The sequence below is a fragment of the Macrotis lagotis genome, chromosome 2 (genome assembly GCF_037893015.1).
Source record: "Macrotis lagotis isolate mMagLag1 chromosome 2, bilby.v1.9.chrom.fasta, whole genome shotgun sequence".
Taxonomy (NCBI): domain Eukaryota; kingdom Metazoa; phylum Chordata; class Mammalia; order Peramelemorphia; family Peramelidae; genus Macrotis; species Macrotis lagotis.
Window position 1 is genome coordinate 260151550 of NC_133659.1, and position 72089 is coordinate 260223638.

General features: G+C 35.6%; 2 protein-coding genes and 2 non-coding genes across 4 annotated transcripts; 3 read left to right on the plus strand and 1 right to left on the minus strand.

Moving 5' to 3' along the window:
• Positions 1-3236: 3236 nt before the first annotated feature.
• On the minus strand, positions 3237-9014 carry LOC141514890 (uncharacterized). Its single transcript, XM_074226063.1, has 2 exons — positions 7508-9014; positions 3237-4929 (listed from the first exon to the last, which is right to left on the minus strand). The coding sequence occupies exon 1, from the start codon at positions 8783-8785 to the stop codon at positions 8132-8134; it is 654 nt and encodes a 217-aa protein (XP_074082164.1). The 5' UTR covers positions 8786-9014; the 3' UTR covers positions 3237-4929; positions 7508-8131.
• KANSL2 (KAT8 regulatory NSL complex subunit 2) lies at positions 7913-60346 on the plus strand. Its single transcript, XM_074226064.1, has 10 exons — positions 7913-8209; positions 8747-9005; positions 18727-18905; positions 19617-19731; positions 25587-25754; positions 26005-26167; positions 31441-31537; positions 41177-41430; positions 53461-53580; positions 56010-60346. Exons 2-10 carry the CDS (start codon positions 8755-8757, stop codon positions 56145-56147), a joined length of 1485 nt encoding a protein of 494 aa, XP_074082165.1. The 5' UTR covers positions 7913-8209; positions 8747-8754; the 3' UTR covers positions 56148-60346.
• On the plus strand, positions 31633-31768 carry LOC141515760 (small nucleolar RNA SNORA2/SNORA34 family). Its single transcript, XR_012476506.1, has one exon. It is a non-coding gene; the product is annotated as a small nucleolar RNA SNORA2/SNORA34 family (small nucleolar RNA).
• LOC141515758 (small nucleolar RNA SNORA2/SNORA34 family) lies at positions 51824-51959 on the plus strand. The gene has a single exon (XR_012476504.1). It is a non-coding gene; the product is annotated as a small nucleolar RNA SNORA2/SNORA34 family (small nucleolar RNA).
• Positions 60347-72089: the final 11743 nt, after the last annotated feature.

The following is a 72089-nucleotide window of genomic DNA, read 5'->3' on the forward strand; positions in this document are numbered from 1 at the left end:
GAGAAGAATGGAAAGAATTACATGAAATGATGCTGAGCAAAACGAGTAGAACCAAGAGAACATTGTACACATTAGCAACAACATTGTGAGATGATCAACTATGATGGAGGCAGTTCCTTTCAGCATCTCAAAAATCAAGGACAATGTCATCCACCTTCAGAAGGAAGAAAACAGAATGTGAATGCATCCTATGTTCACTTTTTTTTTTTATGTTTTAGTTTTGCAAGGCAATGGGGTTAAGGGCTTGCTCAAGGCCACACAGCTAGGTAATTATTAAGTGTCTGAGGGCAGATTTGAACCCAGGTACTCCCTGACTCCAGGGCCGGTGCTCTATCCACTGCACCCCCTAGCTGCCCCTATGTTCACTTCTTAAAAGCTTTATTTCATGTTTTTCTTCCTTTCTCATGATTTTTTCTTTCCCCTTAGTTCTAATTCCTCTTCCACAATATGCTAATATGTAAATATATATGTTAAACATGAATATACAAGTATAACTTTTACCAGACTTCTTGCTATCATGGGGAGGAGGAAGAGAAGAAAGAATGGTAGAAAAATACGAAATTCGTAAATTTGCAAGTGCATAAATGTTGAAAAACAAGCACTGCATGTAATTGGGAAAATAAAATAAAATTTCAGTTAAAAAAGAATTTGAATACTATATCATTTTGTGTGTGTGTATACATATACATATATATATTTATCAATATCACTTCATTATCTATGCTATCTTTTAGCAAGATGTAGTTTCTTTCCTTTTCTCTTTTAGTTAGATCTATTTTTGTTTTTGCTTTGTCTGAAATCACAATTGTTGCACTTGAATTTTTTTTAACTTCAGATGAAGCAAAATATATTGTGCTCCAGCTTTTTACTTTTACTCTTTGTGTATCTCTCTTTTTTAAGTGTGTTTCTTAAACAACCTATTGTAGAACACTGGTTTTCTCTGCTATCCACTTATGCTTTATCATCCTATTCACATTTACCAATATGATTTACTCTCTATTTCCCTCCATCCCATTTTTTTCCATTTATATTTTTTCCTCTCCTTTCATCCTATTTCCCCTTCAGCAGTATTTTGCTTTTGGCCACCACCTCCTTCAATCTGCCCTCTATTATGCCCTCTAATACTTTCTCCTTTCTCCTTCCTCTTTCCCCTTCTATTTCCCTGTAGGGTAAGATAAATTTCTAAACTCATTTGGGAGTGTGTGTTATTCCCTCTTTGAGATACATCTGTAATAAGATTCAATCAGCGCTCATACCCTTCCTTCTTTCTACTATAAAAGGTCCTTTGTGCCTCTTAATGTGATATGATTTTCCTCTTCTGCCTCTCCTTCTCCCATATATAATTCTTTTTTTAATGTCTTAATTTAAAAAAAATTATCACATTATAAACAACTTATATCCATACCTTCTGTCCTTTCAATTGTCCTAAAATACAATTCTCAAGAGTTATGTGTCATCGCAACATAATCAATTCATACCCACATATTCTAAGTATTAGAGTGTCCTTTTTAACTGTCCTAATAGAAATACAATCATCAAAAGTTACAAGTATTGTCTTTCTATGTGGGGGTGTAAACAGTTTAGTCTTATTGACTAATTTTTTTTCATTTACCTTTTTTACTTGTATTTGATCATCAAATTTTCTGTTCAGTTCTGACTTTTTTAACAAATAAATTTGAAAGTCCCCTATTTCATTGAATTTCTATCATTTCCCCTGGAAGAATATACTGAATTTTGCTGGGTAGTTGAATCTTGGCTGTAATCTAAGCTCCTTTGCCCTCTGAAATATCATATTCCAAGCTCTCTGATCACTTAATATTTAAGTTGCTAAGTCTTACATAAGCCTAACTGTGGCTCCTTGGTATTGAATTGTTTCTTTTTGGCTATTTGCCATATTTTTTTCCTTTGTGAAAATTCTGAAATTTGATTAGAATATTCCTGGGGGTTTTTATTTTGGAATCTTTCAGGAGGTTTTTGGCAGATTCTTTCAAGGACTATTTTACCCTTTTGCTCTAAGATACTAGCGCAGGTTAGTTTTCCTTTATAAGCTCCTGAGATATATTATCTAGGCTCTTTTTTTTTTTTTTAACAACATAGCTTTTAGACCAATTATTCTCAAATTATTTTTCCTGTATCTATTTTCCATGTTGGTCATTTTCCCTATTATTTTATTTTTCTTCAATTTTTTCTCTTGATTTTGTTTGATCGATTCTTGATGGTTATTAGTTTCTACCTGCCCAATTCTTATTTTTAAAATTTTTATTTTCTTCAGTTATCTTATGTATATCCTTCCCATTTGGCCAACTCTATCTTTAAATGTGTGATGTATGAGATAACAAGTTTTGCTTTTTCTTAAGGTGTGTTGACAAGGGTCATTGTTTTCTAGTGACTTGATCAGCCTATTGGTACAAGATTTTTCCAAGTCCTCTAAGCATAGGACAAAAGGTTTGTTTGAAACTATATAATTTACCTAGCATTTTAATCAGGCTCTCTTCAGGTACTTCTATGATCTTCTCAAAGAAAGTTATCAGGCTGATCAGGGATTAAAAACAGGATAACTCACATCTAACATTCATATTTTAAAAAAATATTGCTCTATAATGACAATATGAAAGTTAATTGGCCATACAGTCTTCTGCCTCAAGTGATGCTAGAAAGCAGTGTTCTGTGGAATTCATCTAAGAATAGATTTACACCTGAAAAAGACCTTAGAAGCCATTTAATCCAATCTCCTCATTTTACAGATGAGTCTAGTAAATGTCTCAGGTAGGATTGATACTCTATTCACCAGTCCATATTATCTGTCAATTGAGATGCAGCAAATAAGAGAACAAATATATAAATAAGCAGAAATGACATTAATAGCATTCTATTTCTAAGTTGACATGCAACTGCATAACACTAAATGTTGCAGTTTAGGATCATTAAAAAATAGACATATTGTATATATAACATTCAGAAAAACAAGAAGGTACAAAAAGAATAAAAACAAAACAACAGAAATAGGGTTCAAAAAATCAAGCTAAAAACTTTAGTGAAATAGAATATAAAATATCACAAAAAAAGAATATACAAGAGGAACAGAATTGCATGTCAAAATTATGAAATATAACAGACTTTTCCCAATAACAGCCAAACCTAGGAACTAAATTAAACTCTATTTCAAAGCATCAAAGGAAAAATGAAATGATAATGAAAATGAACAGTAAAAATGTTCAAAAATAAAATGTTCATAGGACAGGTATCTCCAATGCTTGTCAGAGAATTTTATTTAAAAGAAGCAAGTGGAAAGAATTAATAAAACATTTAAATGATCCAGCAGAGAAAAAAATTAAAAGTTAAAAATAGAAAAAAGAACTCAAAACAAACCATTACTTATGAATATGGGGACTGGGATGAGGTAGAAACATACTGGAAGCTGTAAGATTAAGGAGAACTAACTCCTTCTATCTGACCTTCTATCTGACCTGTAAATAGGGCCACTTTACCACACTCCCTCCCCCTACAACTTTTCCCTTCAGTCATGCCTCTCAATCTAGCCTTCTGCCAAAGTGAAGCAAGACTTCGAGATATTTCTTAAACTTGTTATTTGAATGGAAACTAATAGGAAAGGAAAATTGCCCAAGGCCCTTCCAAATCTTCTTCAGTTTACCAAGGTTCTTCCTCTATAATTGTTAATTCATTTGTGTACAGGGGAATCCATGGCAATTTAGAGTCTTGTGGTTTAATCCTTTCCCCTGCTTTGGGGAATTGAAATAACACTTTAAAAACATTTCTTTGGTTTTATTCCAAGAGCCTATCAAATAAACTTCTAGCAACTTAGTTTCTTTCTGTCATTCTGTGTGGTTAGTTAACCCATAACTTCACTGTTAACTGTCCTGAGCAAATGAAATTCACTTAGACCATCAATGTATTGGATTAATCTTATATTAATGTCAATTTTAGAGAAAATGTGAACAGAAATTTAAAATATAAACTTGAAGAGTTTGTCGATTCATATACCCTCTCCTCCCCAGGAGATGGAAAGGAGAAGGGGAGTCCCTTGTAGTCCCTGGAATTTTTTTGGGGGGTAACTGAGAAACGAGGGTCACTGAAAGATGAATGCATTCATGTACTCTGAGATTTTAAAATTGTTCAGGATTTTACTATAAAATATAGTAAAATAAACTGATTAAAAAAACTTTTCCTCCCACTTTAGGATAGGGTGAATAACAAAAGGCTAGGCAAGGTTGTTTGGTAGACAGAGACAGAGACCGAGAGAGAAGACTGCCCTGGATGGAGGTCCAGCCCAGGTTTTATAGCCTTGTCCCTTATCTGTACATTGAGGGCAAAAGGGGAAATCCCTCCCCCTTACATGGCCAAAACCAAGTAGAGGGTTGAAGGCTGAGTGTTGAAAATGAGGAGACAGGCTACAAATTTTACATTAAACAATGAAACAATAAGAGTCAATTTATATCTCAATAGCAAAGAACCTTTCACACCCTTAACAAGATTCCCAGATCTTAACAGCATTAAAAGATTACAGAATTTGTTTCTGATTATAATTTTTCTACATTCATGATTCTCTGCATCACTACCATTTGTAATTCCTTTCAAATGAGGATAGCTGCAATATTTTCTCCAGTGGTTCTGAGAATTTCACATTTCACTTCTGGGTTATGGCAATAGCAGTAACATCAATGATATGCTTAGTCTTAGGGTCAATCTATTGCCTTCATACACTGTTAAAGTTGATGGTTTTCTTGTTTCTTGCAGCATGTTCTGGGATCACTGCCTACCTCCACCAAACTTCTTTCCTCTCCTGGGTTTCTAGGATGGATGGATGGATGGATGGATGGAGGAAAAAGACTGCCTTTTCAGTTACAGTTACAGCCTCATGGCTCCTGGAGTACATATGGATAAGTACCATCACTCACCTCTGATGCTTCCCTGAAAATATAGGTATATACAAATTAAATACAAGATAATTGGATTGGGGGGGAGGGATACAGAACATCTTTATACTGTAACACACTTTTACAATCTTAACCTCCTTCAAGGCCCAGGAAGCAATATAATGATCCCTTTGTTCTCAGTTTTTAGAGGAAAATTTATGAATTTAGTTACAACCCTTCCAAGGACCATTTTGAAAAATTCTCAACATTTGAGCAGAGGTTGGAAGCGCTGTATAAAATTTTATTTATATCTATCTCTAGTTCACCTCTGATTTCTTCGTGTTTGAGGCAAAAAGCAGCTTATTGAAGACTTTTGAGTAATGAAACAGGAGATTGTTTCATGGGTAGAAAAGAATTGGGGAGGAATTTTGTTGAAAGAACACTTTTTCTTGGAACTTCCCCCTGTTTAAATATCCTGCTCTCCTCCTACCTTTGCTCATCAGAGGTGTGCTGGAAAAGTCACATGTTCCAGTTTCTGGAATTTTTCTGTGTTCTCAACTCTATAATTTATATACAGTTCCTGAGGCAAGATTATTTTCCCAGTCTATTGGATTAGACTTCCTTTTTGGAATTATTATACTTCATTCATTTCAGCCAAGTCCCTCGCATGTTAAGGCAGCACCTCCCTTAAGTCATGGTCCTCTTCAAGAACAAACAAACAACACTTCATCCAGTGATTTTCAATGGATTTTCACATTTAGTTAAAGTGATTGATTGATTGATTGAAATGTATTTTCCTCAGACCTGAAATGGAGTGAGGTAATTTCAAACCTTATGATGTAAAAGGTAGAGTTTGAGCTGAGTCTTGAAGGAAACTAAGGATTTTACGATCTGGAGGTAAGGAAGGAGTTTATTTCTAGTATAGGTGACAGTTCCATGGAAGTGGAATGCTATTGACCAGTAAGGAACAGAAAGAAGGGCAATTTGGCTTTCACACTATAGTGTTCATGAGGGGAAGCAATGTATAAGAAGGTTGTGAAGATACAAAGGGGCCAGGTTGTAAAGGGACAAATTTTGTCCATGTTATTATCAATGTGGGCACTCCCTCCATCATGCAGATTGTAACCTTTCCACGTCCTTTCAAACTGTTTGGATCCTCTCCATATTTTCCCATAAATCTTTCATGGGATCTAATGTGCCCTCCTCTTGGCTTTTTTTTTTTTTTAACATGCTATGGGTACCTTAGGCTGTTCAGCTGTTAGAGTAATCCATCTCCTTGTCTCTTTATAAATTTTTTTTGATGACATCTTTTTCCATCATATATCTCTGCACTGCCTTTTGCATGATCCACAACTTTTATTTTTCAGAGGTTGTGATATTTCATGATTTTTTTTGCTGAATTTATATTAGCAATTAAAGGGGAAAATGCTTTAATTATATTTAATTTTTTTTATTTATTTAAGGCAATGGGGTTGTGTCTTGCTCAAAGTCACACAGCTAGACAATTATTGTGTCTGGGATTGAATTTGAACTCAGGTCCTCCTGACTCCAGTGCCAGTACTCTACTGAGCTACCTAACTGCCCCTTTAATTATATTTCTGTTTGATCTTTACAAATAGCCAGTGTAAGAGAGAAGCCGGTTTAGAGATCATGACTTGGGAAAGAATTGAAGGGTAGAGGAATCTGAGGGATGAAATTCACAGTGAGGATGAAGAATAGGCTTATGAATCGACATCAGAGGAAATTTGGAACAACAGACTAATCGGGTAAGTGCATTTCAGAATGAATGAACACAGAAATTAAACTCTTGATACCCAAGATTAAGGGTATGATCATTTTTGAATGTAGAAGTAGAATGATTAGGTTAATGGGAATGAATAAACTGAGGAATTGTGAGGTTAGGGTGTTTAAGGGAATATCAATATTTATGGAGGCAGAAGATGAGGAAGGAAAGACTTGGAGCCTGGAAATATGGATGATAGACAAGAGTCACCAGAATAGGGGCGGCTAGGTGGCATAGTGGCTAAAGCACTGGCCCTGGAGTCAGGAGTACCTGACACTTAATAATGACCTAGCTGTGTGGCCTTGGGCAAGCCACTTAACCCTGTTTGCCTGGCAAAAAAAAAAAAACCCTAAAAAAAAAAGAGTCACCAGAATCTCCACTGGGTGATAAAAGTCTGAAAATGAGCCTCAAAAGAGAGGTTTCTGAGAGATAGTGGTAGAAGGAGAGCCTGGAAGTGGTAAAAGGAGAGTGAGTATTCCATTGCTCCTGGAAAGGATAGCCAGGATCCTGCCATCAGGATATAACTTCTTTCACTGATGCCCATAAATTGAAGATCATAATGGCACCATTTCTCACAATGCTATTTTGAAAACCAGATGAGATAATATATTATGTGGTAGAAATGCTAGCAATTATTACTGCTATAATTAATATAGTTTGCATTCTTTTTTTATTTAACACAATGGGGTTAAACGGCTTGCCCACACAGCTAGGTCATTATTAAGTGTCTGAGGCCATTTGAACTCAGGTCCTGCTGACTCCAAGGCTGTCGCTCTACCCACTGTGCCACCTAGCTGCCCTGTTTGCATTCTTTATCTACAACTTTTGTTTTCCAGTATGGTTTACTCACCCTGTCTTTTTGAGTGCCCTTGGATCTTACTGGGGACCTGCAATGTGTGTTCTGGGACCTAGGGAGCATCCAAAGACGAGGCCCCCAAACAAGCCGGCCAACGCAGCATCAGAAAGGCTGGGGCTCCTCGGGGAGGAAACCTTCTTTTCGGTGACTTCTGCACACTTATTTGCCTAGAGGACTGTTTGGAAGCCTTCCCCTGCCGAGCTCACTCGTAAATATGGCAGAAATGGGACTTGTACGTGTGTCTGTGTCGGGTGTGCGTGTGTGTGTGTGTGTGTGAGGCACCAACAAGCATCATTAAGCCAACTTGTATTAAAGTTCATGTGGCGTCAAGGGGAAATGACAACCTCCTGCCTCTCTTTTAGGAAACTCCAGACGGAAGTCGTTGCTGCAGCCCGGAACCCGGTTACTGCCCCGCGCGGCCTGGCCGGGACCATTAAAAGCCCGCGAACCTTTGATGCTGCCGACGCTCTCGCCGCCCATCGGCTCTAACTGCAGAGACACCATGGTTCTAATCCCTCCACCCCCACCCTATTTCCTCCTGGCGCAACATCCTCCCGGCTCTGATGGACGGGAGCATTCTGCCAATGGTGTGGCCGCGTCCTCCAGCTCAGGGTCCAATCAGCGGGCTAGGGGGCGGGGCGAGCAGAGTTGGAGGTAGGTGGGAGCCACATGAGAACTAGCTGCAAGGCCGTTGAGGTAAGATGGCGGCGTTGCCTGGCTTGCGCTCCTTCTGCTGGGGCCGAGCCTTTCTCTTTCTCCTTTAGCTCCCCTTGGGGCCGGGGCTTCGCTCCCAAGTGGCGGTGACCTTTGACTGGGCTTAATTTTTTTTTTTCCCCTCCCTTGCCCGTCCCTTTTCCACTCGGAACAGGAGTCTCCGGTCGCCCCGAGTCTTGGGTCAAAATGGCGCTGGCTGGAGTCTCCGTGGCTGGCCGGGCTCGGGTGGGGGAGGGGCGGCCTCGGCGGCGGGGGCGGGACAAAGCCGCGGGGTGGGGGCCCGAGGGCGCGGGGCGGTGAGGGGGCCCCGGCGGACCCGGGAGACGGAGTTCCTGGGGACTTCGGCCGAGAGTCGGGACCATCCCAGGACCCCCAGCAGGCCGACCCGGGGTGGGTGAGACCACTCTTTGTTAAGTAGATGAAGAGAAATAGTGGTTGGGACTTGGACCGAGTTGGGGGGCGAGGGGGGCCTGGGCTCCGCGACTGGTCAGCGCGCGGCGTCTCCCTCCTTCCCCGCAGGTGTTGGTATGAACAGAATTCGGATCCACGTCCTGCCATCGAATCGGGGGCGCGTCAATCCGGTGCCCAGGGCTCAGGAGCCTCTGTCTTGTTCCTTCGCACACCGTCCATGCTCCCAGCCCCGCCTCGAAGGGCAAGAGTTTTGCATTAAGCATATCCTCGAAGACAGGAATGCCCCTTTCAAGCAATGTAGCTACATCTCCACCAAGAATGGAAAGAGATGTCCTAACGCCGGCCCCAAGCCTGAGAAGAAAGATGGGTATGTGGGGGGGGGGGGGCTTTGTTTGTTTTGGTTTCCATCCCGCGTCTTTTTAGGAGAGTTCTGTACTCTGAATAGGGAGGTGTTCCTCCCCTTTGTGATGCAGAGGGGGTATAAAGGCCGGAAACTCTAGTATGCTTTCTATTATTGACCATAAGACATTTGTCATTTTCTGATACAGTAGAGCTATTTATCATTCTATTCATATATTTTGTAAAGATGAATGTTGACTATGTTTTTTTTTTAAGGCAATGCCCAAGGCTACACAGCTAGGTAATTATTAAGTGTCTGAGATGGATTTGAACCCAGGTACTCCTGACTCCAGGGCTGGTGCTTTATCCACTGCGCCACCTAGCCGCCCCTTGACTATGTTTCAAACTTTTAAACGGGTAATAATTAACCCGTATGACTAATATTTATCTTTGTGCGTGTTTTAACACCAATGTAACATTGTTAACTCCAGAAAAACTGATGTGAGGAAGGCTTTGAATTCTTTCTCAGAAAGGTGTTATGAGCCAATAGTAGCTAATGGTAAGGAACTGGATTTAGGGTACTGTGTTGAATTTACCTTATTTTTTTGTCCAGGCTATGTAGTCTACTTGTTACATTTTCAGAATTCATTATAATAGATGGTACTATCTAGGAGTGGCAAGCTGATTAAAAGAAAGTCCATATTCTGACAATTTTAGATATTTTTCTTCAAGAATGAACTAAATCAGGTTCACAGTGAGAGTGCCATTTATGAATAAGACAACTGAGTGCACTGAAATGAATATATTTTGAAATATATACTTTTGTGGATTTTGCTAATGCTAATCATCTTATAGTAAGATTTTCAGAAGAGATGATTGAGATACTTGTAATTGTGTATGTTGAGAAAGCTCTTCATTTATGTTAAGACAAATGTGCCTTTTTTTCAGAAGTTGTAATTGATTTGTATGGATTTAGACAGTTACTCCAGGTTCTCTTTTAAATTTTTTATTATTACTATTTTTATTGAATTTTATAATCTTTCCCCTAATCTTGCTTCCCTTTCCCAACCCCCTACAGATGGCAGTCTGATAGTTTTTACATCGTTTCCCTTGCTTTAAATTGATCAAAGTTGAATGTGTTGAGAGAAAAATCATATCCTAAAATATAAGAGATAGCAAAATTACATAATAAGATAACTTTTTTTTTTAAAAAATTAAAGGTGTAGTCTTTGGTCTTTGTTTAAACATCACAATTTTTTGGATACATACGGTATTCTCCATTGCAGATACCTTAAAATTGTCCTTGATTGTTGCACTGATGAAATGAGTAAATCCATTATGATCATCACAGGTTCTCTTTTGATGAGTTATTTGTATTGACCTTTGCATGGGGCTTTACCATTGTCAGGTGAAGCTAAGATTTTTATGACTATTTAGGCAGTCTTTATAAATAGACCTTTGGATTGTGTTTTTTTTATTGCTGAATTTTTTTTAATTGTTCAGAGACTTGCCCTTATACCAGTCTTTGAAAAGTATTTTATTGGTAAACTCTTATCCATAGCCCTTAAATCTATTAAGATACTACTTTTTTTTTCTAATTGCAAGATTCTATTTTCCTTCCCCTTTCTCAAAGCTGCTACTTTTAAATTCCTGATTAGCATGGGGGTGGGGTGGGGCAGGGCAGGGAAATTGTAAGGACCAGAAACAAATATTTTACAGGTATGAACTTTTTTTAAAAATCAAATGGAGAAGAAAGGGGAGTTAAAAAAGGTGGAAAAGTATTTGTGGCACAAAATTACAGGCATACAATAATGTAAACTAATGTAATGTTGTGCATAAACACCGAATTAGATGAAACAGCTAGATGGGGCAATTAATTACATGAAAATGCTGTTACAGGATTATTAGTTAGTGGGATTTATTCATAGAATGTTATAATGGGATTATTGTTAGTGGGATTTATTTATGATGAATTAACTGAAGTCACTTTGTAATGTTTTCTGGGCCTTGTTGAACATCAGTCAATTAGAAAGCATTCTTTAGTGTTTTCTGTGTGCCAAGGACTTTATTAATTATTGTGAATGCATAGAAAGACAAAGTTAGTCTTTCCCGAGAGAAGTGTACATTTTAGTGGAGAAGACATAAATAACCAGGCACCTAGGACATACCTAGAGGAGATGAAGAGTTATCCCAAAGGAAAGGTACCAGTAGTTGAAATGTCTGAGAAGGACCACCTAAAGAAAGTGGGACCTGTCTTAAAGAAAGCTAAGGAAACTAAAAGGCTAAGATAAGGGTGGGGGTAGAGTATTCCAATCATGAGGCACAGAGAGATAGGAGATGGAGCATCACCTTGGAAGTCTGGCAAATAAGTCAGGCCAGTGAAGGAAACTTGGAAAGACAGGAAAGAGTCTGGTTGTGAATACATGTTTTAGATGCCAGAGAAGTTTATATTTGATTCTGGAGATAAATAGGGATCCACTGTAGATCATTGTGCTGGTAAGGCTAGGGAATGTGATATAGTCAGTCCCGACTTGTGCTTTTTAAAAGAAATCAGCAGCTTAGTGGAGGATGGGTTGGAATTGGAAGAGACTTGAGGTAAGGAGATTCCAATAGGAGGCTATTGGAATAGTCCAGACAAAAGATGATGCAGATCATGTTTGCCTTAGTATATAGGAATTGTAAGTGAATCCTGCAGGAAATTTCTTGCATTTTTTGTCTGTTTTCTAGATCTCTGACTTTTTAGACATGATCTGTTAAATGTGAACTCAAAAGTTTTTCCAACTTGAAAGGCATATTTTGGAAAAATCAGAATCACTTCTACACCACAACAAAGTGTTAATAGTTTTTATTAATCTCATTCTTCTATACTTTAAGATCATTTCCCCCTCATCTTTTAGTGAACTCAGTTCTCTCCTTGTAATTTATTATTTGGAATTTGAGTATCTAGAATGACACACCCATACTTTGGGTAGGATATGAAGGGATTAGATTTTCTCTTAAGAGTTTATAATCTTAATGTAGCAAATAAAGGTGTGTGTGTGTATATATATATATATACACACACACACATATATATATATATATTTATATATATAATTTGAGAATAATTACCAAGTAGCATGTCAGCAAGTAGATGATAATGTAGAAATACAAGTGGAGTAGATCTAGTCTAGGAAGTCTTTTTATAAGAAGTAGACTTTTCTCATCCATTCATTTAATGGATAGAAGCCCATAACTGCTTTAGGGGATGTACAGATGAATCACACAATACTTTCCCCCAGAGAGCTCATAAGTTAGTTCAGGAGAGTGTGCACATACACACACACAAACACACACACACACACACACACACACACACGCACAATCTGGGGCCCCAAATTTTCAGGCCTTTTCTTTTTCCTTTTTTTTAAATATTTTTATTTAAGGCAATGGGATTAGGTGGCTTGCCCAAGGCCACACACCTAAGTAATTATTAAGCGTCTGAGGCTGGATTTAAACTTGGGTCCTCATGACTCCAGGACCTCTATCCAGGGTACCACCTAGCTGCCTCCTGTTCAGCCCTTTTCTAAGTCCTTATCCTTTACCTCTTTTGCAGCTTTGACACTGCAGGATGACTTTGCAGCACTGACATTATTTTCTGGGTTTCTAAAGCACTGCCTTACCCCTTAACCACGAGGGTTCCCTAAGACTCTGCCCTGCATCCTCGTTTCTTCTTTCTATACACTTTTTTTTTTAAAAATATTTTTGCAAGGCAAATGGGGTTAAGTGGCTCGCCCAAGGCCACACAGCTAGGTAATTCTTAAGTGTCTGAGACCGGGATTTGAACCCAGGTACTCCTGACTCTAGGGCTGGTGCTTTATCCGCTGAGCCACCTAGCTGCCCTTCTATACACTTTCAATAATCTCCTTAGCTCTTTAGGATCATTTCTTTTTCTGCAGATGATTCTTCTATCTCGTTCTTTTTAGCTTTAGCTAGACAATTCTAAATGACTAAGAGGCATATCAGATTCAACTCCAAAATAACTCATTTCCCTAAAATCTAGATTTTTTTTCTAACTTTATAGGTTTGCCTTCTCTTCTCATTACCATGATTCACACATTATTAGCATCTTGTTAAATACTGTTGATTAATTGGCTGACTTTCAACTCTACTCTTCCTTCATCATTCCCCAGTTCGTTCACTTGCCAAGTCTTATTGATTCTGCCATTACAACATCCCTTGCGTGCGTTCCCTTCTCCATTTACATGGGCGCTATCCTAGTTCAGGCTAGGTGGCAAAGTGGACAAATTCTGGGCCTGGAGTGAGATACTTGGTATAATATGACCTTGAGCAATTGTTTGCCTTAGTAGCTTTTTTTGTAAAATGAGATGGAGAAGGAAATGGCAAATTAGTCCAGTATCTTTGCCAAGAAAACCCTAAGACCCTAAGGTGTTTTAAACTCCTGGGTAGAGATGAGGGCAAGGTTTTGTTGTCTACTGGTTAGGTCACATATAAAATGAGAAACAAACTATCCTTATTAAGTTTTCATCTTTAAAACTTGTCATTGCTAATCTACACAGTCATCTTTGCTCTGTTCTTTATACACTTATTTTCTTTGTTCATCAGTAATGTTTTTTTTTTTTTTTAGGTTTTTGCAAGGCAAATGGGGTTAAGTGGCTCGCCCAAGGCCACACAGCTAGGTAATTATTAAGTGTCTGAGACCCGATTTGAACCCAGGTACTCCTGACTCCAGGGCCGGTGCTTTATCTGCTACGCCATCTAGCTGTCCTAGTTATAGTCTCTTATTTTTTTTTGTCCTTCTGTTTCTTTTTTTGTCTTTATCTCAAGGCCTAATTGTGTCATTTATGCTGATAGAATAATATAATTATTTTTCCTAGCCTATGGTGATTAATCAATCTGTTGAGAAATCTTTTATTACAACTACCCTAACTGCCTCCTTATTTTGTAATAGTAGCTTAAGGAAGAAAGAAGCAAGGGGTGGCTAGGTGGCGCAGCGGATAGAGCACCGGCCCTGGAGTCAGGAGTACCTGGGTTCAAATCTGGCCTCAGACACTTAATAATTACCTAGCTGTGTGGCTTGGGCGAGCCACTTAACCCCCATTGCCTTGCAAAAAACTGAAAAAAAAAGCAGGAGGGACCTCATTATACTTCCAAGCATTTACAAATAAGTGAAAAGAAACTTAATACAAATGAGCACCAGATATTTGGGAAGGGCGCTATAGCAATTGTAGTAATAAACATATAAAGTTTTTTGTAGAAAGTAAGGCTTGGGGGGTGGCTAGGTGGCGTGGTGGACAGAGCATCAGCCCTGGAGTCAGGAGTACTTGAGTTCAAATTCACCCTCAGACACTTAATAATTACCTAGCTGTGTGGCCTTGGGCGAGCCACTTAACCCCATTGCCTTGCAAAAATCTTTAAAAAAAAAAGTAAAGCTCGAGCTGTGGAGCCACTGCAAGAGGAATGCATTCCAGGAAAGGAGGAAGATCACTTAGAGGCATAGAGATGGGAGAGATGTTGTGTATGAACAATAGAAAAACTAGTTTGATCAAACTGGAGAGTATGTGTACAATGAGTCTGGAAAATTAGATTGTGACTAGAAAGTTAGTTTTTTTTTTTTTTAGGTTTTTGCAAGGCAATGGGGAAGTGGCTTGCCCAAGCCACATAGCTAGGTCTGAAATAAATTGGTAGTTAACATGAGTAAAAGGAAGGGGTCAGATTTGAGTACTGTTGTAGAGGTAACAAAATGGCAAGGTTGAGCAACCAATTGAATATGTGAGGAAAAAAGTGAAGAATGTTAATCACTGAGGTTATGAACCTGATTGATTAGAAGAATGTTGGTGCCATTGGCAGCATAGGGATGTTTTGTAGGAGTTGGTTTAGAGTTACAGATAGGAAGGAGGAGAATCAGGAGAGAAAGAAGAGTAGAGTGACAAAATTCAGAGAGAAGAGAGTATCTCAGGACTATTCTTTCTCTTTCCTGATATTTTTTCAGACTTTTGTTTTTATTCTAGTAGTATTGTCATTGATCTTTTTTTGGTTTTTGTTCCTGTAGTTTTTGTAAGGCAGTGGGATTAAGTGATTTGCCCAAGATCACATAGCTAGGTAATTAAGTATCTGAGACTGGATTTGAACCCTGGTCCTCCTGACTCCAGGGCCCCTGCTGTCCACTTTGCCACCTAGTTGCTCCCATTGATCTTTGTTTTAATCTTTTCTTTTTTTTTTGTTTTAATCTTATTTTCAAGGAACTTTTGACTTGAATAAGGTTTTTGTACTTCTGTATTGTTGTTTATTCTCCTTTTGTTGCATTTCATTTATATGCTCTTTTATGAAACTCTTGCTTCAGGAATTCCTGTACATTTATGGCAAATCTGATTTTCTTTGAGGCTTTGCCAGGAGAAGAAAATGGAATTAATCTTTTCTTCTAGACCTATGTCTTGAACAAACTTGGCTTTGTGAATTTTTATAAGTTGTCTAAGATTTTTTCCTAATTATTTCCTTTCCAGTCCTAGCTCTGCAGGTTCCTAAGTGGCATGTCAGAGTCACAACTTGCAGGTCTCTTTGGGCCATCCTTGGCTAGGGCTGATTCCCTAGGAGTTGAAAGAGCTGAGGTACTCCAGTGCTCAGATTAGGAGGGTCCAGTGTCCAGGGACTTAGATTCTTACCACTCTGTCTTAGAAATCCAGAAAGGGCTTTTAAGATCCAAATTCTAGACTATCAAAGATCAAGGAGAGACCTAAGAATTAAAGGTTAGCACAGGACCCCAGCTGAGTTAAGTTGAGGGCCAAACCCCTTCATACAGATGAGCAGGGCTCAAAACCTGTTCCTGGCACAGAATTTCAATTCTGGAACCAGAGCTAGAAAACTTAATAAACCAAAGAAAACACTGATTAGCATGAAAATTATAAGATCTAGAGACCTACAGAAAAAAAACCCCCATAATTCAGTAATTGTATGGAAAGACTCAGGATAAAATGGATTCCCACAAGGACTAGAATATATCTAAAAATGAAGCAAAGAGGGGAAAAAATCCTTAAATTAAATCTCTGGTGGAAATAATTGGAAGGAGAAAGAAATAGCTAAAATTAGTAGGTGCTAAAAATACCCAAGTAATGAACTTTCTGAAAATCAGGATAGAACTAAATAGAAATCTTACTTAGGAGTAGGCCAAAAAAAAAGTTTAAATACTATTTCAAGAGGTAATATATGAAAACCATTCAGATCTAATAGAAATAGAGGGCAAAGTGGAGATAGAAATAACACACTGATCACCTTTTTGGAAGAAACTGCAAAATCCCAGAATTGTTATAACCAAAATTCAGAGAGCTTCCCCGTCAAAGAAAATATAATGTAAGCAAAAAGAAGCAGTTCAGGGACAGCTAGGTGGTGCAGTGGATAGAGCACTGTCCCTGGAGTCAGGAGGGCCTGAGTTCAAATGTGGCCTCAGATGCTTTATAATTAACCTAGCTGTTTGTCCTTGGGCAAGTCACTTAATCCTGTTGCCTTTTAAAAAAAAAGAAAAAACAAAATGAAATGGAGAAAAAAGAAGCAGTTTAGATACCAAGGAATCAGTTAGGACCACAGAGCGTTTGGCAGCTTCTCTGGGAAACCAAAGATCTTGGAATTCCATAAGACAAAAGACCAAGACTTACAACCAAGAATAATTTTAAAACTAAATCCTACTGGGGAAAAATTGAATATATTTTTTTATAATTTTATTAAAGATTTTGAGTTTTACAATTTTTCCCTCAATCTTACTCCCCCCCCCCCCCGAAAGCAATTTGTTGGTCTTTACTTTGTTTCTATGTTGTACATTGATCCAAATTGACTGTGATAAGAGAAATATCCTTAAGGAAGAAACAAAAAGTATGAGATAACAAGATCAGACAATAAGATATCAATTTTTTCCTAAATTGAAGGTAATAGTCTTTGGTCTTTGTTCAAACTCCACAATTCTTTCTCTGGATACAGATGGTATTCTCCATTGCAGACAGCCCCAAATTGTCCCTGATTGTTTCACTGATGGAATGAGCGAGTCCATCGAGGTTGATCATCACCCCCATGTTGCTGTTAGGGTGTACAATCTTTCTGGTTCTGCTCATCTCACTCAGCATCAGCTCCTGCAAATCCCTCCAGGCTTCCCTGAATTCCCATCCCTCATGGTTTCTAATAGAACAGTAGTGTTCCATGACATACATATACCACAGAAAAACTGAATATTTAAGAGAGGACTTTCAAAAGTTCCTGATGAAAACTCTGTGTGCATGTGCTTCTGTATTATGTGTATGTATATACACACATACGCACGCACACACACACACGTATTCATTCATACCATTAGTGGTTTGTAGTAAGACTTCTGGAAGGGGCTAGGAATAGTTAGATGGTTTTGGTAAGGGAGAAATTGCTGAGTATCTTTGAGTTTTGGCAAATTTTCTTCTGAAATCTATTAGGCTAAAATGTAGATAGCATGCAGAGAATAGTGCTACATATAGAAGGCCATTTATAATAATAATCAGAATTTGAAACTTATTTTAAAATGGCAAGTGAGTAGTTTGGTCTAGTGTTTTTTTCAAGGACTATAATATTTTCTTTTCCTTGAATATTTTTTAAATTACATATAAAAATGATTTTTATTCACTTTATAAAAACGTTGTGTTTCACATTTCCTGCTTTCCTCCTACCTTGAGAAGGTAACAGTACTATAAGATAATATATATAATATGCAAAACATATTTCTGTATTAGCCTTGTTGTGAAAGAAGACAAAAAAACACCAAAAAAAAGGTAGAAAATAGTATACTTCTCTAGATTCAAACTCCCATCCATTCTTTCACTGGATATGGATAGCATTTTTCATTATGAATTCTTTGGAAATTTCTTGAATCATATTGTTAAGTCATTCACAGTTGATCATTGTAAATGTTCTGGTTCTTCTCACTTCACTTTTCTTCAGTTTGTAAAGTCTTTCTGTAATAATCTGCTTGTCATTTTTTGAATTTTAGTTTACTAATTTATTTAATGTTCAAATGCAATAAATTGATAAGGATATCATTTTATATTTCTGAGTTCCAATTTTTTTCCCTATTTTCTTTCTCTGCTCCACAAGATAGCAAGTAATGTGATATAGGTTATACATGTACTATCATGGTAAACATATTTTCATATTAGTCATGTTGTGAAAGAAGAATCAGAACAAAAGGGAAAAAAGCAAAAAAATTTTTAAAAAGTGAAAATAGTATGCTTTAGTCTGCTTTTAGAATTGTTTTTAATTACAGTGTTGCTGAGGAGAGCTAAGTCTTTTATAGTTGATCCTCACACATCATTTCTGTTAACATGTACAAAGTTCTCCTGGATATCTTCACTTCATTCAGTATCAGTTCATGTAAGTCTTTCCAGGTTTTTCTGAACTCCACCTGCTCATGATTTCCTACAGAACAATAGTACTCCTTTACATTCATATACTATTATTTGTTCAGCCATTCCCCAATCAGTGGACTTCCCCACAGATTCCAATTCTTTGCTACTACAAATAGTTTAAAGAAGTTTTTTCTTTTTTTTTTTTCAATCTCTTTGGGATATAGACCTAGTTGTGGTATTGCTAGATCAAAGGATGTGGACAGTTTTATAGCTTTTTTGGGCATAATTTGAAATTGCTCTACAGAATAGACTGTAATATTTTCAAGGACTTTAGGAAGGTCTTGGAAACTACAGAGGTAACCTTTCCTCCTTTCTTGTATTTTATCTCTCCAGTGTGTCCTTCTGTGCAGAACATGCCCGTAGGAATGCCCTGGCACTTCATGCTCAGATGAAGAAAAACAACGCTGGACCCATGGGTGAAACACTTTTATGCCAACTGAGTTCATATGCTAAGACAGAACTGGGCTCTCAGACTCCAGAGAGTAGTCGCAGTGAAGCCAGCCGAATCCTGGGTAAGAATTTCCTTCTAGAGCAGGTGTGTCCAACCTGCAACCCTTGGCCTTTTTCAAAACCCATACTTTATTACTGCATATTATTATTATACTCATTGTAATAAGAGTTATATTGTAATCATAAAAAATATTCATTTCTATATATGACCCTTGACAAATTTTTGTTGTGGGATATGGCCCAGGAGAGCTAAAAGGTTGAACACCCATGTTCTAGAGTTAAAGGAAGGTGGGTTGATTGAGTGAAAAAAAATAGGGCTCATACTACTCGTTTAATATACTGCACATAGGCTAGCAGTATTTGCTAAGAATTCAAAGGTTAATTTATTAATTACCACCTTTGATCTTGAAGAGCTTTTACTGAATGTGATTAAACTGATTTTCTCACATTTCTGAGAGAACCTTTTAATGCTTTCCTGGTTTTGTTAAAAAAAAATGGTTTATCAGTTTGGAAGATGACTTTCCTGATGTTTTCAGTGTATGGCTAACCCATTTATCCTATTCAATAGCAAATAATCTTCCCTTGACTTTACTCAGAAGTATTTTTTTTGGTGGTTTCATTCACTCATTTCCAAAATATCTACATCAGAATTTTAAATAAGACCATATTTTGTGAAATTTGGGTTGTTTAAAACATTTAGGTCTTTTGGTATTGTTTTTGTAATGGAATTACAGATGGGGATGTTTAATGATTCATTCCCTTTTTTGCGTCAGATGAAGACAGCTGGAGTGATGGAGATCAGGAACCCATTACTGTGGATCAGACATGGAGAGGTGATCCTGACAGTGAAGCTGATAGCATAGATAGTGATCAAGAAGACCCCTTAAAGTAAGTTGCAGCTCTATAGGTTTGTTTTGAATGTTTTCTTTAATTAGTGACAGTTTTCTAAATTATAAGGCAGGACTTACCCTGCAGTCAGTGGTATAAAGCAGTTACTTACTTTTTTGGGAGGGGTGGAGGTAGTGGGGTTAAGTGACTTACTCAAGGTCACACAACTAGTAAATATCAAGTGTCTTGAGGATGCAGTTAGATTTGATTCCTCCAAACTCCAAGGTTGGTGCTCTATATGCTTTGCTTTCTAGCTGCTCTCAGAGTTTTACTTTTAAGAACAACTTGGTGCCTGAGGAACAAATATTTCTCTGTGGTACCTTCCATTCAGATGCTTCTTATGACTGTTGAACCATTTTAAAAAAAATACAGAAGAAAATAGAATAAAGGAGAAATAGAAAACTTAGAGCAGTTTTGAAAGTCACATTTTGAATTTATTATATACTTTGTACCATCCAAGTGGCACAGTAGATAAAACACAGGACTTGGAGTCAAAATAGTCCTGCCTCAGAAATTTAATAGTTGGTTGCTTGAGCTTCCTTATCTATAAAATGTGAGTAATAATAATATTATTGAGAAACAAACAATATGTATAAAGGATCTTAGAGTGCTGTATTAATGTTAACTTTATTATTAGCTATATTATGCTTAAAAATAAGTAATAAAAAGAGTACAGAATTTAGGATCTGCTTTCTTCTTTGCATATAGACATGCAAGTTTGGAATTTAAAAAGTTTTCCAAAAGAAAAGTTGGGTATCATATACAGTGTTCCATACATAAAGTTTCTTGATTTCTCAAAAAGGAGAGGAGTTAGCAGTGTAATGGGCTTTTGCCTTCTCTTATCTTTTTTGAGGACATGTATTTTAATTTCACAGAATGAATTTTTGATTGTTTCGTTGTTATCCTTTCTGTTTACATTGTTGTCATATGTATGTATTCATGCACACATGTACATGCAAATTTTATAGTTTTGCTTTTAAAACTTATTTTTTAAACTAAGAAGTATTGTTTCTCTTCCTAGCCACCAAAAAGGATAAAAAAAATCCCTTGTCACAGATTTGTATAACAGTCAAGCAAAACAAATTCCTTGAAGGTTAGCATGTATGGATTAGTCATTGAATCGATCTGTTTCATAAGTCTTTTAAAAATGACCTATCTTTGTGATGCCATTACTGTAGTGTGCTTTCTTTTCATTACTTCATGTAAGTCTTCTATGGTTTTCTATATTTACATGTATTAAATTGTATTTCATCATATTCTTGTACCACAATTTATTTTACCAATCCCCAATTGAACTGCATCTACTTTGTTTCCAGTTCTTTGTAACTGCAAAAAGTGCTACTATAGTGAGTTGCTCTTTTTTTTAATAAATGGAGAAACAATATCAAAAAAAGGTTTATAAAGTTCTTGAAGGGGGCATTAGTGAAAATTTCATGATCTCATTTACCTTGGAATGAAAATATAAATTAAAATTAAGGGGAGTAATTATGGGACAGCTAGGTGATGCAATAGATAATGTCTGACCTAGAGTCAAAAAGACACATCTTCATGATTTAGAATCTGGCCTCAGTGTTACCATTCTGTGTAAGTCATGTATTTTGCCTCGGTTTCCTCATTCATAAAATGAACTGGAAAAGGAAATGGCAAACTAGTCCAATATCTTTGCCAAGAAAAGCACAAATGGGCTCACAAAGACATGACTGACCTGATAACAGTAACAACTTGTGTTTTATGAAGTAATCTATAGTATACACTTGCACAGTTGGTTTTTGGGGAGAGTTGTGGTTTTTAAAATTTTTTTCAAAAACTCAAAGCTTATATCCATATGTGGTAATCAGGGTACATGTAAAATATGTGACAATATAGTAGTTTCCCAAAAGGTATAAAAAATACAATTAAATTAATGATTCCATGTCCAGAAATGTATCAGACAATATAAAAGATGAAAAAAGGAGGCATTTTCTTTTGTATAATTGGAAAATTGCAGAGGCTGTGCCTGAACAAAGAAACTGAACTAGACTTTAGGCAGACGTGAAAAATCATTGCTATTTAATCTATTAAATCATTCATACATTTTTTTTCAACTGATATTTTATTTTATTTTTCTAATTACATGTATATGCATGTTTTTAAGTTACAGTTTCCCTCCATCCTCCCTTCCTACCCCCTACCCCTCAATGGCAGAACAGTCAGGTGATTATTATATATGCACATTTGTGTTTAACATGTTTATAGATTAGTCATTTTCTGTATGAGGAATTAAGATTAAAGGGAAAGAAAGAAAACCATGATATAGGAAAGAAAAAAACGAGAAAAAATTTAAAAAGTGAATGTAGTGTTCATTCAGATTCTTTAGGGTTTTTTGGTTTTGTTTTGTTTTGCTTCCTCTGAATGTAGGTAGCATTATCTAAGGCAGGTTTCCCAGGGCTGTCCTAGCGTTCTGAACTGCTGAGAGGAACTGATTCCATCAAGGTTGATCATTTCACAATGTTCTTGTGCATTCATATATTTATAGATTTACATTTATACATCATACACTAAGACAACTAGCAATCTGTAGATATTCAACATGAAAGACATTTTTCAATGGAGAAATTTTAAATAAGATGCACATTGAATAAGTTATAAAGTTTACAAAGTAATGTTCACATATAGCATTTCCCCATAAAGTGTTTGTATTCCCTCTGAATAGAGAGCCCTGCTGTTGCAGATCACATAGAACTGTCTCAGTTTTATTTTGATGACCACAGCCACATCTTGAAATCTTTCTATAATGGTATTACTCTGACTATTGTTACTATTTAGTCAGTTACCATAAAAGCATTAGAGGAGTATTTGAATTTGTTGTAGAATGTTGTCCTGATGATATTCTTGAGTCAGATAGCTGTCATAATTTTGATTACAATTTTTACTTTGATTTCTTCCTCTGCTGCCATCACTACTGTTGACCACTGCTGCCTCCTCCAGTCTTCTCAATTCTCTTTGCTTCATCCTCCTTGGCTGCTTCCCAGAAGTATTGTGGCTCTGATCTATCTTACATTTGCTCTTACCAACATTTTGGAATTTCCTTTCTCAATGGGATCTTCTTTAAAAGTGATGAATACAGGGTGGCTAGGTGGTGCATGGATAGAGCACTGTTCCTGGAGTCAGGAGGACTTGAGTTCAGATTTGGCCTCAGACACTTAATAATTACCTAGCTGTGTGGCCTTGGGCAAGCCACTTAACCCCTTGCAAAAAAAAAAAAACCAAGCCCTAAAAAAATAAAAAAGTGATGAATACAAACTGTCTTCTTTTGTTTATCTTTGGATCTAGTGGAAGTTTGATGAATTCACTATCTCCAAAGTCTCTAAGATAGTTCTGGATTTTATCTTCTATAACCTTTTGGCTTTTCTTCAACCAAAGATCAATCCTTGTTGCAGAATCTTTTTTTTCATGGCCATAAACTTTTTGGGTTTAATTACCTGTACATCTGAGCTGCGTTCTTTCCGATTCAAAACAGTCATCATTCTTTAAAGAGAATAAACCTCATATTTGTAGATTTTCTTGTGTTAGAGTCTCTTTATTGTACAAATGATGAAATAGTTCGAGTTTTTTACCTATTTCCCAATTGAAGACCATTTAAAGATATTTTTCCTTCATCCTCATTCTTACTGATATAAATTTTAGCTCCTTTGGATCTTTGGCTCCTGTCTGGGGTTCTGGACCTGAAACTTTTCTGGTCCTAGACTCCTCATTAAGGGTACATGGCCATTCTCAGTAGTGGTTTTTAGCTATTCTTCTATTGCTTCATACATAGTGGCCTGATAGTGGTGATAGGGAGGAGTCTTGATATGTTTTGCTTGTGTTTATTTATTTTCATCCATATGCACATGTATGTTTTTAAGTTACAAAATTTCCTTCCACCCTCTCTTCCAACCTTCCTCCCCTCAATGGTGAATAGTTAGCATTGTACATACATATTTTTGATAAAATGTTTACAGATTATGTTATTTTTAGGAGTAAGGGAAAGAGATACATATGAGATAATTTTTATTAAATGTTCATCAGATTCTGAAGGGTTGGCTTTTTGTGTGTGTGTGTGTGTGTGTGTGTGTGTGTTTTGTTTTTCTTCCTCTGGTGAGGATATTATGGTCCATAGGCAGTCAAATACTGTTGTCTTCGTTCTCTGAACAGTTGAGATAGCTGCTTCCATCAAGGTTGTTCATCTCACAATGTTGTTAATGTGTACATTGTTCACTTGGTTCTACTCCCTTTGCTCAGCATTAGATCCCATAAGTCATTCCATGCTTCTCTAGAGTTTGACCATTTATGGTTTCTTGTAGAACAATAGTAAATTAATAAACCCAAGAAAAGTACTCTTTCTTTCAGCTCTTTGGAAAGGTGATAAATTTGTGACCAGACAAGAATTAGATCACATTATAAACTGCAAATTGAATGATTTTGACTGTATTAAATTAAAAAGGTTTTGCATTTATAAAATTAATACTGCCAAAATTAGAAGGAAAGCAAGAAGCTGGAAATCAGCTGTTCTGTTAAAGAGTTCTGCTAAAGGTCTCATTTGTAAAATATATAGAGAATTGCATTAAATTATAAGGTCACAAGTCATTCCCCCAATTGATAAATGGTCAAGGGATATGATCAGTTTTCAAATGAAGAAAATAAAGCTATATATAATCAATATGAAAAAATGCTCTAAATCATTATTGATTAGGAAATACAAATTAAGACAGCAATGAGGTGGTATCTCACACCTATCAGATTGGCCAAAATGAGAAAAAGGGTAAATGATCAATGTTGGAGAGATTGTGGGAGGATTGGGACATTAATGCACTGATGATGGAGTTGTAAATGGATCCAACCTTTCTGTAGAGCAAGAACTATGCCCATTCTAGGTCTACCCAGAAGAAAATATTAAAAAAGGGAAAAGTCTTCCATATTCCAAAGTATTCATAGCAGCTCATTTTGTAATGGCAAAGAATTGGAAATTGAGGGGTGCCCATCAATTGGGGAATGGCTAAACAAGTTATGGTACATGAATACTATGGAATACTATTTTGCTTGTGTTTTGAGGCCACCTACAAACATTTGACAGGTAGTGGTACAGAGCTGTTTCTTTTCTACCTGCCTTCTCTTTGACTTTTTTCCTTTTTTTTTCCATTAGAAGACCACTTCATAAAGATGTCTGAGCTTGTCTTGAGCTATTCAGACTTTTCTACCATGCTCTAGAATGCTCTTTTTATTTTTAGGTTTTTTGCAAGGCAGTGGGGTTAAGTGGCTTGCCCAAGGCCACACAGCTAGGTAATTTATTAAGTGTCTGAAGCCGGATTTGAACTCAGGTACTCTTGACTCCAGGGCTGGTGCTCTATCCACTGCACCACCTAGCTGCCACTGCACCACCTAGCTGCCCCTAGAATGCTCTTTATTCTAGAACCCTTTAGCACTGAAATTAATATCTTGAAATACCTTCTCCACCCTTGTGAGCTCCTCCTTCTGATTGAATAGCTCTTCTCAGAGGTTGCCTTGTTTCACTGGATGTCTCCATTGTGCACTTCTCTCTCCCTTTCAGAGTAGGGACTATGCTTTTTGCTTATATTTGTGTTCCCAGTGCTTAGCACAGTGTCTGGTCTAGAGAAAATAATCTTGACTGGCTGGCTGGCTGGTTGGCTGGCTGGTTGGCTGGCTGGCTGGTTAACTAACTTATTAAATAACATAGCAATTTAGATAGCGTTATAAAATTGTTCTAGTTCTGTTTTTCCATGTAATAACCACCTCCCTTCCCCCCCCCAAAAAGAATTATTGGTTCTTGCTGTTTTGTCATTTTCCCCATTCTATGCTTGACTACTATTTTACTACAGACATGCTGGTGTCTACACAGCTGAAGAAGTGGCCCTGATCATGCGTGAGAAGCTGATTCGTTTACAGTCTTTATACATTGACCAATTCAAACGACTTCAGCATCTTTTGAAAGAGAAGAAACGCCATTATTTACATAATCGCAAGGCAGAACATGAAGCTTTAGGCAAGTATTGTGCCAACTCCTTCAAGTTGACCCTCTTTTCTGGAAATGAACAGTAATTGTGATGAGTCTCTCTGGTTTTTGGGTCCTATTTAATAAGGAGAATAACTTTGTTTAAATACTTTAGTTCCTTTTTGTCAGAGGGGAAAAGAAAACATCTTTGTTTATTTCTGCACATTTGACATCCTGTCTTCAAAGGTACACTTAGGGTGGAATTGCCAAGGGGGGCAATATCTCTATTGTGTATTTCCAGGTAGTAGCCTTTTGACAGGTCCAGAGGGACTTTTAACCAAAGAACGGGAAAGTTTGAAGCAGCTGAAATGTCTTAGGCGCTACCGACAACGCTATGGTGTGGAGGCCCTGTTGCATCGACAATTAAAAGAGCGCAGAATGCTGGCCACAGATGGGGCTGCCCAACAGGTACTTATTGTTTGCTTAGAAGTTAAATTTACATGTGATTGCCATTGGTCAGCCTTATTGCCCTCTTTAAGCTTGGATCTCCTATTTTCTCTTTTGTTTTGTCCTTAGAAACTTTATTTTTTTAAAATAGAATCTGTGATTGCCCTGTGGTATTTTTGTTTCCAAGTACAAGAATTCAGTAACTGAACTTTGTTATAAGAATAAATTGATTTGGAACTTGATTGTGATGTAATTTTGGTCAGCTCTGTCAGGCTATGACAGGCAGGAAGTTGTGGAATAGCATTATCACCTATTCTTTTTATTTCTTGTTAATGAATGAAAAAACATTCCTAAGTGCTTATTAAACAAATAGAAAAATGAATCAGTTTCTATTTTCAAAAAGCTCGCATTCTAATGGGGGAGACAATGCATTAGAACTACTGTGCGTTTGTGCCCTCATTTTTTAAGTTATTCCCTATTTTTGGGAGTACCTGAGTTCAAATCCGGCCTCAGACACTTAATAATTACCTAGTTGTGTGGCCTTGGGCAAGCCACTTAAACTCCATTGCCTTGCAAAAAACCCCTAAAAATAAAAAAAGTTATTCCCTATTCTGGAGAGAGGGCTCTTTGATTTCTTTTTCATCTTACATGTGAATTCTTTGTATCCAGGCTACTTTGGACTGAGAAGTAGTATAGTAAGATAGATGGAGTTTTCTCTAAATCTTGGAATATTAGGGTATTTGAGTAGCTTTCTAGTGAGTGGTTTGAACTGAATCTTTGTGCATTGTCTTGGCTTGTTTAACTAATGAGTTGGAACAGTAGTGTATATTGGCTTTAGAGAGTTGGTATAGATACTGAATTTCTGTTTTATATTATAGAAATGTATTAAAGGAAAATGATAAGTAACATTTCCCTAGTGTGTTAAAAATTTGGTTGAATAAGTTACCTTAAACTCAGAGAGTTGGAAATTATTTTCATCTCTCTGTTTATTAGAGAAAGAATAGCCCTATTTCAGGACCCTTAAGATTTTTTTAGTTTCACTTTCTTCCGGACCTTTTTTTAGTATTCATCTAATACAGTTTTTCTTTCCCTTGAATCCTTTCTGTTGGTCTACAACAGACAATTATATCCAGTCCTGTAAAACATTCCTTTGACCTTTGTTTAGCTGTTTTTTTCTCTTTCTTGCTAAGCTTTTGGTAAATAAGTGGTGGTGGTGGTGGAAGGAGTACTGGGCATGAAATTGAGAGTTAGATATGAAACCAGCTTCAGATGTTTACTGGTTGGATGACCATGGGTAAATAACCTTTAAAATCTCAAGTTTCTTATTTGTAAAATTGAGCTAATACTTTAAAAAATCTTTCACAGGATTGTTGAGATGAAAGTACATTATACTTAAAGAACTGTATAAATTTGAGGTGGTTTTAGTAAAGTTTTTTTTTTAACTTTCTATCTTGTTCCTTAAAAATCTAACTTCTGCCCCCTACCAATCTACTGAAACTGCAACCTTAGACGTCATTAAGGATATGATATGATTCAGTAGAAAGTCTGCATTTGGAATTATTAGATGTGAGTTTGAGTTTTGGCTCAGCAACTCATCATAAACAAGTCAGTTTCTTTCTCAGAAATCAGGAGTCTTATCTATAAAATGATGAGATAACTTCTTAGTTCTTTTTCTGACTCTGGCTGTGACCACAGGATCACTAAGCTCAGTGGTCTTTAGTAACATCAATATTGTTCTGTGTCTCCTTTTATCTCTCTAATCACTTCTTTGTCTTCATTGTCTTCTTAAAGTTAGTGTTTTTTAAGAGTATTTTTAGCCCTGTCTTCATTATCTCTTAGACTGTCTTATTCTTTTCAGTGGCTTCCACTACTTTTTTGTTCCCAAAGAAATTTCCAAACCTTTATTTCTAGTCTGACTTTTCCTTTGACCTCTAGATTTGTATTTCGCTTTATTTCTGCCTAGAACTCCTACCAGTACCTCAAATTGATTTCCAGAATGTAACTATTTAACTTTACCCCTAAATTTAATTTGTTCTATTCCTTATTTCTGCTTGCGACCCAACTAATTGCTATCACCTAAGTTTGTAATCTTGGGATATCCTCTTGGGACTTTTCTCTCTCCCTTACGTGTCTTTCCAGTTTTAACTTTCATATCTGACTTCTGTTCCCCGGACAACTAGGTTGCACAGTGGATAGAGCTCCAGGCTTGGAGTCAGGAAAACTCCTCTTCCTAAGTTCATACCTGCCCTTAAGCACTTACTAGCTGGGTGACCCTGGGCAAGTCATTTAATTCACTTTGCCTTAGTTTCCTCATTGGTAAAATGGTTTGGAGAAGAAAATGGCAAACCGCTCCAGTGTCTTTGGCAAGAAAACTCCAAATGGAGTCAGGAAGAGTTGGACATTACTGAAATGACTGAACTACAAAAGTATTTATATTCCCACTCCTACCACCCTAGGTCAAATCCTTCTTTATGCCCTATTTTAGACTACTGTGTATAATAGCTTTTTTTTAAATTAATTTTTATTGAAGATATTTGAGTTTTACAATTTTACCCCAATCTCCCCCCCCCCCCCCCCCCCCCCCCCGGAAAGCACTCTGTCAGTCTTTACTTTGTTTCCATGTTGTACCTTGAACAAAATTGGGTGTGATGAGAGAGAAATCATATCCTTAGAGAAGAGACAAGAAGTCTAAGAGGTAACAAGATAACAAGATCAGACAATAATGTAATAGCTGCTTAATAGTTTTTTTTCCCCTCCCTGGTCTTACCCTTTCAGTCTGTCCTTCATTGGACTCTCCATAGAATCTTTTTTTGTGTGTGTGTGTGTGTGTGTGTGTGTGTGTGTGTGTATAAATATAAAATTTTGTGTCATTCCTGCTCAAAAATTGAGTGGACCTTTCTTTATCTACTCAACAGGAGTCAAGCTTCTTTGCCTAACTATTCACAACTGAATAGTTTAATGTTGTTTTAAATATTCTTTTTATGAATTCTAGATTCCAGCCAAATAGGGCTATTCTGATCTTCTAGACTCTTCTCTGTATCCTTCAACTTTTCAATCTCTGTTCATGGTTTCTCTGCTTGGAATTGCTTTTTTTCTACTTTTTTTAGATTGTTGAGGCTTTTGTCCATACTTTCAAAACTTAATTTTGCTATTACCTTCTCTATGAAGTCTTTCCTTGGACTTCCTTTGTCCACTGAGAGGCTTTTTTTTTTAGCCCCAGTAAGTAAATCGATGGTATGATTATTTATGGAAAGTTTATTCCAGTTAACCGCCCTATATATCTATTTACCATGTTATTATGTTTTCCTTGCCCACCAATTTCCTGTGTGTATTATATTCATCAGTCAGAAGATGAATTCCTTCACCTTCAGTTCAGGACTGTAAGTTCCAAGAGGATGGGGGATCTTGTTTTAATTATTTGTCTTGGTTTTCTAGCCTCTTAATGTTTATTGAATGAGTACCTTTTATTAACCTTGGTTTTATGATAAAGTAGCAAAATTTTGTAAATAATAGCAATTTTTTGTTGTCTGACAGACAGCATTTATAATTTGAAAATTTGAAGCTTTTTCACAGTTCTAAGATAAGTAGTATTTAAATAGTTTTAAGGGTTTAAGGCTGAAAGGCAGTACTCTAGTTACATTTGAAAAGGATTGAGCATACAGTAGTTTGAGTTGCAGCTTATACCAACTGAGCTTCTAATTTTTTTTTTTAAGAAAGATTTTGTTTATTTTGAGTTTTATAATTTTCTGCCATTCTTGCTTCCCTCTCCCCCCTCCCCCCCACAGAAGGCACTCTGTTAGTCTTTACATTGTTTCCATCTAATTGTTTTTTAAAGGAAACTGTGCACCTAAAATATTGACCTCAGAAACACAAGTATGAGTTTCTTGATGCCAATTTAAATGGTATAAAATGGTTTTCTGTTTCGACCATCTAGAGTCATGTATTTAGAGGATAAATTTGCCTGCAATTTTAGAACCTAGAAAAGGTGTAAAACTATTATTGGATGAAATTGACCAAGAGTAAATGTTAATTACTTGTAGTCATGATTCTGTATGCTATATTTCCCTTTTTAGGTTTAAAAAGATGACTTATAAAAAAAAGTATAAATGAAAATAGCTTATTAGTCATATCATATGCATCAGTTTCTGGTTTTGAAAGATGGTAATCTTCAAAATACTGCAATTTAAGTTTTGTGCTGAAATTTCATTTTAATGGAAAAGCATACTGGACCTAATTTTTTTGTTATTTTAAATTTGTTTTATTTACGTTTAATGTTTATTCCATGCTATTTTTCAGATTCTGTTTCTGCAGCTCCAGTAAGATATTCAGTGGTATAAATTAGTTTCAAGTTACTCATACAGAATGAAACAGGTTGAGTGAGCACAAGTGCCCCATAGTAATTTTTAGTTTTTGCAAGGCAATGGGGTTAAGTGATTTGCCCAAGACAGCACAGGTAATCATTAAGTGTCTGAGGCCGGATTTGAGCTCAGGTTCTCCTGACCCCAGGGCTGGTGCTCTATTCATGTGCCACCTACTGCCCCATAGTAGTTTAATATAAAGATACATTGGATTTATGTGATCTTGGGCAAATAACTTGCTTGAGTCTAAATTTCCTTAATCATCTTCACTGAATGGAAAAGATCTTGAAGATCCCTTTCAGCTCTTAAGATTTTATAATTGGATGTCAAGGAGAGACCAAACATCTTAATTTTTTGTTTAAGGCAATGGGGTTAAGTGACTTGCCCAAGGTCACAAGCTAGGTAATTAAGTGTCTGAGCCCAGATTTGAACTCTCCTGCGCCACCTAGCTGCCCCTTTCTTAACCTGTTTTTAAAGGTTTACATGGAAAGAGAGAAGATTTAGAATCTTAGAACATTGAAGCAGTTTTGAACTTTAGTAACTTCTTTACCTCTCCAGATATCTTTCCTTTTTGATTCTTTAAAGTGGATATTCTCCCAGAAGTTGTCCTTAAACCTCTTTTCTTCTGTCTACATTATCTTCTTGGTACTAAAAATTCATTCCTGTGGCTTCAACTAGTCTTTTTGTTCCCAGAGAGATTCCCTAATCTGTATTTTTAGTTTCTGATTTAAGGTAAAACTTGCATTTTTTCCCTCTAAAGAAGGTATTTCTATCCAGTAGTGAACATAAATAGAATAACACAATTTTTTTACCATGTTCAGAATTTTTATGTGTCTGGAACATTTCATAACTCAGAACTTTTATATAATTTTATTCTATCTCTTATATGATCTTGTATTACTTTTTGAACGATCCATTCTTTCTTCTTTGTTTCAGGCACACACTACTCGTTCCAGTCAGAGGTGTTTGGCTTTTGTTGATGATATCCGTTGTTCCAACCAGTCGCTCCCGATGACCAGGCATTGTCTGAATCGTATGTTTTCTTTTACCTTGTGTGTTTGATTTATGATTTGCTGGATGAGTGAGTTTAGGGACCAGTTTTTTTATTTTCAAAATTTCAGTTTTCCATTGGCCCTGAATCAAGATCAGCAGTTTGTCAGAAGTGTTGGTTTTAAATAGGAGCCTAAAGAAATGTCATCCTACAGTCTTCTGACAATTTCAGAATGTTATAGACGATGGTCTGTTCATTAGGAAAGAAACACTTCAATTATTGGAAATGAAATGGTTCATGTATTAATAAAATAGTCATTCCTTTTTAATAGAATGCTGAACTTATTATTGAATGGATAAATTACAGTATAAAACCATTGTGGGTAGATAAATCTCTTAAGTGACATTGAATTTCTACACAGTCAACCTAGAGAAGCCATTTTGTCATTATATAGCAGAAGATAGTCTTTTCTTGTGTGAATAAGACTCATCTTACTGAGAACTTCCTGCTTCAAAAATTAGGAGGTAGGTTTTTTTTAGAGTTTTACAAAACTTCTACTTCCCAAATAAATATGGAAAATACGTTTCTCAGTGTGTCTCCCTTTTAACCCTTCACCAAAATTCTTAACTAAGTTTAAATTTTTTCTTTGAGAATACAATCTCCAGTTATATTATTATGGAACTATTTGGGGATGGAAAATTTTGCTTTGCAATTTTCTTTTTTATGTAAGGGAGAAGCTGAAGAAGCTGCTAGCAGCAGCCTGTCAGTAAAGGCTATCAGAATTTATTTAAAAATTGAAATATAATGTAGAATTTAACTAATTTTCTTTCTGAAGTCAGCACTCTGCTGCACTTTAGCTACCATAGTTCTCCTTAGTAAGAAATTATGTTTTTAATTTTAACCCATTTGCTTAAATTTTCATTCCTTTCCTAGAATTATTTGATTGTCTTAGATTATGTTCACTTTTTGCTTTTCACTCATCTGATTAGTAGAGCACTCGAATAAAAGTAAAGGAAGTTGAAAGTTTTTCAGTACTTGTATATACACAGCAGTGGGGTTGTGGAAAGGATGAATATTCTTGGGATGTTGTAATAAACAACAAGTAGTGATAGTTTTTTTCCAGTGCTACAAAAGAAAACTTTTCATGATTATGACATTTGTTGTGAATGAAATTGATTGGTTTTGCTAATCCATTTCCTAGAAACAAATTATGTTTTCCTTTGTATTGTGCTTACAAGTCTTAATTTCAAGTCTAAAACTATAGCTTGCAATTTGAAACAGAGCCTTTGTAGCTTAGCTATCTTTAAAAGCCTTTGCTCTAAGGTGAATGACTGAGTGGAGATAAAAATGAATCTATAGAAAAAATTTTTATGTAAAGCAAATAGTATAAATAGTATAAATTATACTTAACTCATGTAACAGTTTGAGCTAAAAATAGCTCTTAGAATACGACTTTAAATTAGTTAAGAATAATGTAGTACCCTGTTATTTAACTTAAATTTTGCTTTTATCAGCCAATTAGAGCAATTTGGTTTCAATTTTTTGTTATCTCAGAGTTTTGCTAGCTTGGAAATTATACCATCTTTTGTCTTTTGCCTTGCAGCTTCTATACTTTTTTTTTGATTTTTGCAAAGCAATGGGGTTAAGTGGCTTGCCCAAGGCCACATGGCTAGGTAATTATTAAGTGTCTGAGGTTGGATTTGAACCCAGGTACTTCTGACTCCAAGGCCAGTGCTATATCCACTGTGCCACGTAGCTGCCCCTATACTTTTTGATTAAAAAAAAATTGCATATTTATTTTTTCTACCTCTTATTTCCCTATCTCAAATTTAAATAAAAGCAAAAGAAAACCCTTGTAAAAATTAGCTAGCAAAACAATTCCACATAGAGGTCATGTTCAAAAAAAGTGTGTCTTTTTTACCCTGAGTCCATTACCTCTTTGTTAGGAGAGATACTAGTATACTTCAGAATAGGTCTTGTGACATTGTCAGTCACTACTGCATTGATAGAAGTTCCTAAAGTCTTTGAAAATTGGTTTTATTGAAAATGTTGTCTTTGTATTAATTGTTTTTCTAGTTCTACATAGTGCCCTTTCATCATCATACGACTAGGATTATCTGAAACTGTCTTATCATATATAGCCAGTAATCTAAACTTCTGCTTACTTCACTCTGCATTATTTCATATAAGTCTGATCAGATTTCTCTGAAACCATCCCTTTTATCCTTTTTTAAAAAAATGTATTTAAGGCAACGGGGTTAAGTGATTTTCCCAAGATCACATAACTAGACAGTTATGAAGGGTCTGAGGTCAGATTTGAACTCAGATCCTCCTGATCTAGGGCCAGTGCTCTGTCTATTGCAACACCTAGCTGCCCTTCCTTTTGTTCTTTCTTATGGTATAATAGTAATACTATTTATGCATTTGTTCAACTATTCCCCAATTGATGTGCAGCTCTTTAGTTTCTAGTTTGTTGTCTCTACCAAAAAAAAAACCTTGTTAATGTTTTTAAAATTCTTTTTCTTTTTAATCTATTTAAAGATATTATTGAGTCAGCGAGGTAGTCAGTGGAGTCTAGAATGGGAAGACCTGAGTTCAGGTATGGCCTCAGATACTTATGTATTCCTGGATAAGTCACTTAAATAACTCTGTCTCAGGTTCCCCATCTGTAAAATGGGATAAATGAAAACATGGGTTGTTGTGAGGATCAAATGAGGTATTTGTAAAATGCTTTGCAAATGGTTTAAGGACTATATAAATGCTAATTACAACAAATCCTATCATTCAAGTAATGGTATTTCTTAATTAAAAAGCCTTCCCAGTTATTTTTTTTTTGTCTTGTTTGCAACTTCATAGAATGTATTGAGGGACTTTTTTGTGTTCTCAAGGTGATTCTTTGTAATCAGACTTTCCAAGTGGACTTTTATTTTTTGTTTCCTTTCTCCACCATCAGGAAATGGGGTATATATTCCCTGCCAGACTTATGATTGAATATTTCTGATGAGAGCTTTTATTTTTCCTTTGGTAATCTACTCTTTTCTGACTATTAGGTCCATTTGCTTTACATAGTTTCTTTGTTTAGCACTGTCTTGGGAAAGTGGGAATGTGGGGCTAGAGTGATGGAGAAGAAGGAAGCTATGCATCTGGGCTTCTGTCTACACCTTCCAGACAGCTATAAAATGCATCAGAATCCTAATGAAGAAATCCAGAAAAAAATCACAGTGAGTTCTTTGCCTGACCCAGATTAGTGTAGGGAGATAGACAAGTCTGTAGATATGTGGACCAGATTTAGGGCAGGAGCACAAAAGCATGTGGAAGATTCTAATCCCCAAAGATAGGTTGTATACAAAAGGAGGTAGGAGCACAAAAGCACATAGAAGATTCTAATGCCCAAAGATAGGTTGTACACAAAAGGAGGACGCAGATCCATATTAGGATACTGCCATGATATGCTTGTCAATTGACAGCTCCTGGGTTACAGATTCAGGGCAGATAGCAAACTTGCAAACCACTTAGGGAAGTTCTGGGCAGTGTACCAATAAAGGAGGAAAGTTCAAAAGCCAGCAACAGTGATGAGGTGTCTCATACCTCAGATGCAAAAGCAGGGTAGTACATCCAGCATCTAGCCTAGTTTGTAGATGAGTAGCCAAGTAAAGTCAGACCAAAAGGTTTCCCTTTGAAAAGGCTTTTCCTTAAAATTCTGACACTTTAAAACCAAGAGCTTTTCAGCTGGCTCATAGGGGTGGACTCTAGCATGAGTCTCCTCCTTGTGCCAAGCCAAATCTAGGTCAGGAACTTGAAGAGCTAAGACCAGGACAGCAATCAGACTTGGCCCTTGATCAGACCTCCGACCCTTTGAGGTCAGTGAAAGCTTGTAAATTCCAGTCTGTTCCGGAGATCCTGGAATAATACATTACTCAAGGAAAGCAGCAACAGGATCAGTCCAGACTTTTCCTCAGAAGAGTGGCAGAGCCTGCCCCTAACATCAAAGTCCAAAGTTAAGAAATAGGCTAGTAGAATGGACAAAATAGAAGAACCCTAGCATAATGAACTTTTATGGTGGTAGAGATATTCAGGTCACAAATCCAGAAGAGAATGATTTTAAAACATTTACAGTTAGTGACTCAGAAAACTGTACCTTAGACCAAAAGTTAATTAGAATTTTTGAAAGAGGTGAAGCAAAAATTAAAAAGTTTAAAAATGTTTTTCATCAGTGATGAGAGCCCTAGAGGAAAAAAATTAAAAAAGAAATGAGAGATAGAAGAAACAGGAGGTATAAAACCTTGCCTATTGCAATTAGAAGATTGGAAAGAACAAATAGAAGCCAATGACTTTTTTTTTTTAGGTTTTTGCAAGGCAAATGGGGTTAAGTGGCTTGCCCAAGGCCACCCAGCTAGGTAATTATTAAGTGAGACCGGATTTGGACCCAGGTACTCCGGATTTGAACCCAGCTACTCCTGACTCCAGGGCTGGTGCTTTATTCACTGTGCCACCTAGCCTCTCCTGGCCAATGACTTCTTGAGACAACAAGGAATATTAAGACAGTCAAAAGGCTAGGAGAAAAATAAGCAATATAATATAGGAAATACAGCTGATTTGGCTAACAGATAAAGGAAAAAAATTTTAAGAATCCATGAATTATTCGAAAACCATGACTGAAAACAATCTAGTCAGTCATATTTTGAAAAGTATTAAAAGAAAATCTTTTAAAACTAATCTTTTAGAAATTGAGGACAAAGTGGAAATAGAAAAAAATTCACTGGTCATTTCCTGAAAGAGGCCTTACAAATAAAAACTAGGAATATCATTGCCAAAATAGAGCTTCCAGGTCAAAAAAAAAATTCAAGAAGTCAGAAAGAAAGAATTCAAACACAGAGCAGCTATACAAAGGATCACACCTGATTTAGCAGCCGCTGCTGTAAAGGAGTGGAGAACTTAAAATACAGTATTCTAGAAGATACAGGCTTGCATTCAAGAATGATTTACCCAGTAAAACTGAGGATCCAGCAAAACTACAGGGGAGTGGGCGGCTAGGTGGCAAAGTGGATAGAGCACCAGCCCTGGAGTCAGGAGTACCTGAATTCAAATCCGGCCTCAGACACTTAATAAATTATCTAAGCTGTGTGGCCTTGGGCAAACCACTTAACCCCATTGCCTTGCAAAACTATAGGGGAGATAATAGACCTTTTGTTTTCAAATATAGGACTTCTGTGGCAGCTAGGTGACACTGTGGATAGAACACTTGCTCTGGAATAAGGGGGACCTGAGTTCAAATGCAGCTTCAGATGCCAAACACTTAATCCTGATTGCCTCACTATAAAATGAAATTCAGGACTTCTAAGTTTTTCTGTAAAAAGAGCAGAGCTGTGGAGAAACTTTGAAGTTTAAACATAGGAGTGAGAAGATATAAAAAGAGGTAAAAAAATGAACAATAATAAAGAACTAAACAGGAAAAATTGCATATAGATATGAAGAGAAGACACTTTAAACCGTATCATCAAGATTTATAGTGGGAGTCAAGTTAGATAAGGATTGAGAATAGTTCTATTATGTCCTGATGATATTTATTAAAAAAATATAAACTGGAGGGGTTATGGAAGGTTAGGGGGAAGTAACTCACATGATCAAGTAGTTATATATACAAATGAGAAGGTGTGGGGAATGGCTGTCACTTGAACCTTACTCTCTTTTGAACTGAAGCAATATAGCCAGACACATACATAGAGCTGGATTAAACACAACAGGAAATCAGGAAAGAAGTGAGGAGCAAGAGAAATTAGAGAGTTGGTTAAGGAGAAGGATTAGTTCTAAGAACAAATTAAAGAGGTACAAAAATTCTTATAACTTTGAGGTGATAAAGAATGTGAATCTGAAGCAGTGCTTATAAATTGGGGAATAATCAAAAGATAATAGATAATTAGGTTGTAATACATATGTGTGATAAAATAGCATTGTACTGAATTTTTATTAGCATATTGACCAATCAGGATTCCAGAGGACTGATCAAGAAATATGTGCTGGTCATTGAATGATGAAGGATTCTAGAATGCAGAATGAGTATTTTTTGGACTTTGGCCAGAGTATATATTTGTTTTGACTGACTGCATTCTTATGATGGGTTTTGTTTTCTTTGTGTTCTCAGTTTCGGGGGTGGTGATGGGGAGTATGATTGAGGTAGAAACATGAAAAGGCTGATCTTGGTTAAAGAGAAATAAAATATTCTTTTAAAATACAGTCTTGGCAACTTTTAAAAATTATATTTTTTGAATTTGTCTTGTTTTTTTGACATTTCATTTTTATGAAAATTCTCCTCTTTAACTTTCTAGTAAACCATTCCTTTATAAGAAAGAATAATGATGAAAGGAATTCAGTAAAACCATCTGACATATCATCTCTGCTTTATGATATATATATCTCCCACACTTATAGGCTGCAAGAAATGGAATGAGGTGCATTTTCTCAGATTTTTCCAGGACTAACCTTGGTTGTTATTTATTTCACAGCATTTTTTTTCCTTTCTATTTACATTGTTACTTTTATTCACACATACATGCCACACATGTGCACGTGCACACACACACATTTATGAGGACCGATGCTCTAACCACTGCACCACCTAGCTGTCCCTTGCCTAGCAGATCTCATATGCTTCTTCAACTTCAAAGAAACTGATCTTAAATGTACTTTGCCATATTCTTTCTTAAACATAGTTGTAAAGAGTTCACAGTGGTGGTGATTGTAACTTGTAGGAATATCCTTTAAGCTGTAAATAGGTATGAATTATTACTTCTAAATCTTATTCTTTTGAATATTTCATCTTTTTCTCTTTTTTATACATAATTCCCCCTGGGGAGGATTATAAGAAAGTTGAGATGAATGAAAAAAAATCCCTTTCGTTTATTTCTATGCTAAGAAATTAGCTATACCATTAGTTATCACCTGTCTGGTATAGGGCAGACAGGTGTGATAGGTATCTTGCCTTGGGGTGTTTATTTTTCTTGTAACTTGGAATGACTGATAGAGAAGAAGAATCATGCATTTGCAGCTATTCCGTGTGATTGTGATCATAATATCACAGCAGCATTAACATTTTTTTTTAAAAACCATTTTTGTCTTCTGGTTTTTTGACTCTTAAGTAATGATGTGTAGTTACTGTGAAATGAGCACCAACTCTGGAGTCAGGACTTGGGTTTAAGAGCAAAGTGAGTGAACTCCAGCAGGAATACCTGCTTTTGTCTCAATTTCTATAAATAGGAGTTAGATCAAGTGACTTCGGAGGTCTTTTCTAACTCTAGATCTGTAATCTTGTGATAATTCTTTTAAAAACAACGTTCTCCACTTAGTATTGTATTTAGGAACTTTGTTTTGAAAGACAAGAGTATGCTTGTACCCTGCATTTCAGTAGGCAAGTGAAGTAGATATTTTTTCCTTCATGTAGCATCTGTTAGATTTTTATACTTGTTAACATAGTGAATTTTTGATGGAGGAAGAGACAAAGTGATTATTATTTTTACTAGACTTTAGATTTCAGAATCTATCTACTGTTGGGGGAAATGACTTCTCAATTGATTGTATTGGAAGATAATAATAGAGAATTATTTACCAGAATTAGAAACTCTACCTTAATAGATTTTTTTTTTTTTTACTGGCTAGAACCTTTATACCTTTATTAGGGTAGTAGGGAACATAAAATTAAAATCTGTTGTTATTCTAGTATTTGGATATAAATCTTAGATTTTCCTATTAAAAATTTTGAGAATATAGACCGTTGTGTTATTTAAAATCATGACTTGTGAATTATGACAAATTTTAGTGTGATACAGCATTTAAAAAAGAAATTATCTAACTCTTCTGTCTGAACCAGAGGTAGAGAATAATATTGTTAGTAGATTTTTGAGCTAGAGCTCTAAGAGAATAGTCCTGTGATGACTCTGTTCTTCATGCTGGCAAAAGAAGGGAAAAAGGTGCTTTCTGTAACCTGCTAGCACTCAAAACATGGTTCTGCTATTTGTATTTATGCTTTTGCTTGTTGATCCATGGACAAGATGAATGAAGGATATTTTTTTTTCTTTTTTGCCTTACCTTTTTTTCTTGAAATAAAATAAATGAAAGTTACTTCAAACCTTAAAGTTCTCTGTAGTCAACTACTATTAGCTTTTTTTAAGTTTTTTTTTTTTTGCAAGGCAATGAGGTTAAGTGGCTTGCCCAAGGCCACATGGCTAGGTAATTATTAAGTGTCTGAGACTGGATTTGAACCTAGGTACTCCTGACTCCAGGGCTGGTGCTTTATCCACTGTGCCACCTAGCCGCCCCTACTATTAGCTTTTAACATAGGGGACAGCTAGGTGGTACAATGGATAGAGAACTGACCTTGGAGTCAGGAGGATGGGAGTTTGAATGCAACCTCGGACACTTGAGTTACTAGCTGTGTGACCTTGGGCAAGTCACTTAATTACTTGATTACTTCTCATCCAAGGCCATCTCCAGTTGTCCTGATTCATATCTGACCACTGGACCTAGATGTTTCTGAAGGAGAAAGTGAGGCTGGTGATATAGCACAGCACTCCTTCACTCAAATCCAGCTCATGTGCTTGTCATGGCATCACTTCTTTGATGTCATGGTGGTCTTTGAAAATTAAGGCAAATATTACATTATTAACATATACCATATGCAGTTAGCTTTATTAGTCTTACTAGCTATTAATAAGAATCACTGCTTGCTTTTAGATAAAATGAAAATGAAAAATTTGATCATATAATGTTGGGTAAGAGTTTTGTTAGCAAAAGTGTAAATACTAAGTGGTAGTCGTTTTATAATTCTGTCATTGTCAGTTTAGATTCTGATTCTCAGTTTGGAGGGGGAAATGGTAGTATGGAATAATAGTCCTTCGGAATTGTTCTCATTTACAATAATGCTTAGAAATAAATTGGATTTATATTTTAAGAATGAGTTTATAGGAATATTAATATTTTTATTAAAATTTTTTATGAAATTATACATTAGTTTTTTTGTCTTTCATAAATTAATTCATGACCTGAATTCTTACTCATTTTATCTATTGAGTATAGAAACATTCTTTCCATTTGGCAAGATAGGATCCTAAGACAGAAGTTGTTTTTCTTTCTTTGGTTTTTGCAAGGCAATGGGGTTAGGTGACTTGCCCAAGGTCACACAGGAAATTAACTTGTCTGAGGCTGGATTTGAACTCAGGTCCTCCTGACTCTAGGTTCTGTTTTCCATACGCTGCGTCACCTAGCTACTCTGAGACAGAAATTGAAAATTAAGTTCTAAGATAATTTTATTACTTAATTTAAAAGTCACTTCACTTTTCATTAATTCTGCCATTTGGTATCTATCTGTATCTGTCATTATATCTTTTTTTTTTTTTGCAAGGCAAACAGGGTTGAGGTTAAGTGGCTTGCCCAAGGCCACACAGCTAGGTAATTATTAAGTGTCTGAGACTGGATTTGAACCCAGGTACTCCTGACTCCAGGGCTGGTGCTTTATCCACTATGCCACCTAGCTGCCCCTCTGTCATTATATCTTGATCAGATATGTTCTGTGTGGCCCAGTTTCTATCATGTCTTATGCCTGGACAATTTTTAATCTTTAAGGGATATATTTCAGTATTTTGAATTTTCATTGCTTTCTACTTTGTTTCTCTCTGCTGTTCTTAACAGATATTTGTCAGGATACCAATCAGGTACTCTTCAAGTGGTGTCAGGGCTCTGAGGAAGTACCCTGCAATAAACCAGTTCCTGTCAGCCTCTCAGAGGATCCCTGTTGCCCACTGCATTTTCAACTGCCACCCCAGATGTATAAACCTGAGCAGATACTCTCTGTGCCAGATGAACTGGAAGCTGTCCCCATGGATATGTATTTGAGTGCTGCTGAACTTCAGCCCACAGAGAGTTTACCTCTGGAGTTCAGTGATGTAAGTTGGAGAAACTTATTTACTTTGCTTGGCCATTTCTTTATAAACCCTTGCTATTTTGGAGAAGATTTTATCCTTTGTGATTAAAAAAAAGAACACAAAAAATACTGGTCATAACGTACCTATTAACATAAAGGTGCAAATCTCAGTGGGTAGTTATTTGACTTGTTAATATAAAATTAATGCATAGACACAGAGGCTTTGGACTGAACATTTTTTTTATTTAAAGATTTTATTTGAGTTATACAATTTTTCCTCCAATCCTACATCCCTGCCCCCACTCCCAGAAAGCAATTTGTCATTCTTTACTTTGTTTCCATGTTGTACATTGATCCAAATTGAGTGTGATGAGAGAAATCATATCCTTAAGGAAGAAACAAAAAGTATAAGAGATAACAAGATCAGACAATAAGATATCTGTTTTTTTTTCTAAATTAAAGGGAATAGTCCTTGAACTTTGTTCAAATTTCCTGGTTCTTTATCTGGATACAGGTAGTATTCTCCATTGCAGACAGTCCCAAATTGTCCCTGATTGTTGCACTGATGGAATGAGCAAATCCATCAAGGTTGATGATCACCTCCATGTTGCTGTTAGGGTGTACAGTGGTTTTCTGGTTCTGCTCATCTCACTCATTATCAGTTCATGCAAATCCCTCCAGGCTTCCCTGAATTCCCATCCCTCCTGGTTTCTAATAGAACAGTAGTGTTCCATGACATACATATACCACAGTTTGCTAAGCCATTCCCCAATTGAAGGATATTTCCTTGATTTCCAATTCTTTGCCACCACAAACTGGACTGCTATGAATATTTTTGTACAGGTGTTGTTTTTACCCTTTTTCATCAAATAGTGGTATTGCTGGATCAAAGGGTACTGTGAACATTTTCTTCACTAGCCTTTAAGTCATTCAAATTAGGCCTTTTCAAACTAGAAATCTGGACAATATTATTTAAGAGAAGTTTTTTTTTTAAATATTTATAACCTGGAATTTACTTTGGCTACTGACCATGCCAAGATTGACTATTGGAAGTTTTTAGAAAATGTTGCCAACTACTTTAATGTCACGTTGGAATGCCTTTTTTCTTGGGAGGGAGGCACGTTTTTAGGTTTGAGAGAGTTTGGAAAAATACGATGATTTTAAAGGATTAATGTAGAGAAGGATGTAGGTAGAAAGATGAGAAAGGGTCACTGGAATTTTACCAATACAAACTTTGCTTAAATGATAATAAAGATTATAGTAGTTGTTCATTTATCAATTTAAAGCTTACAAAATGTTTTATTTAAATTCTTTTTAAGGTCAAGTTTTGATAGTATACATCCATATATTCAAAGTAATGGCATTTATTGTATAGATTGATCACTTAGAAGTTGTTTCATGAAGAGATGCCACAGTTCAGTTTCAGCTTATTCTTTATCTCAGATTTGTTGTTCAGAAGTCTGGTTCTGAACATGTGATATCTTTGGTAAGAATTTTTTTCTCTTTATATTGGCTCTTATAACTTTATAATTGACTCACATCACTTACAGCTACTTTCAGGTTTATTAACTATGCAAGTAAGCCAATTTTCCTACATAGTTGAGTCTAAGGATCAGTATTCCTGTTTAAAATAGATCACTTTTTAAATTTTAATTTATTTTTCATAGTTGAGTCTAAGGATCAGTATTCCTGTTTAAACTAGATCACTCTTTTAATTTTTATTTTTTTAGAAAAATTTTGTTTGTTTTACAATTTTTCCCCCTAATCTTGCTTCCCTCCCCCCATAGAAGGCAGTCTGTTAGTCTTTACATTGTTTCCATGATAAACATTGATCTAAGTTGAATGTGATGAGAAAGAAATCATATCCTTAAGAAAAGAAAATAAAGTGTAAGAGAGCAAAATTACATAAGAAAACGTTTTTTTTAAAAAATTAAAAGTAATAGTCTTTTGTCTTTGTTCAAACTCCACAATTCTTTCTCTGGATACAGATGGTATTCTCCATCGAAGATAGCCCCAAATTGTCCCTGATTGTTGAACTGATGGAATGAGAAAAGTCCATCAAGGTTGATCGTCACCCCCATGTTGCTGTTAGAGTGTACAATGTTTTCCTGATTCTGCTCATCTGACTCAGCATAATCCATCTCCTGTTCAGTAAATTTAGTGCTAGATTGATCAGCCTAAATCAGTTTTCACTTACTTCAACTTGCTGTATTTTCATATTTTCCTTTATTATATAGTTTTTTTTGAAAAAAGCACATAATAAAGGAATTTTGTTTAAAAAATAGATTTCTTTGTGTACTGTGATGAAGAGCTTTTATACATACTGGTGGTTGTGGTGGATGAGATAGATGGGGATTGTTTAGGTCAATTTGGGGTATCTGGTGGTTGGGAATGCTTGAAAAGTAGAAACTGGAAAATGTGCATATCACTGCTGAACTAAATGATTGCCTTTTGAAACTCCTGAAGCTTCCTTAAATTCCATCTAACTCTATGTTTGCTTTTATTTCAACAATTTAAGTGGAGGGTGATGTAGGTTGAAATTAGATATTTATTTAGTTTTACTTTTGATTTCAGGATCTGGCATGTGGTCATGCAATTTATATTTGTAATCTCAGTGGTTTTATTTGGTTCTGAAAAATGCTTCATACAAACTAATTTCATAAAGAGACTGATTTTTCCTAGAGACCTATAAATTCTGTCTGAACTGGAAAGTTCATTTCCTTTAAAGAGTTTACTGATATCTTTTGTTTTTGCATGACTTAAATTTCCCTATGTTTTCCCCTTTTCCATTCCAGAGAATTATACCATATGAAAAAGAATATTTTTTTAAGAAAAAAAATGAAAAAGAGGAAGAGGAGAAAAAACAATTAGCAAAAATGTTCACATTGAAAATATATGCAGTGTTTCACGTTTTTGTATCACTGTCTTACTGTGTGTTAGGTACTATACTAAGTGCTGGGAATAAAAAGGTAAAAGACAGGATCTCCCAGTCTAATGGGCAAAGAAAAATAAATTGGAAGTAATAAACAGGAGCTTCACAAAGACTTCTCTAGAAGGTTGGATTGTAGCTGGGAGTAAGAAATGATGTGAAGTAGGGAGACGAGGAGGGATAACCTTTACAGGTATGACCAAACATTTGGTAAGAATGCATAGGAAAAAACAGAAGAATTGGGGAGAGGAGTGCTTTCTATCATCTCTTTTTTTGGACATTGTTAGTGTTTTGTAATTTTTCAACATTTATTTTCAGTTGTTTTTCAGTTTTTTCCTTTTACAGTATTATTTATTATGTATATTGTTTTCTTGGCTCTGCTTCTCTAAATCATTTAAATCTTTCTATGCTTTTCTGTAATTATTGTTTCTGTCATTTCTTACATCATATTCATGTTCTACAATTTGTTCAGCCATTCCCCAGTTGATGAGCATTTATGTTGTTTCAGTTCTTTGTCTTGGAGAAAAAGTGATGCTGCAAATATTTTGTTATAGATGAGGATTTTGCCACTGATTTTTCCCCTTGTATATTTCTGTGTGTTTTTGTGTGTGTGTGTGTGTGTGTGTGTGTGTGTGTGTGTGTGTGCTTAGTAGTAGAATCTCTAGGATAAAGAATACTTAATTTGCATAATTTTTACATTGCATGGTTATACCAAAAATGTATGTGTACCTTTCTTTCAACAATCCCTAAAACATTGATTATTCTCATTTTTTTATTCCTTTTCTTCTTATCTTTACACTGGTTTTGTTTGTGCAAGAGCTTTTCAATATCATGTAATCAAAAATTTGACTTTTACTTCTTTTATTTTGTCTTGGAGTTTGTAATTTTAATGTTAAGATCATACATCCATTTGGTCTAAGCCCAGTTTCTGCCAAACTGCTTTCCAATTTTCCAGAAATACTTAATCAGATAGGGAGTTCTTTATTTATGATTTCAGGTTTATCAGATATTGGGTTACTGAGTTTCATTATTTCTGATTCCCTCTTTAGTCTGTTCTATTGGTATAGTTCTCTTTTTTTTTATACCAATATTAAGTAGTTTTAATGATTCCTGCTTTATAATCAAATCATTCACAATATTTATTAAGTGCCTTCTATCTATCAGGCACTATGCTAAACCCTAGGGATACAAAAAGAGGTAAAAGACAGTTCCTGCCTTCCAGGAGCTCATAATCTAATTGGGGAGGTAATAAGCAAACAAATATGTACAAGCAATTCTCATAATGGAAAAATGGGACATAATTAAAAATAATGAAAGGCATCATGATTAAGAGGGGTTGGGAAAAGCTTCCTGTTGGGGGAACCTAGGTGGCGCAGTGGATAGAGCATTGGCCCTGGAGTCAGGAGTACCTGAGTTCAAATCCGACTTTAGGCATTTAATAATTACCTAGCTGTGTGGCCTTGGGCAAGCCACTTAACCCCACTGCCCTCCAAAAAAAAAGCTTCCTGTAGAAGATAGAATTTTGGTAAGAACTTGAAGGATGCTAGAGAATCCAGTACATAGAGATGAGGAAGGAGAACATGTCAGATATGGGGGCCATCCAGAGAAAATCCCCGAAGGTGAGAGATGAAATGTCTTATTTGTGAAACAGCTGAGATAATAAGGATGAGTATGTAATGGGAAGAATAAGGTTTAAGAAAACTGGAATGGGAGGTAGGTTATGTATTATTGGAGTTTATTAAGTAGGGAATTGCATGATCAGATGGCTAAATGGAGGAGGAACTGGAGTAGGGAAAGACTTTGAGGCAGGCTGACCTTCCAATATGCTATTGAAATAGACCAAGCAAAGTGATGATTAGCGTGGTGGTCTTAAGAGATGTTGCAGAGGTGAGATTGGCAGCAGCTTGGATGTGGGAATGTGAGAGAGTGAGCAGTCAGGATGACACCTGGAATGTGATGCTGAGTTTGAGGTCTGTAAGGTGCTACTCTTTATTTTTGCCTTCAAAATTTACTTTAAATAATGGTATAAAATTACATTTTTTTTATTATACCTAATTTAGCCCTTTACCTGACCCTTCTATAATAAAGAATAAAAGACGGGGGGGGGGGCACTTCAGCACAACTAACTAGCACATTGAAAAAGTCTGAAGTTACGTGTTGTGTTGGATTTATCTTGGAGTCCTTATACTTCTTAGATTTCATCTTTGGGTCCAAACTTGGTCATGATAATTTCTTAGCATTCAATTTTTAAAGCTTTAATAGCTTAGAACTGAACTGAAACTTTTGGAACACCTTGTAGATTACAATCAGAATGATTTGTTTAGATTAAATATGTCTTAATTGTCTTGTTCCTATTGATCTAGATTAAAATACAGAATAAGAATTAGAAGGAACATTGGAAACACATATACAGTTGTTTCCTAATTATATTTTTCTAGGTTCACTATTACTGTCAGATTTACCACAATTTTCATTTTTGTTATTCTGCTTCATTTCTGACAATTGTTCTTTCGTTTCTCAGTCATCCAAGTATATAATAGTTCCATAATAAATTCGTGTTGATTACTTAATTGGAATTAAGTAGAACAAGGCTATGTCTAAATATTTAGAGACATTATCTTGTTTCTTCCTCATTTGTCTTTATCAAGCTAACCTTCAGTCTAATGCTCATGATCTGATCTCAAAGGCCTTTTAATCTCCTGGTTGTCTTTCTTTGGATTCACTTAAGCTTATTTGGGGTTCTTTCTAAAGAATAGTTTTCTGAATTACACATAACCAGTCAGATATAATCTGACCCTATTCTGACCATTACACTGTTCTTCAGTGTATTTTAAAATCTCGTTCATTTTTTTTGGCTGATGTGTACCACATTGAAGATACATAGATCCGAGGGGCGGCTAGGTGTCACAGTGAATAGAGCACCGGCCCTGGAGTCAGGAGTACCTGAGTTCAAATCCGGTCTCAGAATAATTACCTAGCTGTGTGGCCTTGGGCAAGCCACTTATAACCCCATTGCCTTGCAAAAACTAAAAAAAAAAAATAGATACATAGATATTTTTCCGATGAACTGCTTTTTAGCTGTTAATGTTTTATATGTAAAGTTGACTCTTGGAACCCAAGAAAAATTTTTTTGCAGTCATCCCACTTAAGTATCATGTTATTAAACTTGACACAGTATTCTTACTTCTCGAGAATGATTTGATTCTTGATAATGTCATTTAAAATATTACTTATGTGTCTTAGTTTTGTGTTATTTGGAAATCTGTTAAGGATACCTTTTTATGTAGTCAGTTAAAAATGTACAAGGACAGATAAGAGATTCTTGTTTTTGACAAAACCATGCTGGACCTTCTTTCCCTGCAACCTTCCCCCCTCCTCCTTTTTTAATTTTACATCACTTTTATTTATATATATATATATATATATATATATATATATATCCCTCCCTTATCCCATTGAGACATTATTGTAAGATGGAAAATGAAAAATAATTAGCAAACCCACCAAACATTTTCTTTGTTTGAGAGCTTACAATATTCTTGATCTATAGTCTCCCTCCCTGCAACAAAAGAAGTGAAATTAAGTTTTTTTCCCTAGGACTGGTATTTGGTTTTTATTTTGTCTTTTCAATTATACATTTGTCCTTGTGTATGTGATTTTTCCTGTTTTTTTAATTTACTCTTTAATTTAAGTATACCTTCTCTCATGCTTCTCTAAATTCTTTATATTTGTTTTTTCCTGTGGTAAAATAATATTATATTTACATAGCACAATTAGTCTCTTTTTTCCCTCCCTTCAGTTCTTTTTGCTATTACAAAACTACTGCTATGAATAATTTGGTGTATATGTTACTTTTCCTTAGGAAAAAAGGTCTTTGGTGTCTCCTGTGGGGTGGGGAACAGAATTGAGCAATCTGGAGCAGTCTTTTCATGTAGTTACTAGTTTGCAGTTCTTAAAAACTGTTCATATCCTTTGAACTTATATTTATGAAAAAAAATTGCTCTTGGTCTTATATTTGTGTAAATTCCTATTTATCTTGAATATCTAATTCTTATTAGAGATATTTGATGCAAAATTTTTTTTCCCCATTCAACAGTTTGCTTTCTTATCATACTTGCATTGATTTTGTTCCTGCAAAAGCCTTTTAATTTCATATAATTGAAATTATCTATTTTAGTGACTTAATCCACTCAGCTTTGGAACCACGGCCCTGGGGCAGTGCTATCCTGATTGGTGAGTCAATCAACGGCAACGTACATGGCCCATATTATCTAGTGGCCCCAGACTCTAGACCATGCTTCACATCCCATCTGACCGTCCACCCTGGCCATCTCCTTGCCATCTGTCCTGCTGCTGCTCCCTCTGGACCACTGGACCTCCTGAGACCATGCCCTGTGTGATTTAATCCACACAGCTTTGGAACCACCACCCTGGGCCATGCTGTTCTGATTGGTGAGTCAGCCAGAACCAATGCACATGGCCCACTATATCTATCCTTTCTAGCCATTTCCAGGCCCCAAATCCAGACCTTGCTTTTTACATCCCATCCAATCTGTACTCTGGCCATCTTGCCATGAGAACTGGGTCTCTCTCCCTCTCCTTTCCACTACTTGCTCTTGGAATAGTAATAAAATCAATCCTACCATTATTACTATAAAAGGACATGTCATTTGACTGTGGACTCCACTCACTAACCATCCCTGTTCTTTCCTAAACAAAAACACCTCTCTACTATGGCCACCACTTTGTGATATTCATTATTTTCCTCTAGGAGAATGTAGCTTTCTTGAAGCTAGGGACTGTCTTGCTTTTATATTTGTATTCCCAATAAATGCTTTTGATTCATTCATTTCTTCATTCTGTTTTGTGATCTTCATTCTTCCTTATACATTCTTTTAAAACTACCCCCCCATTTAAAAAAAAAATCACCCCTTATCTTAAGGATGCCTTTTTATGTAGTCAGTGTTAAAAATGTTAAATAGTACAAGGACAGATAAGAGATTCTTGGTTTTTGACAAAACCATGCTGGACCTTCTTTCCCTCCAACCTCCCAATCCTTTTTTTACATCACTTTTATTTCTATTTACCAAACAAAAAAATCAATATTTTTAAAATAATCTATTGTAGAATTTTGCCAGGAATTAAAGGTCAAACACACTGACCCTTAGGAAGTCTTAAAAATTCTGTTCTCTTTATATTTTTTGAAAATTGGCAGTTTGCTCTTTTGCAAATCCAGTGGTACCTTTCCTATTCTTCATAGTTTTTCAAAGATCATTAATGATGACTTGCTTCACATCTGTGTTTTGTGAGTTTTTTAGGTTCAGTTCCTGTGGACATGTTGACTAGAGTTTGAAAGTGGCTGTAGGCTTTGACTCTCTTATCTTGGGTACCAACTCTTACTAGCTTTTTTTATGTTTCCTGACCAAAACTCAAATTCCTTGGCAGGAAAAAAAACAAATAAAATTAAGAATTGAGTAACTTTGCATTATTTTCACCCTGAGAACAACAGTCTGTCCCTTCTTTGATCCTGATCTTTTCTTAAAAAAACAAAACAAAACATTTTTGCTGTATTTTTTCACCTACCTTAATCACATGTTGACTTTTAGGCACTATTCCTTTGAAATCTTGCCCTTATTTTATATTCAACTGTGCTACTTATTCTTGACTTCCATTTTTTGCATTTTTTTTAATCTTAAATTGCCAAGTTCCTGTTCTTTCACATAGGTCTTTTTAGATAACTCTTTTTCTCATCAGAGTTATTTCTCTTTGTGTCTTCAAATTCTATATTTTGGGTATCTCACTTTGGTGGACTTCCCCCATAAAACTATTCTGTGGGATCCTACTTAACCTTTCTGAACCTTGTGAGATAATATTGTCTAAAAATGTTAAGTTCATGTGATTTGGCAATCTGTGTTAAAGATAATACTATCTCTGTTGCTGTCTTATGTGATTTTTCATCAGATGCTTTCCACCATTAACTCACTGATGTCTGGATTTCCTTTTGTATCTTCCCTCACACCAACTTCCTTTTTCTTTTGAATAACATAATGCTTCAAAAACTATATTCTGATCATGGTAACCTCATTCCACCAAATTTCATTGCTATCTGTGTGATCAATATGACTCCTTGTTTTAGGCTCCTTAGTATTTATTTTTATTACTCATAATTTTTGTTCTTATTTGTGAACAGGTATCTGAAGTATTAGATTTAATTGCTGGCTTCTTTTTTGGGTTTTTGGACATGCTGTTCTTTTTTTTTTTTAAGGTTTTTGCAAGGCAAATGGGGTTAAGTGGCTTGCCTAAGGCCACACAGCTAGGTAATTATTAAGTGTCTGAGACTGGATTTGAACTCAGGTATTCCTGACTCCAGGGCTGGTGCTTTATCCACTGTGCCACCTAGCTGCCCCTGCTGTGCCACCTAGCTGCCCCCGGACATGCTATTCTTACACATTGACTCCTCTTTTTGGTATCTAGTTAAAGGATACCATAGTAAGCCAGTCTTTTCTGTTACTTTTTACTATAAAGCATTGTGCAAAGTGGCATAGATCTCTAAGATTCCAGTCAACTCTGTTTTTACCAGCACAGTTTGATCTTTACCTTTTTGGGTATGCTCCATTCTTGACTGGTTCCATTCTGGTTCTTATTTTCACTGATTTGCTTTGGCATACTGGAAGAAAGCAGGATGAAACTTACATAAATTAGTGTAATTCATAAAGCCAGCATTTCATTATATACATATCATTCACTCACTGAAATGCTATGAGTTCTTTAGATACATTTTTTTTCTTTTTGTTTTTTGCAAGGCAGTGGGGTTAAGTGGCTTGCCCAAAGTCCTACAGCGAGCCAATTATTAAGTACCTGAGGCTGGATTTGAACTCAGGTCCTCCTGAATCCAGGGCTGGTGCTCTATCCACTGCATCATCTAGGTGCCTCTAGATCCATTTTTAAAAATATCTTGAGCCAGAGTGACTTCTGTGAGCTAAAAGATTGTAAGAAAATGGTTCTTTTAAAATCACCTGGGACAAGAAATTGGAAAATAATCTGTTTTCTTTGCAGACGTGGATAACTGGATATAGAACATTGCATATACATATAATGAACTGATATGTTGATTAGTTTTGCTGAACTGCTCCCCCCCACTTGTTACAAGGGAGTATTTGAGTATTGAGCTGAGTATGCTGAGTATTTGAGCGAGAGGAATATTTTCAGAAATGAAAGACCAAAAAGTTAAAATAAAGAAAGCGAAAGCAACAACAATGAGGAGATAAAGCCACGTGAGATAGTGTATAGCAAGTCATGACAAAACATTATATTTTGAGGGACTAGGGATACAGACTGAATATAAAGCTATAAAACCTTGGATTTGTTTTTGTCTTCCACCACATGAAGGGGAAAAAATTAGTTTTGGAATGTAAATCCTTGAAGAACAGTGGCAAATTATTTTCTTAAAATCTGTGATATTAATGTAATATCTTAATATCTGTGACAGGCCCTGAATCAAGACCAGTGGTTTGTTGTAACTATTGGTTTCAAACAGGAGCCCAGAAGAATGTCTTCCTGTGGTCTGTTGGTCATTCTATATCTCTGCTAGGGAATGACTGGTTCAGTTGGAAGAAACAAAATTAATGTAAAGTGTCGTTTGGATCAGGATTTAATGTGGGACTTAACTTCACAAGAGAAAATTAAATATAATTCATCAAACATTTTTTCTTATGCAAAGTGACATTTATCAGGAATGTAGAGAAAATATTTTTCACTTTCTTGTTACTCTTATTACCATCATTAATGGGTATGTAACCACTTTAAAATCTTTTACATATTTTCCCCTAAACCTGCTCCTTTCTCAGTTCACAGCTTTTTTTTTTTTTTTTTTTTTTTTTTGGTGAGGCAGTGCTGTTTAAGTGACTTGCCCAAAGTCACAGCTAGTAAGTATCAAGTGTCTGAGGTTAGATTTGAACTCTAGTTTTCTCTTCTTGACTTCAGGACTGGTGCTCTATCTTACAGTATTTATCTTTTTTTTTTTTTTAGGTTTTTGCAAGGCAAATGGGGTTAAGTGGCTTGCCCCAGTATTTATCTTAATAGCACTACCCAATCACCTATATTCAAATCTGAGTTTTGTATTAAGAATCTTTTGATTCTTGAGATAATCTAATCAATTATCTAGTCCTTTCATTTCAACCTAATAACTTGCACATTCCACCTCCTTTATTTCTGCTGTCACCATTCACCTTGGTTTATTTCAGTAGCCTCTCTTAATTTGTCTTTTTCAACCTTCTATTCTTGCCTCCTCAGATATTTTCTTGGATCATTGTTCTTTCTGTTGCCCAGTGAGTAACCTTGCAGTACCTTCTGTAATCTCCCTATCTTATCTTGCTATTTTTGTTCTATACTTTTCTCTGTACCATCCCATTTACATTCTCCTTCTTCTCTACTCATTTCTTTCGCTTATCTTCTTTTATGTGCCAGTAATTTTCTCCTTACTATGTTCTGCATGACTATTGATTTTTTTTTTTATTCCTAGAAACTCAAATGGCATTTCCTTTTTTTGGAAGCTTTTCTTTCCATGTTTCTCCCTCACCCAAAACTAGTAATGACTTTGATCTCATTTCACACTTTTTTATTTTTCAAGTACACTTCAGCATTGTTTTGTAATATAACATTTTTGTTTGTGTCATCTAACAGGCTATAAGTTCTTTGTGGACAAGAATTATTATTAGATCTATGAACTTTGAATCTTGCCTAGTGCCAAGGACAGTATACATATGGGGCATACATGTTTGTTGTATTGAATATTTATAAAATGTATATAATTTGAATAAAGCCATAATTAGAAGAAGCAGTTCGTTATCTAATCTGCAGTACTTTCTGCTTTTCTTCCTGTTAGCTTTTTGTTCAATTTTAATATTGATTGCCGTCTTTGCTAGGTTGGAAGAGGAATCAACATGGAGTCAGCTGGAGGTAGATTTTTAATTCTGTTTCTTGTTGAAAAGTAAGCGTTAGTGAGAATAATTAGGAATTGATTATAGTTGGTTATAATGAAGTTATTATATCCTTCTAGGACGATATCAGTTCCCCTGATTTTACTGATAGATTTGTCTGTGGTCTTTTTTTATCCTTTCCTAGGACTTGGATGTAGTGGGTGATGGAATGCAGTGTCCTCCTTCTCCCTTGCTCTTTGACCCTTCACTAACCATGGAGGATCATTCAATCAAAGACATTGCTGAAGCTCCTGTGGATATTCTGGCAAGTGAAGAACACCCTTAAGCTAGGGGTCCCAAATGCAGTAATACAGCCAGGCAAGGGGTTTTCTGCTGACCAACCTGTACCTTGGGGAGTGGGAATATCATCACAGGTAGAGTACAAAACTACCTAAAATTGATTTTACTTTATTAGTTGTACTTGCCTTTCTAATTAATTGTTTGATCCAGAAATCTTTATTAAGTTCCCTAGACATATCAAGCATTGTGCTAGAGACACTGCAAGTTCAACAACAAAAATGAAACAATTCCTGTGTGCAAAAGTTATTACATTTTATCATTTTATTTTCTTTAAGCCAACCAACAAGGCATTTTTTTAATTTAAAAAATTTTTTTGATTTATTTAAGGCAGTGGGGGTTAAGTGACTTGCCCAAGGTCACATAGCTAGGCAGTTATTAAGTGTCTGAGTTCAGATTTGAACTCAGGTCCTCCTGACTCTATCAGCTTTATCCATTGTGCCACCTAGCTGCTAACAAGGCATTTAAGTGTACATCATCTTGATTACATATGTGAATTCTTTTGTATTATGATAGTCTTTTCAAAGACAGTTGTAATCCTAAAATTTTTCCTTTTTGTGTCTCTTTAGCTGGGTTTAACTTTTCTTTAATCATCTACCAACTATTGTGTGGAAGGGCTACAGGATTTATAGACCTAAGGGGAGGTAGTTAGATGACAGAGTGGATAGTGTAGTGTCCTTGGAGTCAGAATGATCTGAACTAATATCCTGCCTCCTTCTCTTTATTAGCTTTTTCATCAAGGCTTAACTTCTCTTTTTTTTTTTGTTTTGTTTTGTTTTGTTTTTAGGTCTTTTGTAAGGCAAACAGGGTTAAGTGGCTTGCCCAAGGCCACACAGCTAGGTAATTATTAAGTGTCTGAGACTGGATTTGAACCCAGGTGCTCCTGACTCCAGGGCCGGTACTTTATCCACTATGCCACCTAGCTGCCCCCTTAACTTCTCTTAACTTCAGTTTTCTCTTAGCTCATTAGGTCATTGTGAAAATCAAATGAGATTTTGTGTAAAGTGTTTTGCAAAGTATTGTTGTTAATATATTTACTTATTAATTTAGAAGTAAAGTGATGACAACAATGGGAAATATGTACTGATTGATTAATCAGCCAACATTATTAAACTCCTGGCTGATGATGATTAGAAGTAGTATGTAATATGTTCTTAGCTAGAAATTTTGTTGTAGTTGTTGTCTTTGGATAGGAGTGTAGAGACAAGTCTTTCTATTTTTAGAACTTGGAGAGGGAAAGTGGGGTAACTGGCAAGAAACTACAAAGTGCTGTGTTGATAATATAGGATATTGAAAAAATCAGTTAACAATAAACAAGCAATATTAACACTTAAAAGTGCTAGAAATTAAGATAACTTGAACCATATTTTTTTTTTGCAAGACTTAAGTGATTTGCTCAAGGTCACATAGCTAGGTAATTAAATTATTAAGTGTCTGAGAATAGATTTGAACTGACTCCAGGGCTGGTGCTCTTTATCCACTTTGCTACCTAGCTGTCCTACATTCTTTCATTCACATAGTGGGTTTTTATACATCAGGTAGAGAAAATATAAATCAGGTGAAAAACTTATTTTAAAATAAAATTATAGCAAAAATTTTTACATCATATTAGTATATTAGAGATATATGATTTTTGTGGGGTAACACATTAGCAGGTGGGAATAGCAGGAAGACTTGCATAGAAATCAGTATTTGAGCTAAGCTCTCAAAGAAGCTAAGGATTCTGAGAGTAGGAGCCTCTCTTCTTGTCTGAGGCTTAACCAAAAAGATGAAGGAATGCAAAAAGCTTTTGTTAAGTTCCTACTATGTATTAGGTACTGTCTTAAATGCTATGGATAGAAATATAAAAGCCAGACAGTTTTTTGCCTTCAAGGAGATTGCCATCTAGTAGAAACAAAATACTAAAGGAAGTGGTGACCTGAGGAGAGTTGAGTTATAGAAGGTGCAGGGGAAATGAGTAGGACAATTGAGAAGTTAATTGACTTTCCAGAAGCAAAGGTAATACTTAATTTTCTATTACCCTGTTCTGAGTAAGAAAGTAAGTTAGGAGGAAGTGAAGGAATGAATATGCATGGCAGGAAGATAGCTGAGGTGAAGCATGGTTTATGTTCTGGGGCTTGCAGGGCTTAGCTTTGCTAGTTAGGAAAATATAGATTTATGGTAAGAATTCCAAAGTTCAGTGACTTAGTTTCTCCAGATCATCTCTGTGTAAAATAGATCTGAAGGGTATAGCAGAGGTGGTATGAGAGAAAAATGACCAGGATGATAGGAGGGTGAGGAAGATATTCTGAGAATATTGGCACAGGACATTTTACTATTTTTATTAGCTTCAGTAAGTCATTCTCTACCTCATTTAGGAACTGAATTCTTAACCAAGATTTCTATTTCTTTTAACAGAACCAAGTACAGATTGCACTAGGTGTGCCCAGGTCACAGGAATCCCCAAAACCTGAAGAAACCACAGTTTTTACATCTTTGCCTGGAAGTGGAGTGGTTGCCACCAATGGGAAGCCAGAACATATTTCTATCAGCTGATAGTTGCTACTGAGAACAAATTGACTGAGAGAGGTTGAATTCTTCATTTCCCTAAGAAAAATTTGACGGTCTCTCTCCAAAATAGAGGACCCAGTTGGACTTTTTTCCCCTTCCCTCTGGCAGCTAAACTGTATATAGTTCAGTCATAAAGCCAAATTGTTCTGATAGTGAGCAATAACCGTCTCAGCTGTGGGTTACTCTTTAAATTGAGCAAGATGTATGTAATGCTGCCTGTTGGGGATCAGTGAATGAGTTTGTGTTCAAGGGGAAGAAAACATCTTAATTATGGAATCGCAGAACCATGAACAGCAAATCAGTTGGGTAGCCAGTATGACTTCTGAAACTGGAAACTGGTTATTCAGTACCTTGTATTCTCCTAACTCCTCTTGACCTTCACCAAAGTGGAGTGGCTAAACTGGGCATGTCCAACTCCCTCTACCCCAAAAGGAATTCAGGCGTGGACAGTCTGCAGGCTTGAACCCTTCTTAACCTTCCAGCTTCCTGCTTCCTGCTTCTAACCTGTCTAGAGTTCTGTAGTGGTCACCTTATGTAAGATAAAATATAAGTTTTCTGTACAAAATTTCTATCAAATCTGAAAAAGGAAAGAAAGAAAATGTATTGGAAATGAAAAACAATGTTATCACTTGGAGTGAGAATTGTGGGTTTAGTTAAATACTGTATTTGAGAGGGCCATCTCTACGATGGGGAAAAAAGGCAAATAGCCTTTGTGAAAATCTTTTCCTTTACAGAGAACTCCAGATACCCACCTTTTAACTTTTAAACATGTTCTCTCTCTCTCTCTCTCTGACAGGATCATATCTGTCTGCATGTAAATAAAATATTGAAACTGATTTGGGGAAAGGCTTTGGGGACATTGACCTGGGGGACTTATTGATAATGTCATAGTGTTAGAAAAAGTTATGAAAACAAAAAAAACCGTATGTTGCCAGGAAAGAGAGAACATACTAGTTTTCTTCTCCTTTCTGGTGTCCACCTCCTGGGGTGATCTTTGCTTAATTCTAAGTCTCCTTAGCCTAAAGATGTTAATGATAGTTGCAAAAGAGATGAGGTTCCAAAGTAAATGAAGTCCTCCCCACTTCCCCCCTTCCCCTTCCTGGCTTTCAATAACATGTTAGCGTATAAAAGCAACTACTTAAGATTCTCTTTTGTAATGCCATATATGCACATCAAGGAGTTTAAATCTATTCTAGTCTTGAAATTCTTAATTTATTTTAACTCTCTGACCATTGCTACTAAAATTCATAATCCAAACCCATTCTTTTCTTAAGGTTTGAGGTTTTTTCCCATCCGTTAAAAAATAAAGCAAAGATTAAGACTTACAGGCACTTAAATAAGTTCAAAATTTTCTGGTTGACCCTATCTATCACTGCTTTATGCATTTTTTTGAGTTGATGTTTATCTTCTGAGAACTAATCCTATTCCTTGTCAACTTAACTTTGCCTTTGGCATCTACTTTTACTTGATAATCTTGAAATCCTCATTGGATTTTCAATTTCAAAATTTCAACTTACTCCCTGGAGGAACTGTTCTCATCTTTTCATTATCTCGTCAGCAAGCGCAGTGTCTAGTATATATAATAAATGTTTAATAAGTATTTTGACTTGCCTGACTTTGATCCCACTTGCTCCACTGAACTTTGCCCCTTCCTATCTGGCCAGTTTGGCCAAGCATAAATTTTTTTTTCTTGACCTTTTTGTTGGCATAGTGAGAAACTATTGATTGTGCTCATTCTAAGGCAACTGTTAAGTGGAAAGAGATTGGATTTGAGAGTCAGGAGACTTGTGCTTGAAGGTTGGAAGCTTTGTAATCACAAACAAAACCTTTCCCAGCTTCAAGTTATATAAATCTATTTAATGAAGATAATATTTTACCTTCCTCAGCCTTCTTGTGAGGAAATTATTTTGTAAATGTTAAAGTACTATCCATTAATATTTATAATTATTCTTGGTTTTCTAACTTCTGTTTCTAGTTCTCATTCTTCTCTTTTTCTAACAACCTAATTTGTCAGAACTCTAGGAGTTTGATTTGTATATTTGAGTTACCCAAATTTCAGACTTCCAACTCTAGAATTATGGAGTCATTGTTTTAGTTCTCCTATCAGTTGTCACAATACATCCAATCTGGATTGCTTCATTAGAGTTAAGTGGTATCTAAGCACTTGTTTTGAAGTCAGAAAAGTATCAATCCTAGCTCTTAATAGTTGAGTGACCTTGAGAAAATGTATTCATCTTTTTTGGGGGGCTTTAGTTTCCTTATCTATAAAATGAGTTTGCACTAAATCTCTGAAGATTCCTTCCAGCTTTTTGGTCCCTAGAATTCTTTGGATTTTTAAGTTCACCTCTTCATTTTCATAACCACTTACTGTCTTTTCTAAGCATGGATTTCAAACATCATGTTCTATTAGTCCACGTTCTGAAAACAAATCTACTTTAATCTTCCCTTTTCCTGACATTTTCCCTACTTTGGAATATTAATTGTATTGCTTCTGTCTGTAATTCCTTCTACCTTCAATTATTTCATTTTATTTTAAAGAAAAAAAGTTAAGATAGAAGGATTAAGTGATTTTTTTTCCCCAGCATCATTCAAGATAGATCACATTTCTCTCATCTCACTTTGCTTCATAGATATGTTCAGTAAGGAAATCCAAGAGCTACTACTGGTAGATGCCTAGATTAGGTGGATTTGGAATGTAGATTCCAAAGAGTAGTCATTAAGGATTTGATGTCAACTTGGAGGGAGTTCTCTAGTAATGTGTCCTAGAGATGTGACTGACTGTATTCTATTTTTAACAGATTTTAGCAAATGACTTCAATGATGACATAAAATGCTTGCAGTGGTCATATTTGATTTTTTTTTTGCAAAAATGTCTTGAGGCCAGATTTAAACTCAGCTACTCTTGACTCCAGGGCTTTGCTATATTTCCTGTGCCACCTAGCTGCCCCTATATTTGATTTTTATTAACTTCTCATATGTTCAACATGAATGACATCTGAGAAAAATCTCAACAGGCAAAAATAATATATGTATATGAAGTGAATATAAATTCATAAAATCATAAAAATATGAAATGAATATAAAATTAATGTTACACATTTTATAGGTTTGGGAAGGCATGAAAAGAAAGGTCTAACAGTACCATATAGTCATATACACATGCATATATAACATCCCATATACATAACACAAATGTTCCTAGATTATCAAAGAATTTTATCTTACTGTCTCCCTGATTCATTGTTTGTGGGCTTTTGTCCTAATCCTGGTTCTTGTATTTATGTATTTACATGCATGTTGTCTAATTGTCTACATGTGAATTTTTTTGAGGGTAGAGACTTTTTTTCTTAGTATATCCAGCTCTTAACTCAGTACTTTCATGAGCCCTTAAGGAACTTTTAAAATATTAACTGGAGGATATAGCATGTTATCTCAAGAACCCTTTGTAAATCCTCAGCTTAACTTTGACAAATTATTTTGATTCTAGCTCTCTTTTAGTAACTTTACCTAATTTATGTCTTGTCTACCTATTTGTTTGATTTGTACTGTTATTTAATTTTTAGACTCCAGCTCTAGAACATAACATTTTTCTAATCGTTCTAATCAGAATTTCAGCTTTACAAATAAAATTCAACTTTCCCTTTCCTTTGTATCAAATACACATTGAAATTTTGAAGTATAGTCCATACCTTTCACACCCTTTTGTGACTACTTGTCATGAGGTTTCCTTAGGTCTAATATACATCAAATTTTTACTTTCTTTTTTAAAGATAGGCTACATACTATTCCTTATTCCTGGCTAAAATCTACTGGGACTTGATACATATTATAAATAGCATCATAAAATTGATGTTAATATGCATATTCTATACTTCTTAGGAAGTACAATAATCATTAGGACTCCATGTTTGATGGTGGAATTGGGAGAATCCCAAAATGTTTTGTTTATCTTTTGTTCTTGAGGGAAGACCATGGTGTCAGGGAGATGATGCCTTGACAAGCAAGTGAATTGGTTTTGATTGAGGTGGCAACTCTTATGTCTCACTTTCTCCTCCAGAGCTAAATGGGTCCAGTGGCCAGATAAGAACCAGGACAACTGGGGGGTGGCTAGGGGGTGGCTAGGTGGCGCAATGGATAGAGCACAGGCCTTGGGGTCAGGAGTACCTGAGTTCAAATCTGGCCTCAGAGACACTAGCTTTGCCTCTAATTGCCTCCTCATTCAGGGCCATCTCCAGTCGTCCTGATTCTTTTTTTTTTTTTATTTTTAGATTTGTGCAAGGCAATGGGGTTAGGTGGCATTTGAACTCTCATCCTTCTGACTCCCAACTCCAGTGCTCCATCCATTGTAACCCCAAGCTACCCAAAATAGGATCCCCAAATAGAGTTATAATCAAGATCCTAAGTTGCACTAGTTGTCCTAACGGTGTTTGGTAATCTAATTGGTAATATAGTCTGTCAGAACTTGAGATTCTCAGTTTTGCCAGAGTCTTAAGTAGTCAAGATACTTTCCTGATAAGGATATATATCTCCCTTTTCCCCATTAGTAGTAAGGATAATGTCTAGTGACTTCCAGTTTTGGAAGATTTTTTTCCTGATAGTCACTATTTAGATTTTTGAGCTTTGTTTATGAAATTGGCTTGTGCTAGAATTATAAGCAAGAATCTTTTATTACATGCATCTTTAGTTTTAAAAAAAATGAAGAAATTTAATATGTTAATATCAATATTGTACTATTTTCTGTACTTGGGCTCTGTATTTCTAAAATGTTTCATTGATATTTTATCTGTCTCCATTTTCTCCTTAAGATTTCTTATTTCTCTAATGTAAGCTCTATATATTGGAAGCAGTATGACCCTTCAAGTGGTCAACTCAGTGATTGCTTTCATTATAAATATGCAGTGATAACCTTTGGGGAAAGTTTCACATAAATGGGTCATATTGCCTACACAGCAAAATTTTAGTCTTTTTTTAGCTAATAGTGGCTATAGATTTAGGTGCCCTTGAGGGTCAAAAAAAACCTTTGCTTAGAGCAGGGGAGTTCTTAATCTTTTTTTGGTTGTGGCACGTACCCCTTTCACAATCTGTTGAAACCTGTGGACCTTTTCTCAGAATAATGCTTTTTAAATGTATGAAATACATAGAGAACTAGTTATATGGCAGAAAAATCCCTTCTAGACAAATTAGAAAAAAAATCCAAATATGACAACTAGAATTGGCACATTACTTTTAGGAAAATGACATGAGAACACAACATTTATACACATCAATCATGCTTCTGAAATAATTGGAAGAATGAGTTCTTAAAGTTGTCATTCTAGTACCTGATTAGTTTGATCTATAATCCTTGCTAATCCTGGTAGGGAAGGTCAAAAATAGATCATCCCAGGAATTAAATTAGATGGGAGAATTTGCTATGGGGTGGCAAATCCTCTTCCCTGGTGAGGGCTTGACTCGCTTCTAGCCAAGAGTAGTAACCTGGTTGCCCATTGACACAGATCTCTCAAGTGAGATCATTGATGTTTGTTGGATGGCTAGCAGAATTTTTGTTTTGTCGTATGAAGCATTTCCAAGTTGTAACTTGGTACTTCTCAGTGTCAGGAGAATTTTGTATAAGCTTTTCCAGAGAGGGTATTATTGGTATATCATCACATATATTCACTGAGTGGGACAGAATGTCTGTGCCGGGCCTATGGATGGAAAGCTTTGACACATTTCATTGGTCTCTTATACTACTTCAAAACCAACCACAATCAAGGTCAGAAAATAGGTTGATACCAGTATAGTGGAAAGTAGCAGGGGATCTGCTTATTAGTAAGTAGTAAGAGTTAATAAGTTGTTACATGTGAGATGAGATAGAAGTAGAAATAAATAGAAGCAAAAGACAATTTGTCCTCAGGAACCTCACAATTTAATGTGAGATTATGTACAAACAACCTTTAGATAGGATAAATAGAAATTAAGAGGAAAAATACTGGAATTAAGAGATTGGAAATACCCTCTGATAGAAAACAGGATTTTAGTCGAGACTTCACATCCTATGAGAGTTACAGGTCAAAAGCACCCTAAAGTTAAATTTCAACACAAATTATGATTACTTTCAAGAATTCCATTTTCTCATTCTGCTCTTGCAGACATGAGCATTGAAAACATTGAATGCCTTGCAGATTTACTTTGCAATTTATTCTGGAAAATGGATTCCTCAGTTGGTCCACATATAAAAGACGACATCCCAGTATCTATCAGACCTGTTCATGGAGGAAAAACAACATCGAGTTCCTCAAGAAGATTGACACTTAACAAGAGAAGTCAACAAAGGAGTGTCCTGAGTTGAGGAAAATGTCTCTGTAGCTGTCAACATTCATAGTGATAATCTGCAGGGTTTCTGGTAAGCCATCTAATAGCAGTGGTAAAATGTTGCACAGCTTTAAGGAAGCCTTTACAGAAATGTAGCTACTAATTTTTGCACCCCCTACCAGGAAGAATCTCCAAAGTGACCATAATCATGTACATTGTCAAATGCATACTGTAAATTAAAATTGTTTCACCATAAGATTGAAAACCAGGGTGATAATGACCAGTGGAGAGCAGTAAAATTCCATCTTAGTCTAGCAATAGATAAAAGCATTTCTGTTTTAAAAAGGGAACAGTAACTAAGGATTTCTTGAAGCACTAGTGGCAGAGGCCTATACCAATAAAAATGCAACTATTCTGTAGCAACTGAGTTGAGAAGTCAGCTATAAATAAAAATGAGGTTTGAGTAAAATGCCTTTGGCAATGCCTTATTTCTCATGATGGAAAAAGGCTTAATTTTTTTTTATCATTTTTAAAATTGGTATTTTTCCAAATGCATGTTAGGAAAGTTTTTCAACATTCATCCATATGCATAAGTCTATTTTTAAGTTAAATTTATTTCCACCTTCCTTTGGTGGCTCAACAGTCAGCTTGTGTTAAATATGTTTACAGTTATTTTTCGTATGAGAAATTAGAATTAAGGGAAAGAAATACATAAGTTTTAAAAAGGCAAATGTAGCATTCATTAGATTCTGAAGGTTTTTTTTTTTTTTTCTTTTCTGCCCTGGATGGGGATAACATTGTCCATAGCCGGTCTAATACAGTTGTCCTAGCTCTCTGAACTGCTGAGAGGAGTTGCTTCCATCAAGGTTGACCATTTCACAATGAATGATGTTGTCCATGAGAACATTGTTCTCTCTTAGTCCTGCTCCCTTTGCTCAGCATCAGATCCTATAATTCATTCCAAGTTTCTCCAGAGTCTGACTAATTTTTTTTAAAATTATATAAATATTTTCTTTGTTTTTCCAGTTACATATAATGGAGGTTTCTGCCAATTTTTTTTTGCAAGGCTTTGAATTGTACATTTCTCTCCTTTTCCTTCCCCCTTCCCTCAACAGAAGGCAATTGAGATAGTCTTTACATTTGTATCATGATAAGCTAGATTGGAATTGAATGTGTTGTGAGAGAAGAAACAACTCCAAAAGCAAGAAAGAAAACATTAGGTAGCAAAATTATGTAATACATAAGACAACTTTAAAAATTGAAGGTAATCTTTGGTCTTCGCTTAAACTCCACAGATCTTTCTCTGATACAGATAATATTCTCCATCACAGATCCCCTAAAAATTGTCCCTGATTATTACATTGATGGAGCAAAGAAATGCATTAAGGTTGATCATCACCCCCATGTTGCTGTTAGGGTGTACAATGTTGTGGTTCTGCTCATCTTGCTCAGCATCAATGCATGTCTTTCCAGGCTTCTCTGAAATCCCATCCCTCCTGATTTTTTATAGAGCAATAGTGTTCCATCACATACATATACCCAATTTGTTCAGCCATTCTCAATTGATGGACATCCCCTCAATTTCCAATTCTTTGCCACTACAAGCAGAGTTACTATGAATATTTTGGAACATGTAGAACTTTTTCCATTTTTTATGATTTCTTCTGGATATAAAAAGGCCTAGTTTTTAGACAAGGGGATTGGAAGTTTAGTTAAAGTTAATTCCATAGAGTAAAAAATGGCAGGGAATATCAGGGACATTGAAAGCATAACCTTTTATCCATTGGTGATAGTATGCCTCTTGTCTTGCTCAAGACATAAAAGATTGCTTTCTTGTAAATATATCATATACCAAACAATAGTCTTGGAGAAAGCATGGCTTCATCTTTTCCTGGAGACCTTTTGGAAGGTTTGGAAGAAGGTGTTATGGCAAGTTCAAGAATACTTCATGAATGATTCTAATAAAAGAAAGTGAGTAGCCTAACCAACTTAAATATCAGAATCCCACATTCAGTCCTCTATTTGGTCAATTCAGGTCACCTCTTCTCACCCCTCCAATACATAAGAAATTGTAATATTTTATCTTTGCTTCACTTTTTACCTTTAGATCACTTGGTGTCTATGTTTCTTGTAGATTAAATGGAAAAAAGGATACTATTTATACTGAAACTAGCAATTCTCAGGATTTTCTTAATACCCTTTGTCCTCTAAGGTTCTAAAAGCTTTTGGCATTTCAAACCAAGTTGGCCTTCACCTTCATTTGGAAATCTTGACAGTTTCATGGATACTGTGTCAGACAATTTTCTGAGTCCTTCACCTATGAAATCCTCTAGATGGAGATGTATTGAGTTGTATTATTTTCTATTAGAGTTTTTGATGTTCTTTTGTGAAAATGAGTCATCTGAGTCAACAGCCTTTGTAAAAGTACCCTTCTCTACTCTTCAGTTTTCTCAGTTACAAGAGGAAATTCTTAAAGATTCTGCTGTCTCCTTTGCCTTAACATGTGGATGAGCAAATTTGACTTGTTCAGCCTGTTAGTATTAGATTTAAATCCTCAGAAACCCTGACCCTTTCTTCCAAAGTTTCCTTAAACTAAAAGCAAAAAAAATTATCCCTCTAGTAATAATTGCACTTCTGAAACAAAATATTGTTATTCCTTTTTACAGGAAAATATAGATCAGAAATAAAAAATCAAGACACTCCTATACTATGCTGAAGTTTCATGCCTATCTGATAGATAATGAATACTTTATTTAAAAAATTATTGGAAGATATAGGACATGAACTTTGAGTTACATTCCTTCCAAAATGAAATTGATTCTATTAATGACAAGAAATGTCATTACTGATATGGTAGCTGTACTTGTAGTAGGTACCTGCATACAGTCATACTTGAAACAAAGGCCCATCTTTTTAAAGTGTTGTTTCTGAATAACTTTTCTATCATTTTTATTTATGGATATGTCCTTCCCTTTTTCTTTCCCCAATAAGCCATCCTTAGTATCTTTCCAAGGTGAGTTTAGAGGAAAAAAAAAGTTCAGTAATACCAATCAGTATATCAGCCATATGTGATAATATAGGCAATGGTTCATATTGCTAGTCCCCCACATAAATTACACACAGAAGAGAACTAAGTTTTCTTCCTTTTTTTCCCTGCCTGTCTTGCCTGCCTTCCTTTCTTTTCTTTTTTTACTTTGTTGTAATAATTGTGAATATTGTTTACCAATTCTGTCTTATTCTGCATCAGTTCATTTACATCTTCCCATTCTTGGAATTCTCCAAAATTAACCTATTCCCAAAACAATGATAATCTACCTTGTTTCTAGATCTTTGCTACCATAAAAAAAAATACTGCTATAAATATTTTAGAGAATTTTAGAATTCTTATTTTCTTCCCATGTCCTCCTTTGGGACATTTGCTTGACAGTAGGATTTTGACCCAATTTTTAAATATCAGTATTCTACTATTTAAAAATCTAATTTTTTAAATTTGAATTTGACAAACATGAGCATTTCCATATACAAAGAACAGAAAATAAGCAAATCAGAAGAGGATTATATATGTAACTGAATTTCTATTATGTACAACTTGCTTTTTTAAAGTAAACAAGTTTTATCTTTTACCAATACTAGCCCTGTCCCCTTCCTTTTTTTCTCTTTTGGGTATTTAAGAAAAGTTAAGCCTTTTTTCTCCTTTTTCTTCAAAATTATTTCACTCTTTTCAATCTCCTTCCTTCCCACATAAATAAAAGCAACATATATAGTTATTAATTGATAATCATTTTGCATTTTTATTTGATTCACTAGAGTTCCCTAAACCATTATATCTTCTGTAAAAAGTGATAATTTTGTTAACTCTTTTCATATCATGTCCTCAACTTGTTTTTTCTTGCAATAATGGATGTTTTTGCTTTATTCCTGATCTTGTAGAAAAGCTCCACCTCCATTCCCTCCATTACAGATAATGCTAACCAACTAATTTCCTTGGGAAAGGTTTATTTATTCCTATGCCTTTTAATGCTTTTGATAATCAGTTAATAAATATTTATGGAGCACTTACTATGTTCCTTTGAACTTTTTCTGCATCTTGATGTAATATGGTTTTGTTATTAATATGGTCTTATATGTTTTTTTTTCCCTAACATTGACCCAGTTCTATAGTCCTACTCAAAATCTTACCTGGTCATAGCATTTAACCTTTTTGTATGATGTTGTGGCTTAATGCTGTATTCAGTGTTTCTGTGCTATAATTCATTAGAAATGTTTGTCTCTAGTTTTCTTGCTCTGCTTTACCTCTCTCTTTCCCTGGCATTGGTATCAGGACTATTTTTTGCTTCCTAGAAGATTACTTTGTTTTTCCTTATGTTTGACTGAATTCACTTGTAAATTCGTCTGGTCCTTTTTTTACTTTGAGACTTCATTTTTGGTTTATTGAATTTTTTTTTTCCTGAGATAGGGTTTATTTAAATTTTCTTTTTTGTTCTGGAATGGTGTGTGGTCACCACTTTCTATTATTCTTTTCTATACATTCTAGGTTCATGTGGTTGCTCCTAAATCCAGGGATCTAGGAGGATAAATGGGAAATTTTGGAAATGTCTGGACATGGATGTCTCTGTATAGATGTACTTGATTTATTTATTTTCACTTTATCCTGTGTACAATAAATATGTTAGCACATACTTTTTTTTTTTAATTTGTGAATATGAGTGTTCATGAAGTGTGGGGGAACCCAGATGAAGTATTGGAGTACAAGTTGTCTTCAGGCTATAAATTTTATATTTAAATATTTTGAATAATATTCTGTTTAATCTTTTATATTAATTGCCTCTGCTTGTGAGGGTTTGGTTCAAATTTCAGCACTGCTGCTGAAACTCCAACTTTAGGGGTCAGAGCAGGAGATATTTACATGTTGAGTGTTTGCTGGCTAGTGGAAAGGAAAGAATTTTATAAATGAAAGCATGAATTTTCTATAATTCTAGTGCAGAGCTTTCCAATATAACTTCCTTTTAGAAATTATTATGGTACTTTGAAGAAATTGGAAACAAACTTCATTGAAAAAACCATCATAGCCATGAGAATTAAAAAAAAACCCCTTCTAAGTAATTGGCTATATAATATAAATTCTGACAGTACAAGTTTTTGAATTTAAATATTTTATTTATTTTTCCATCTTACATGCAACAGTAATCTTCAACAATCATTTTTTGCAAGATTTGAGTTTTACATTTTTTCCCTCCTTTTCCCTCCTCCCTTCCCCGACAGAAAGCAATCTCATATAGGCTCCATGTGTATACCCATGCTAACCATAGATCCATATTAATCATGTTAATACAAGAGTTTTGAATTTCTATTAAGAGGGATACCTTCAAGATGATCTCATCACATCTTGTGCATATAGTTTGAAAAGCCTCAGATTTTAAAAAAAATCATCCCATGCATGTAGCAATGAGAATGTGATGAGGCTACTGGTTGAAGGTTGAAATAGAGGGTGGATAATCCCCCCCAAATGAATAATTAAAATAATAATATTGTAATCAGCCCAGGCAAGCCCATTTGAATTTCTTGCCCTTGCATAAGTGCCTTATCTGTCACCAAGAGTTTGACTAATGATTTCATGTCAGTTAAAAAAATATTTAAAAACCAGTTTCTGCTGCCTGTGGTGATGGACACCTGTAATCCTTCCTATCAGGGATCACAGAATGGCACGTTGCTTGAGCCTGGGAATTCCTGAGAAGCAATAGAACTAAAGCTAATTGGTTTTCTTTACCAAGTCTGGCACTCCTGTGATAAGGTCTTGGGGGGCCCCAAGATGACCTGGAGAAAGTTGAATTGAGTTTGGACATTACCCACTTCAGAAACTGAGTAGCTGAAAGCTCCTCCAAGTGAGATTGGGGGTGGCAAGTGGGCCCTGCATTCCAGCCTGGACCAGATCAGAGGCCTAGTTTTAAATACTGTCACAAAACAAAACCAAGTCTTCTTGGTCAAATTGAGAATGTACCAGGGGAGTTTCCAGATTTGTCTCCAGGACTCCCTTGAAGCTTAGCACAGTGCCTAGAAATATTGGTTGACTGATTAAAAGATGATCAAAAACAGAAGTCATTCCTGCCGGGAAAGAGATGATAAAGATGTAAGACCTTGGTCATATGCTTTTCTGACAGGGTAGACTCCTTACTAGGTGTCCTGGGTCATCTTTCTTTTTACTTTAGTACTTTAGTGTATTTGGTACACTAGCTTTTAAACTCAAATCACATTGCTCTCAATGTTGCTTTTAAGGCAGGTACTCCTAACTTTTCCTGACTAATTTTTGAGTTTGCTGAATTTGGCAATGATACCCACTAGGTTTATGTAAGGAAGATACTTGGAAAAAGATGTAAACAACAGAAGCAATACATAATGATGGACAATTTGAGAATAACCTGTTGGCATTCTCCCCCCCCCCCCGAATTGATGTTGATCTTGATTTAACTTCTTTATATTTTTAGTGCTTTAAATTTTAAAACATGCTTATTGATGTTTTTTTGTTATAATGAAAAATGAAAAGAAAAATCAAAATATCTGTTTAGAAAACACACTGTTACTGACTAAATATGCAACACTTCACACCCATCTCTCTTAATCTTTACAATGAAGGGAAAGGTATCTTTTCATTTTGTTTATTTTTTGCAGGGTTAAGTGACTCGTCCAAGGCCACTTAACTAGGTAAATTTTTTTTGAAAGATTTGTTGATTTTGAATTTTACAATTTCCCCCCTAATCTTGCTTTTCTCCCCTCAACCCTCCAGAGAAGGCAGTTTGTTAGTCTTTACAGTGTTTCTGGTATGCATTGATCTAAGTTGAATGTGATGAGAGAGAAATCATATCCTTAAGGAAGGGACATAAAGTATGAGATATAGCAGAATTATAGAATAAAATAACATAAAATCTTTGGTCTTTACTCAAACTCCACAATTCTTTCTCAGGATACCAATGGCATTCTCTGTCGCAGATCTCCCAAAATTGTTTCTGATTGTTGCCCTGTTGGTATGAGCAAATCCATTAAGGTTGGCCATCACCCCCATGTTGCTGTTAAGGTGTACAATGTACAATGTTCTGGTTCTGCTCATCTTGCTCAGCATCAGTTCATGCAAATCCTTCCAGGCTTCCCTGAATTCCCATTCCTTCTGGTTTCTAATAGGACAATAGTGTTCCATCACATACATATACCACAGTTTATTAAGCCATTCCCCAGTTGAAGGACATTCACTCAGTTTCTATTTCTTTGCTACCACAATCAGAGCTGCTATGAATATTTTTGTAGAAGTGATGTTTTAACCCTTTTTCATAATCTCTTCAGAGTATAGACCCAGTAGTGGTATTGCTGGATGAGAGGGTATGCACATAATTCCAAATTGCTCTACAGAAAGGTTGGATTCACAGCTCCACTAACAATGTATTAGTGTCCCAGATTTCCCACATCCCTTCCAACATTGATCATTGTCCTTTCTGGTCATATTGGCCAGTCTGAGAGGTGTGAGGTGGTACCTCAGAGATGTTTTAATTTGCATTTCTCTAATAATTAGTGATTGAGAGTAATTTTTCATATGAATATGGATTGCTTTGATTTTCTCATCTGTAAATTGCCTTTGCATATCCTTTGACCATTTGTCAATTGGGGAATGGCTTGTTTTTTTTTTTTTTAAATTTGACTCAGGGTCACTAGGTGACACTAATGCCAGACAGTTTTGGTGACTTATGTTTTATAATATAACTTCATTATTTATTTATGTTTTTGCATGGCAAATGGGGTTAAGTGACTTGCCCAAGGCCACACGGCTAGGTAATTATTAAGTGTGAGGCTGGATTTGAACTCAGGTACTCCTGACTCCAGGGCTGGTACTCTACATTGCACCACCTAGGCGCCCCATAATATAATTTTAGATCTGATAGGGCTAAGCCACCTTCTTTTGCACTTTTTTTCATTAAATTCTTGGAGATTCTCGATTTTTATTTCTCCATCTGAATTTACTTACAATTTTTCTAACTCATTAAAGTAATTTTTTGGAATTTTAATTGGTAGGTCACTAAACAAGTAGTTTAATTTTGGTAGAATTGTCATTTTTATTATATTTGCTTTGCCTATCCATGAGCAGTTGATATTTGTCCACTTATTTAAGTCTGATTTTATTTGTTTGAGAAGTGTTTTGTAATTGTTTTTAAAAAGTTTCTGAGTCTGCCTTGACAGGTAAACTCCTAGGTATTTTATATTGTCTGGGGTTACTTTGAATGGGATTTCTCTTTCTAGGTCTTTCTGCTGAATCTTGCTAGTCATATATAGAAATGTTAAGGATTTATGAGAGTTTATTTTATATCCTGTGACTTTGCTAAAGTTGCAAATTATTTCTAGTAGTTTTTTAGATGATTTTTTGGAATTCTCTAGGTAATACCATCATGTCATCTGCAAAGAGTGAGAGTTTTGTCTCTTCCTTCCCAATTCTTTTTCCTCTCTCATTGCTGAAGATAACATTTCTAATATGATATTGAATAGTAGTGGTGATAGTGGGCATCCTTGTTTCACCCCTGTTCTTATTGGGAATGCCTCTAGCCTATCCCCATTTGCATATAATGCTTGTTGATGATTTCAGATAGATACTGTTTAATATTCTAAGGAACAATCCATTTATTCCTACACTCTCTAGTGTTTTTGGTAGGAATGGGTGCTGTATTTTGTCAAAAGTTTTTCAGCATCTATTGATAGGATCATATGATTTCTGATAGGTTTACCATTGATATAATTAATTATACTGATAGTTTTCCTACTATTGAACCAACCCTGCATTCCTGGGATAACACTTGGTCATATTGTATTAACCTAGTGATAACTTCTTGTAGTCATTTTGCTAAGATTTTATTTAAGTTTTTTTGCATCTATATTCATTAGGGAGATAGGTCTATAATTTTCTTTTTCTGCTTTAATTCTTCCTGGTTTAGGTATCAGCACCATATTGATGTCATGGAAAGAGGAAGAATTCCGTCTTCACCTATTTTTCTAAATAGTTTATATAGGATTGGAACCAGTTGTTCCTTAAATGTTTGATAGAATTCACTTGTGAATCCATCTGGCCCTGGAGATTTTTTCTTAGGGAGTTCAGTAATGGCTTGTTAATTTCTTTTTCTGAGATAGGGTTATTTAGGTATTTAATTTCCTTTTCATTTAACCTGGGCAACTTCTATTTTTGCAAATATTCATCCATTTCAGTTAGATTATCAAATTTATTGACATAGAGTTGGGCAAAATAATTCTGAATTTTAATTTTAACTTTAATTTCTTCCTCATTGGTGGTGAGTTCACCTTTTTCATTCATGATACTAGCAATTTGGTTTTCTTTCTTTTTTTAATCGAATTGACCAGAGGTTATTAATTTTATTTTTTTTCATAAAACCAGCTCTTGGTTTTATTTATTAGTTCAATAGTTTTCTTGCTTTCAATTTTATTAATTTCTCCTTTAATTTTTAGAATTTCTAATTTGGTATTTAACTGGGGATTTTTAATTTGTTCTTTCTCCAATTTTTAGTTGCATATTTAGTTCATTGATTTCATATTTCTCTAATTTATTCATATAAACATTTAAAGATATAATATATCCCCTGGCAGCCA

What these genes read in the sequence shown, in the direction of transcription:
- LOC141514890 (XM_074226063.1), bottom strand. Translation starts at nt 8,785, where the DNA reads ATGGCAGGACGTGGATCCGAATTCTGTTCATACCAACACCTGCGGGGA.
- KANSL2 (XM_074226064.1), top strand. Translation starts at nt 8,755, where the DNA reads ATGAACAGAATTCGGATCCACGTCCTGCCATCGAATCGGGGGCGCGTC. An exon ending in GAACATGAAGCTTTAGGCAA is followed by an intron (nt 25,755 to 26,004) that starts GTATTGTGCCAA and finishes ATTTCCAGGTAG; the next exon opens with TAGCCTTTTGACAGGTCCAG. An exon ending in AAGCTCCTGTGGATATTCTG is followed by an intron (nt 53,581 to 56,009) that starts GCAAGTGAAGAA and finishes TTCTTTTAACAG; the next exon opens with AACCAAGTACAGATTGCACT.